The sequence below is a fragment of the Centroberyx affinis genome, unplaced genomic scaffold (genome assembly GCF_046629955.1).
Source record: "Centroberyx affinis isolate AG114_WGS23_722 - 3 ecotype Tasmania unplaced genomic scaffold, CSIRO-AGI_Caff_v1 ptg000760l_1, whole genome shotgun sequence".
NCBI classification, from domain to species: domain Eukaryota; kingdom Metazoa; phylum Chordata; class Actinopteri; order Beryciformes; family Berycidae; genus Centroberyx; species Centroberyx affinis.
Genome location: NW_027279372.1, coordinates 1 through 72,089, shown reverse-complemented (window position 1 = coordinate 72,089; position 72,089 = coordinate 1). Strand labels below are relative to the sequence as shown.

General features: G+C 40.6%; 2 protein-coding genes and 1 pseudogene across 5 annotated transcripts; 2 read left to right on the top strand and 1 right to left on the bottom strand.

The window, feature by feature from the left end:
* Positions 1-17,590: 17,590 nt before the first annotated feature.
* LOC139644620 (sterile alpha motif domain-containing protein 9-like) lies at positions 17,591-26,199 on the top strand (annotated as a pseudogene).
* A 14,315-nt stretch (positions 26,200-40,514) lies between these two features.
* Positions 40,515-47,630, top strand: LOC139644623 (sterile alpha motif domain-containing protein 9-like). Its single transcript, XM_071520059.1, has 2 exons — positions 40,515-40,541; positions 42,671-47,630. The coding sequence occupies exons 1-2, from the start codon at positions 40,515-40,517 to the stop codon at positions 47,438-47,440; spliced, it is 4,797 nt and encodes a 1,598-aa protein (XP_071376160.1). The 3' UTR covers positions 47,441-47,630.
* A 2,066-nt stretch (positions 47,631-49,696) lies between these two features.
* On the bottom strand, positions 49,697-68,975 carry LOC139644619 (E3 ubiquitin-protein ligase TRIM39-like). 4 transcript variants are annotated; one of them, XM_071520052.1, is made up of 11 exons: positions 68,835-68,975; positions 61,435-62,026; positions 59,656-59,836; positions 59,490-59,585; positions 57,371-57,460; positions 55,850-55,993; positions 55,219-55,366; positions 54,796-54,840; positions 54,656-54,682; positions 53,009-53,184; positions 49,697-51,519 (listed from the first exon to the last, which is right to left on the bottom strand). In XM_071520052.1, exons 2-11 carry the CDS (start codon positions 62,001-62,003, stop codon positions 51,151-51,153), a joined length of 1,845 nt encoding a protein of 614 aa, XP_071376153.1. In that variant the 5' UTR covers positions 62,004-62,026; positions 68,835-68,975; the 3' UTR covers positions 49,697-51,150. The 4 variants fall into 4 exon arrangements, with proteins under 4 accessions (XP_071376153.1, XP_071376154.1, XP_071376155.1 ...); XM_071520053.1 differs by having other exon boundaries at positions 68,812-68,937; XM_071520055.1 differs by having other exon boundaries at positions 51,362-51,519; positions 53,005-53,184.
* Between the last annotated feature and the right edge of the window lie 3,114 nt (positions 68,976-72,089).

The window sequence follows — 72,089 nt, the reverse complement described above, 5'->3', positions numbered from 1 at the left end:
CTGAATGTGTGCCATTGCATGTCGCTGGACTTGCAATTGTGTTTATCGCCACGTAGAGAGCCAATATATTGCATTTTACTAGTTCAAAGACCAATAACCCGGTGTACTACTTCCCAGTTGTATCCCGAGTTTCTGTGTGGTAAAAGGCTATTATTGGTGCTTTAGACGGCGAGTGCTCCCCTCTATTCTTGTCTCTCCCATAGGAAAAAATGTGTTGCTTATCTGTTGTTCATTCTGATCTCTTGAGGCTAACTGGAGCTTCTCATTTTTTAATCATTCAGTGATCATTTGTGTCTGAGTTACTTCTCCTAAGGGTCCCTTAGGAGCAATAAAGAGATGAATTAGTAGACTTCTCTAAGACAAATGAAGTTGAATTGAGATAATCATTTTAGCAATATTTGAGAAGTAGGATAAACAGAGATCATCTCATCATTGTATACCCCAGATCTCATTCATGTCTTGGTTATAGTAAAGAGAAGAACGTGAGATGAGTCTGAGACTTTCATGAGACAAATCTGAGAAGTATGATCCCTATAAGAGATCGTATCATTGTATGTCCAATATCTCCTCCTTGTCTTATTTATTTCTCTTAAATGTCCAACTGAAGCTATATATGAGAAGGTAGCATGAGCTTTGAGCCATATTTGAGAAATATGAGAAAGAATTAAATTAACTATAGTAATTAGAATTAGCTGTAAAAACAAGAATCAACACTAATCAGTTTAAGACTTTACCAAACTGTAAAGCACTTTTATTTCCCAACACGTTTCAATGAACATGACATTTGAGTGAGTGAGTGAGAGGACTGTTTATGGCCTGCTCTTGCCCGACACTTGTTGATGAAAGCTTTCTTCAGTTTGGTTTCATCGATTCCTGTCCAACCATCCAAGGTGGCACATCTTAGGACGTAGGCTGGAATACATAAGCATTCAAAAATGGTATGAGTTATTTTGACAAATAAGACATAACAACACAACAACTGTACTCAAGACAGTATGTGAATGCCAATTCTTTTTTTTTTAGAGTTATGTTAAAAGGACATACCACTATGGGTCCTTTATTTTCATAAAAAATGCCTGAGTGTGGTGTATTTTTGATGTATTTAACACTAAAAGCGCTGGGAGCAGTTTTTAAACTGCTAGCATTTCTAAAATTATAATTACTCTTCCGTCGTAAACTCCACGTGCTTCCTCGTCTGTGACTTTTTTTAAATTCCTGTTTTTAACATTCTGACATTGTTAGAAATAAATGTTAATGGATATATAGTAGAATGAAAAAGAAGCAAACAAAATGTTTGCATGCTTTAAATCATGCCCAATATATGGATATTATATTTTATACCTTTTATAATTTAGATAATATTTTATGCATTGTCATTGCATCAAATCACATCCAATATTTATTATGGAAATAAAACAATAATAATCTGAGCAACTCTGCAAACAAATCGGAATGTAATAGATCAAAGAATCATTTTATTTGCCTGTACATATTAAACGTGTCAGCTGTTCCTTTTCTTATCATTATTATTATTATTATTATTATTATTGTTGTTGTTGTTATTATTATTGCACGTGTGTTGGCTAATAATTGCTCCCACAAACTGTGAGGGGCATTATAACCTGCCTCACTGTATCTAGCTGGATCAAAGATGCAAACGTTTACGGTCTGTATTCTAATTAGCCTACACCGTAAACTATGTGAAAACTATGTTTTTGTTTTTATTTTCCTCCTTTTAAACGAGGCATTCGTCGCTTCAGCTGGACTCTTGCCCTCCACACCTGGCTTCAGTCTATCTGTGCAATGCACAATGCGTTTTTTAATCGACAATTTCCGTTTTTATATAGTTTTTAACACTCCCTGGTCCTGACTTACGAGCGACTGCTCCGCTGCGCCACCACTGCCACGACCCCCACTGTTACGCTCATCAGCTCCACCCTGTGGCCTGGCGCTCCCAATCACTTACAGCTCCTCACAAACAACTCCCTCAATGCAACAAATGGACTTCTTAGAGAACCCAAAGCGCAAAGAAGGACCAAGAACTTTGACTATACCTATACCTTAATTAGCAATAGAATCACTAGAGGTTATTCAAGCAAAGCTGTTAACTTCTCCAATTTACATTATATCACATACAAATCCATACCTGTAACACCCACTAGATACAAAGCAAAACTAGTCCTTCTCAACATCAGATCCCTCACAAACAAATCTTTTTTAGTAAATGATCTTATTTCTGCACATAACCTTTATTTTATGCTTTTAACTGAAACCTAGCTGGACAAAGCCAGTAGTGCAAACACTCTTATTGAATCAGCCCCTCCGAACTATAATTTTATTACCACCACCAGGGAGGGCAGAAGAGGGAGGGGAGTAGCAACCCTATTCAAAGATTCATACCAATGCAAGCAAGTGTCATTTGGAAATTTTATGTCATTTGAATACCTTTGCGCTATCTTTAAATGTTCACCTCGCATGTTACTTGTAATTATTTATAGACCTCCAAGGCACTCAGCATGTCATTTTCTCAAGGAGTTGAGCAAACTCTTATCTTCGATTTGCACAGACTTTGATTCTCTCATAACAGCAGGCAACTTCAACATCCACGTTGATAACCCAAAGGATAGCTATGCAAATGAACTTCATGCACTATTTGATACTTTTGGCAGCATTTGAAGGAGCCCACCCACTCTCAAGGACATACTCTGGACTTGATCACCACTAAGGGTCTCCATATTTCAACACTGGTCAAGGATTTGGCTCTATCGGATCATTTTTGTGTATTCTTTGACTTGCTTGTTACATCCAATCCTCACACCCAAACTATGGTTGTAAAAAAGAGGTACTTAAGTGACCATACTGCTGCTCTTTTTAGACAAGCAATATCTACAACTTCAGGTGAAACATCTGACTCTGTTGATGATCTGCTGAATAACTCCAATTCCAAAATATTGTATATTATAAACAACATTGCACCGGTAAAACATAAGACAATCACTTATAAACAGAAAGCACCCTGGACACATGACCCAAATGTAAGGCTAATGAAACGAGAATGCTGAAAATCTGAATGCAAATGGCATAAAACCAAACTTCAAATACACTATGATATCTACAAAGGCATGCTCCACTCCTACAACAACACAATTTGCAAAGCTAGACAATCCTTTTCTCCAGTATCATAAAAAATAAAATAATGCACGCACCTTATTTGCTACAGTAGAGAGACTGACAAATCCTGCCCCACAAATAGATCCTGAATTTCTCTCAGCTGATAAATGTGATGAATTTGCATCCTTTTTTAAATAAACATCGAACAAAAAGTTCGGAAATTTGTGTTTGGTAGATTATTTCTCTGTTGTAACAATGCTTCTTGGCAATACATTTTATACCGTTGGAAAGCCTGTTTATTTCCCTTTTAAATGGTGCCTCATTTGTAAGGAACATGCATTTGTGGGATGAGCAGCACAGCTGAGTATGTGGGTTGCGCTCATGTAAAATTTGCCAAATCTTCTCTGCCAATGCCAAACAGCTTATTCTGCTGTTGCTATTGACTCTTGTTTGGTGTTGTTTGGTGGATTGGATGATTGAAGTCTATCAGTAACAAGGAAGAAACAAGACATATTGGCAATTTTACAATTTATTCATTTAACAAACAGTCAGGAGCCTCAGTAGCGTGTGGAAGAACCATACACAGCCACAACAGCCTGGCACCTCCTCCTCATGCTGGTCACCAGCCTGGTCACACACTGCTGTGGGATGGCATTCCATTCCTCAACCAGGATTTGTTGCAAGTCAGCCAACGTGGTTGTGTTGGTCACTCTAGCACGAACAGCACGCCCAAGCTGATCCCATAAGTGTTCAATTGGGTTGAGGTCAGGACTGTTGGCAGGCCATTCCATTCTCTCTACTCCCAAATTCTGGAGGTAGTCTCTGATGAACCCCGCTCTGTGGGGGCGAGCGTTGGCATCTTGGAGGATGGAGTTCGGTCCCAGACTGTGGAGATATGGGATTGCCACTGGTTGCAGAATCTCATCTCGATATCTCTCTGCATTGAGATTGCCTCCAATGATGACAAGCCTTGTTTTTCCAGTGATGGAGATGCCGGCCCACACCATCACACTGCCTCCACCAAAAGGTGTTACTCTATCAGTGCAGCAATCAACATAGCGTTCTCCCCGTCTTCGCCACACTTTGACCCTACGATCCAACTTCCGTAGGCAGAATCTGGACTCATCGCTGAACATAACGTTCCTCCACATGTTCAGGTTCCAGTGCAGGTGTTGCCGACACCAGCGCAAACGGGCCTGACGGTGAAGGGCAGTCATGGCAGGCCTCCTGGCAGCCCCATGAGCCCGGAGATTGGCTGCGTGCAGTCTGTTCCGGATCGTCTGGGCCGAGAGCCGTGTGCCATATCGTCCTGCAAACCTTGACTGCAAATCTGTAGAAGACAGCCTACGGTTCCTAAGTGCTGAAAGGGTGAGGAACCGGTCTTCTTGGGACGCCCACTTCACGGTCTGTCTCTGACATCCCCCGTTTCATGGAACTTGGCCTTCAGTTTGGAGATGGTACTATGGCTCACTCCAAATAATGCCGCAACTTGCTTTTGTGGAACACCAGCTTGAAGTCGCCCTATCGCACAGGCCTTATCGAGATCAGACAAACGTGGCATGCCGATTCTTGGAGCAGACACCAATTGACCACTGTAGCAGGGCCCATGCTCACAGGTGCTGCCAATCAGGTGCCAATCAGGTACCTGATTGTCAGCACCTGGGGGTACCGGAAGCTCAAAACAAGAGTCAATAGCAACAGCAGAATAAGCTGTTTGGCATTGGCAGAGAAGATTTGGCAAATTTTTCATGAGCGCAACCCACATACTCAGCTGTGCTGCTCATCCCACAAATGCATGTTCCTTACAAATGGGGCACCATTTAAAAGGGAAATAAACAGGCTTTCCAACGGTATAAAATGTATTGCCAAGAAGCATTGTTACAACAGAGAAATAATCTACCAAACACAAATTTCCGAACTTTTTGTTCGATGTTTATAAAATTGATAGTATCAGACTTGAGATTAGCTCAAGCCTGACCCAAACTCTCAATGTACCAACTACAACTACAAGGAAACCAGTCCTGATGTCAGAGTTCAGCCCCATCAACAGAGATACCTTATTAGAAATAGTGCACCACCTTAATTCTTCCACTTGTTGTATCGGCAGTTTGCCCACTAACTTTTTAAAAATGTTTTTAACTTCATAGAAACTGATGTTCTTAACATAGTGAATGTATCACTTCTCCCTGGCACCTTTCCTTCATCCTTGAAAACCGCAGTTGTTCAGCCCTTAAAAAAAAGGCAACCTAGATACTTCTACCCTCAGCAACTTCCGACCCATCTCAAATTTACCCTTTTTAGACAAAATTCTAGAGAAGGCAATTTTTAATCAGCTAACACACTTCTTAATTTTAAACGACTGTTTTGATAAATATCAATCAGGCTTTCGTGCCAATCACAGCACAGAGACGGCTCTTATAAAGGTTTTGAATGATATTCGTCTTAATAGTGACTCAGGCAAGATATCAATTTTAGTGCTTTTAGATCTTAGTGCAGCATTTGATACCGTAGATCACAGTATACTTTTACATAGACTGGAAAACTGGGTTGGTTTTTCTGGAACAATTTTAAAATGGCGTGGAGGGCAGGGATTATTTTGTCCCTATTGGGAACCATAACTCAAAACACATGCCCTTGACCTGTGGTGTCCCTCAAGGGTCAATTCTCAGCCCGCTTCTGTTTAACCTGTACATGCTCCCACTGGTCCACATCCTTCAGAACAACCTTGCTTATCATACTTATGCTGATGACACACAAATTTACTTAGCTCTCTCATCAAATGACTACGGTCCTATACAGTCATTATGCAAATGCATTGTGCAAATAACTGGATGTCTTAAAATGTTTTGCAATTAAACAAAGACAATAGGTAATTGTATTTGGCAGCAAAGATGAGAGGCTCAGGGTTGCTGCTCAAGGATAAGGCACCAAAAACAAAAGAGCAGGTTAAGAACCTTGTTGTTTTAATAGACTCCGACCTAAGTTTTAAGAGTCATGTAAAAGCAATAACAAAATCAGCATTTTATCACCTTAAAAACATAGCCAAATTCAGGGATTATGACAAAACAAGATTTGGAAAAACTGATTCATGCTTTTATCTCCAGCAAAATTGATTACTGCAATGGACTTCTGACAGGACTTCCTAAAAAGACCATCAGGCACCTGCAACTTATTCAAAATTCAGCCGCAAGAGTTCTGACCAAAACCAAAAGACAGCCCACATCACCCCAGTCCTTAAATCTTTAAACTGGTTGCCAGTAAGTCACAGAATTGATTTTAAAGTTTTATTACTTACATATAAATCTCTACATGGAGTTAGCCCTAAATATTTGGCTGATATGCTTGAGCAATATAACCCCACGAGACCTCTTAGATCACTGGGGAGTGGACTGCTAGTGGTGCCCAGAACAAAGAAGTGGCTTTTAGTCATTATGCAGCACAGCACTGGAACCAACTGCCTGATGGCCTTAGGAATGCCCCAACCATTGCAGTCTTTAAATCCAGACTGAAAACATTACTGTTCTCAAGCGCTTTCAACTAAATGTTTTTTAAAACCTAATACCTTATTATCATGTTATTATTATTATTATTATTTTAAATCCTTTTTAGTTTTATTAAATTGTGTTGTTTTAGCTTTGCATTGTGTTGTTTTAACTTCTCTGTAAAGCACCTTGAATACCCCTGTGTATGAAACGTGCTTTATAAATAAAAATGCCTTGTCTTGCCTTATTCTGCACTTAAAATAATTGATTGATGAAAAGGATTGTGTCCTTTAGTCTAATTAAAGTATTCAAATCTATAGCCAAATCTAAATTATTTGGGTAAACAAATAATTGTTTAGGAGAATTAGGAAAAGTCAAGGAAAGAGGATTGTAGCATTTACGCTGCAGTAATAATTACAATTTGAATTAAACCTTTAAGTAACGAAGCAGCCTAAGTTTGAGAAAACTTACTTAGAATTCCGCCGACCTTCTTCCGGTCAAGGACTCTCTTCCCCTCAGGGATCTTGCCATGGCGTCCAAAGGCGACTGAATTCACACAATCTTCAACAGAGAAAAAATGATCAAAAAGAAAATGAAACAGGCGCAGGCAATCTTGTTTTGATGCCTGATGAATGGCAGCAAGGCGGAACGATGAGAGGAACAAGCCACTGTCAGGAAACAGCTCCTGCTGGCCTGATGGTGCTGATGGGCTGTTGTCCAGCTCACGATGTCTCTCTCCAATGAGGTTGAGAAGAGTCTGAAGCTCTCTGACCTGGCCTGGGTCTGAGAGGTGGAAATAGCACAAACAGTACATTCATTATTATGTGTTCAGGCCCTATCACTAATCACTAAACAAAATGATAGAACCACACAACAGAAATGAATTTGTAATTTATTCAAATTGATTTATGTACGAACAGTAAGTTTGACATGTTACATTTCTTACCTATTCTGGAGATGGCTTCATCCACCCTTCTCTTGTCGAGGAGGATTCTTTCGACCTCCTTCCTACATCCATCACATGGTTTCCATGCAGTTGCTGCCTGCTGTCCAGGGGCTGCGTTGCCCCTGTAGGGTGGTGAGCCGGCTGCGTTGCCCCTCTGGAGTGGTGGGCTGGTCATGTTTCCGCCGTCAGGTGGTGAGCCGGCTGCGTTACCCCAGTAGGGTGGTGGGCCGGCTGCATTGCCCTCGTCGGATGATGAGCTGGCCACATTTCCGGCGTCAGGTGGTGAGCCGGCAGCGTTGCCCGTCTGGAGTGGTGGGCTGGCCACGTTTCCGCCGTCAGGTGGTGAGCCGGCGGCGTTGCCCCTCTGGAGTGGTGGGCTGGCCACGTTTCCGCCGTCAGGTGGTGAGCCGGCTGCGCTCCCCCTCTGGAGTGGTGGGCTGGTCGTGTTTCCGCCGTCAGGTGGTGAGCCGGCTGCATTGCCCCAGTACGGTGGTGGGCCAGCTGCGTTGCCCCAGTAGGGTGGTGGGGCCAGCTGCGTTGCCCCCAGTAGGGTGGTGGGCTGGCTGTGTTGCCCCAGTAGGGGCGTGGGCCAGTGGTGTTGCCCAGTAAGGAAGTGGGCCTGCTGCGTTGCCCCGTCGGACGATGGGCCAGCGGTGTTGCCACATTGGGTGGTGGGCCAGCACTGGATTCTTCACCATATTCAGATAGTGGACTTGAAGTCGGCGTGTTTGGTGAGGTAGGGAAATCAACATGAGCAAATTTAAAAAAGACTCTTGTGCTGTTGGTTGAGTTGGGCAGCCTTTTCTTTTCACGTGATCTGGCTGTGCTATGTATTCAACAGTGGCCCTATAAAATCTCCCATCGGACCACTTGGCTGGAATGGCTTCTCCTGAGCTAAGATCTTCCAGCTGTTGGACAGGATTGTCATCTTTGCCCAAAATGTCTGATGTTTGGAAGATTTTGGCAGTGTACCCATCTTCAAACCTAACAAAAGCAAATGTCCTGAGAGAGAAATTGAGAAGAGGAGGCCGGAAATGTTAAGCAACAGGCCAGTGTTTTTGAGTCTACACAGGCAATTTCTCAAGTACTCATAACGTTTTTATTTTACATTTTTGCTATGTTGAAAGATTCTGATTATTTCTCAATAAAATCAGCCATTCCTGAGTATAAAAGGAGGCAACACACTGGTAAGAACCCCATTAGTCAGTCGTCATCATTTAAAGAAATGGATTCATTCTTCAGTTCAGATGGACCATTTAGAACATAGATTTTATTGTCAGTTAATTTTATTGATTGTTGATTTGGATGTATTCTGTGGCAACATTATCATGTTGGAAGGTCTTGAGCTCTTTGGGAGGGGGAGGGGTATTATTATTATTTTTAAATGACTTGGTAAATATGGGTATTCATGATGATATCCATCTTAAAGGTGCTCCAGGACCTGTATATGCAAAATAAATAAGAACACTCACCATATTTCAATCTAGGCAAACACCAGTTTCACCCCATTGTCTGTCATCTTGCCAGATTTGTTTGATAGTGTCCAGACCCCAATTCTATATAGTTTAGTAGGAGTAAAACGTTCAGTGATGTTGCGACAAGATGTGTTTCACCATTAATAAATGTAGTTTCACCATACTAATAAACTTTTTTTGCGATTCTGTGTTACCAGCACAAGAGAATGTGTCAACTGTTGACTCTAACAGAGAACATGAAGAACCAGCTTCCAACTTCAGATCAGGCTGCGGAGATCCTCCTGATGTCCTAACAACTGAGCTACATGGCAATACTGATGAGTATGATCCATCTGACTCTTTTGAGGAAGTGTTCCCTGATTTGAGGGATTGGACCTATGATGATGGACATATTTTAATGAGGATTTCAAGAGTTTCAAGTGAGGAGGGTGCACAGTCAACATCCAAGGACACATCAACAACAGACAAACCATTATATGACAATGCATCAATAGCTGTGCAGAGTGCCTTTTGATCATCATGGCTTACGTAAACTGTCATAAAAGTAACTGATAAGGCCCCTTAGTGATTGCTTAAAATGGCCACATTGCTTTGTCCAGATAGATCCTGAACACAGACTGCTTAAACAGTGTACAGAAGTTCAAAGGCTGTTTTTTTCCCACTCTGCAGCGTCCCCTATTGTATTGCATAAATATTGCAGCAAATGTTTTGTGTCAGTAGAGAGTGAACAGTTACAATGTCTGTCTTGTGGGACCAGTGTGTCAGAAGAAGGATCAGCATCATCAATTCATAGAGGTTCCAATTGATGCTCAAATAAGGTCGTTGTTTGCCAAGCCCCGTTTTCAGGAAAAGCTTAACTTTAGATTCAGCAGGAAGAAGAAAGACATTGAAGATATATATGATGCAGAAATTTACAAACAGCTTGCAGATGGGGATGGTCCTCTTAGTGACCCTAAAAACATAATCGCTGACTTGGAACACAGACGGGGGTACCTATTTCAAATCGTCCAAGTTTTCAGTGTGGCCTTTTTATTGTGTCATTAATGAATTGAGCTTCATTGAACGCACAAAAAGAGAAAATATGGTATTTGCTGGGATTTGGTATGGGGACTCAAAGCCATCCATGGTTACATTTCTTAGACCACTAAGTGACACACTGAGTAAACTTGAAGGGGATGGAATTCTTGTGGCATCCTGCAGGGGCGGCGTCTGAACCTTTTGTGTGCAAAGTGCTTACCATTGCTGGAACATGCGACTTGCCTGCCAAAGCATTAGTACTTAACTCGGTGCAATACAATGGGAAATTTGGATGTCAGAAATGTGAGCAGCCTGGAAAGACTGTGAAGACAGGGGACAGGGGACATGTTCATGCATTTCCATTCCAAGAAATGGATCCAAAAGGGCCACCATGCACGAATGAAAAGTTTTGCTGATGATGCTAAAATCGCAACTGAGACCAAAACCACTGTAAGAGGTGTGAAGGGTCCCTGTTGGCTTAGCAAACTGAAAAGTTATGACCTAATCTGTGGCACTGGCGTAGACTACATGCACTCCGTTCTTCTTGGAGTGATGCGCCTTTTGATGGTTCTGTGGTTTTCGACAGAGTTTTCTCGTCAGCCCTTCAGCATGTCAAAAAAAACTAAAGAAATTGACAAGCGATTTCAAGATATCTCTCCTCCATCCTCAACACGATATCCTCGGTCAGTGGCATCGCACAGAATGTTTTTTAAAGCGTCGGAATATCGGGATATTTTGATCTTTTTTGGACCTGTTGTTTCCGCGGTATTCTTGCAAACACTTTACTACAATCATTTCCTCCTTCTAAGCGAAGCCATTTTCATTCTGCTGATGGAATCCATATCGGTAGAACAGATTGGTCATGCAGAGAAACTGCTGTGGAACTTTACTTCTCAAATTGGTCATCTCTATGGTGAGCGGTATCCAACTGCAAATGTACACCTTCTTGTGCACCTAGCAGACAGTGTCAGGGCCCTTGGCCCATTATGGACTCATTCATGTTTCCATTTTGAAGACAAGAATGGCTATTTGTTAAGGCTCATACATGGCACTCAAAATATACCAATGCAGATGGCCCATGCAGTCAAACTTGTGCAGTCTGTCCCTGTTATTTCACAAACCATAAAGCCAGCCAATGCCATAGCTGACTTTTACACACGGGTGACTAATGACCATAGTTTTTCTCAGGAAAACAATGATTTATCGAGAATTAACCTAATTGGAGCATCAAGTGAACTTCAACTGGGGGCAATTCACCTCTCGGCAATGGAAAAACATGCTGGTCACCGCATTCATTCTAGAAATTTCACAGGGCACAAGTTAAGGGAAATGGTCTCACATCAAGGCATTATGGGAAAGGCAAAAGAAGAAACAATTTTACAGTTGTTTTTTGTAATGAAAGACAAATAAAGTATGGGCAGATTGAGTTCTTCTTTACCTCTGAGGAATCCGGTGCCAAATGGGCACTTATTAATGAATTTGAAAGTGCAGGGTTTTTTTTGCTGCAAGATACTGTAACAAATGGTACATGCTTTCATGTTGTGCCCCTATTGGAAACCTCTGTCAACACAGTTGCAGTTGCCCTTGAGCATGTATTGGGCAAAGTTGTTTTCCTTGACTTGACATCTATGCCTGGCATTGTGTTTGCAGCTCATTTCCCAAACACACTTGAGAAGTTTTAGGCATGTATGACACTCAATGGTGTTGGAACTCAGAATGTACATTGAATTATATGAATTGTGTGTGAAATTAACTAAAGGTTCTGTAAGTTGCACATACTTGATGTAAATAAACCATATATCTGGTACATCACATTTGCATGAATTGATTGCCTTTAAAGTGGCACTGAGACATAATTGAGGTAGTGCATCCAATTGTTGGTATCGTATTGAGACTCATTTGAGAGCTTGCATTACTCTCATTTTTCTTTTAGCTGAGACTCTAGAAATGAGACACCTGTAAGAAAATTTAGAGAACTCACACAGTGATCACTGCGAGACTGAACCATGTATATTTCTCAGGAGTGACAATTGAGATGAATGAGAAAATGCACAAAATCTCTCTTTGGTCTTGACTAGTGCTTATTTTTGTCTAGGAGATGTAAATGTGATATAAAGGAGATCTCATCTTGAATTTTCCTTTGCTATGGGCTCTCTCTCTCTTTTACTAACACACACATATACACACACCCACATCTCCTTGCACATCCACTGCTACCTGAGGAGCAGTTGGTGTTGGTTTAGCTGCCTAATTCCAACCACATCTTGATTCCAAAACTCCTCTTTGTTCAAACCGTGCGGTCACGGCCGCCATCTTGAACTCTCACGAGATGTCCCACCCACGTGGTCACGTCCACCATCTTGCTCTCTCTCTTTCTCTCTCCACACTCTCTCTCCCATACACACACCCACACACACACACACACACACACATACCCATAAATGCCATATGCTGTTTGTGCCTTTTATGCTTGATAGTTAAAATGATAGTTGTAGTTGTGTAATAGTAGTTGATTGGCTGAAGTATTATTGATTATTAATTGATATTACTAAAGTAAATAAACACTGCTATACATTTAAAGATAAGTTGTCTGTGATTTCTTATGCATTTGTGTTGTGGTAACTGCTGGTTGTGAGGGCCTGTGTACGAATTCACCCTTCACTGTTTACTCATAAATGGTACTCAAACACTGTCATTTGGGGGTAAACAGCCATTTTGAGACAGAATTAAAGGTCCGGTTATTGGTCCCTGATTTCAGGGTGGTGCCCCGTAATATTGACTCCCGTCAATAATTTTATCAATAATTAATAATTCCATAATTATTAGTTATTAATTGCTAATAACCAAACCTGCCCCTATCAAAGCCCAACAGTTCATTCAAGACAGTATGCTATTAAGATAGACTTGTATTGGTAAATTTGGAGCAGAGACATACCATAAACTATATAGTAACATGAGTACCAGCCACATAGTGTACATACAGTAGATTCACTGCAAAGGGGACACTGCAAGACATACAACAGACAGAAGATTATGTGTCACAAGGTAGACACTACCTGGTTACTTTTTTGGAACCCAGTTTTGATACACACACACATACAGCACAGTTCTGGTTTTAAAAGTGTCTTTATATATCTTCAAAAGAGGCAGCAGCAATTTAGCAAGTTCTTTTACATAAACAACAATAGAGGGGCAACTTTTAAAAAGCAAGCAGTCCAGACAGTCCTTTCAAATAAGTAAGGAGGAATAAAACCAGTCTTTACACTACCTCTGGCAATAGGTTGGGAAAGAGGACGGAGGGTAAGCGTCGTTGGCGTTGTCCAGCTATTGGCACACCCTTCCTGGGTAAGGAGACCGTCTCCTTCTTGGTATGCCGGTCCTTTCAGAGGTCTTTGGTCCGCGCTACTTAGTTACAGCTATGGCCGTAATTGAAATGTCCACATAGTACACATTAGTTTCAGGATTGCTTATGAGGTCTGATATTGCTTATTGCAGGTTTAAACATTTATGAAGATAAAGTTAAAGTTTAAGAAGTTAAAGGTTAAAGTTAAATAAACCAGAGAGTAATATATACAGATTGGAGGTTCTGAAGACAATATAAAATGTGATGTTTATATCGGTATCAGGGCCTCATATTTTACAATGCTTGTTCTAGTACAAGTGGTGGCAATGCAGGTGTTGTTCAACATTATGTATTACATTAGTCAAGGCAGCAGTATGCCTCTGCCAGCTGTTTTTAATGTATTTTAGACAGCAACAGGAGCCTGTGACTTCTGGGAGGTAAGGCAAACCTGCAGCATTCTGATCTTGGATCAGAACATGGCCATGTTCAGCTGACTGGCATAATGCTTTCTTTTTCAATACTGTCAGTTCCAGAGCTCTCTCTCTCTTCCTCTCTCTGTGACGTTCATGCTCAGACACACGCACGCGCACACACACACACACACACACACACAGACAAATTTATTTAGCCCAGCCCTGGCATAAAAATCAGAAGTGATCAGATATCATCTGGCTTCCCTGCCAGAGTAGTATCGAAGGCTGAAAGTAAACTACTTCATGAATTGGTGTTACTACTTCACCAACGCAAAATGTAAGGAAACTGGGTGTATCACATGGACTTGTTAGTTACACATGCCTGAAGACTATTGAGATTACGCAAATAAAAGAAGCAATGGGACACTAAGAGGTAAGGATCCCAACTGCATTTACACAGGAATAGAAAATCTGTTTTTCAGTCCAGTGTGACACAGATCTTTTTATGACTGTATATAACTAGCCATAAGAAGATGAGATTTGTGCTGTAAATGGTTAAAAATCAGAGACTAATAGCACTGGAAACTAAGGGCCAAAGATTGGGGTTTATGGTTTGTGGTCAAAACTAGGACTGAGTTTTGTATGAACCTTTTTCACCCACTCACAGAGGTAGATGTGCAACTACAAGTCTGTTCTGACACTTTCACAAACCTTTATCTCTGTAAAAATATTTTTTATGCACAGACACAATTGAAGTTATTTGAGGGCACTTTTTTTTTTTTTTTACTTCTTCACAACCACACATCTTTCAAACATTTGAAATTTTTTGATATAATAATAATATTTTACATCTTTGGCTTGTACAAGCCTAAATTTGGTGTGTGGGGTGTTCAAAAATCATGTGGCAAGAATATCAGCCATCATGCAAAAGCACGATTGAAGAGGACGGATTTTGAATTGTAGAATTAGAGAATTTCAATTATCCTTAGCACCCTGAACACCTGCCCTTACATTACTGATTGGACAGAGATGCTGTTTTGAGTGTTTGCCCATCATAATACCATTGGCAAATAGATCAGTGATAATTCTTTAAGTTTTTTCTTGGCATATCCTGTAATTACCCACTGTGTCATAGTTGGGGAAATAATGTGACTTCTGAGTCTTCAGAACATTTTTTAATTTTTATGCTTCAAATTAAGTTTGAAGTTCATTCAAGGCGGTATGCTGTTAAGATAGACTCATATTGGTGAATTTGGAGCAGAGACATACTATAAACTATATAGTAACATAAGTAGTACATACTGGTAAACATGCTACATTCACTGCAAAGGGGACACTGCAAGACATACAACAGAAGATTATGCATACCACTCTGTTGTGAAACTCAAATGGATGGGGAGTTTTTGTTCCAAAACAAAGAGAGTACAGGCTGGAAAGCGAGGTTTGAAACCAGAAAGTCATGGGACAGTAACAATCTGACTTCTTCCACCTTTGAGAGAGTGAACAAGGGTGAAGGAAATTTGGGCAAGAAACACACAGAGATAAACTTGATGAAGCCAATGGAGGTTTATTATTCTAAGGGGGTAAAAAATGCAGTTCACATAGTCAGTCGATGCCCTTTGTCTGAATATTGTCATGGTAATGATGACTCTTCCTTATTTTCACAGTACCTGGACTGGATAAGGAAGTCCACCGTGTTTGTTTGCTTGCTTCAGAAGGGCAGAATAGCACTGACAGGTGAATATATTTTATTTTTGTTATGACAGCTACTGTGTTTTTTTTGTTTTGTTTTGGGTTTTTTTACCTCTGTTCCAAAGTCATTGTATTCTAATAATTGATGGGAATTAATAGTTAATAACACTGCCTGACGCAGTTAAGTACAGCCACTTGATTTTAGATCGAAAGACTGTTCTTTCAGATAGGAGAGGTTTGTTGTAGGGAAAAATTAAACTGCTGGCATACATAGTCTAATGAGCAAGGGAGAGCTGCTGTTTCTGTGTTTCATATGGAAATTAATCTCAGTTAATGCAATTGTATCTATGGCAAGGAAATCAGAAAAGATTCCCTGAACCCTGTTGTGGCAAATAGTTTTTAAATCCTTTCCTTAAGCTGTTGCCAAGAAATGCCACTCCCCGAAAACAAGTAGAGACGAGGAAAAGAGGTGAAACCACAGAACAGGTTTTATATGCCTTACAAAAATGCTTCATGTTCTCACATTCCCTTTCACATTACAGTATATCACACTGAGACAAAAGCTTTTTAGTCCAGTGTGGCACAGATCTTTTTATGACTGTATATATGTAGCCATAAGATGATGAGATTTGTGCTGTAAATGGTTAAAAATCAGACAACCTGTGTCTGTGTAGGCAAATGCAGCCCTGTTCTGCTTCAATCTTTTGCATATGAAACTCAGGTTGACTGAGGCACACCGCTGACTGCTCCAGCCACACTGGATTAAAAACCAGTGAGTTTTACTAGCTGACCAGCATTAGTAACATTCACCCCAGTGGTCAAGCTAATGTAAATCTATTTCAAATCTAAGTGTTTGTAGTTTGTTTTCAAGGTGAGGAAGGGTTTTTGCAGAATCTCCATCCATTTAGACCTGTGCAAAAATATATTTCACTACAGTTTCAAATCTTTTAACCTGTTGAGTTGCATGTGATGTATCTTGCCAGACCGCTCAAACAGACTCAAAATCAAACAGCTAAAAAAGTTGAAAAGTTGTCTGTATCCACTTTAAATTGTCTTTACATTGTGTCCAACAGAACCCAACTGGCAGAATATGCAATGAAGTCTCTGCACTGCACTCGTTAACTTTCTGAGTGTTGAGCAGTGTTAGAATTGGCCGATTGAAAAGTATCAAGTTGCTCTTTACCGTTACAACACATGCGAGTTTGGAGAAATTGTGGAATTTTATATTTTTTTACGAACGTTTTCAGAACGGGAAACGGACTGTCAGAGCTGCTGCATCGCCACATGACAGACATGATGTGATGCGCACATTACAGAGCGATTTAGATCAATTTCTATACATTGATTAACTTTTTATGTTGTGCCGGCCGTGCCGATATTGTGGCGCTGCCACAGTTTATGTACTGGAAACAATGGCACGACAATCTACTGGTTTATTTAAGAATAAGAGCGTATCTACATGGTCAGAGATGAGTTCAGTGCAGCCTGGTGACAGTCCGTCCATCCTGAAACACTCGCTCCGGGGGAACAGCTGTCCCGGGTCGGGAGGCACAAATAGTGTCGCGCCAACTTCACCAGCCGGGGGAATACATTCTCTTTCATTGTGCTTGTAGAGCTGCTGTATTTCAACTTTGTATTACAATGTTTACAATAAACACTGTTGGCTTTTTGGGTGTAATGCCTCCGCCTGCATGCTTGGCTTTCCTCTTCCTCTGTATAGGCGGTGAAAGTTAAATTGCGGGAGAGCTGCTGTTTCTGTGTTTCATATGGAAATTAATCTCAGTTAATGCAATTGTATCTATGGCAAGGAAATCAGAAAACATTCCCTGAACCCTGTTGTGTCAAATAGTTTTTAAATCCTTTCCTTAAGCTGTTGCTAAGAAATGTAAAAAACAAGTAGAGACGAGGAAAAGAGGTGAAACCACAGAACAGGTTTTATATGCCTTACAAAAATGCTTCATGATTTAGGTTCTCACATTCCCTTTCACATTACAGTATATCACACTGTGAGACAAAAGAAGTGTAAGTGGTTGTAAAATTGTCCAGCTGCATCATCCTCTCTTTTGCTCTTCCTCTCTAGCAAAGGACCTGAATCTATACACCTAGGCAGAATGGAGTGAGGTTTGTATCCAGGAAAAGCAAATCAAGGAGCCAGCAGGAGGCCAGTCCTCCCTGTTGTGACGTAGGCAAGATGGATGCCAAGCAGGAGAAGAGAGCCGACTCTCCAAGCTGTCTTTCTACGAAGAGTGGCAGTTCAATGGACCGGCCTCCAGATTTCAGTCAGGAACCTGATACACAAGAAGACTGGTATGATTTATAATTTGTCTTCTCTTCTGTTGCCATTATCCCCCATCAAAAATGCACTTCAGGGAGTAGACCAAATGGAGTCATAACAATCAGGATTCATAATTTTGGGCATGGCAGACACGTAGTTAAAAAGTATTTGCAACTCCCTGGTAAACAGAGTTGAGATGAACTTGTGACCATAACAGTTAGCTATTTTCTATGATAAATCAAAGCCTTTTGGGTTATAATCCTACATGCAGGAGCATGTCATATGAGAGAGTAGAAATGAAAGGTCTCACTATTCATAACTTATATCCCTCCAGGAGTCCTCCATGTCCTGAGACAGACAGGATGGATGCCAAGCTTCAAGAGAGAGACAAGTCCCCAAGGTGTCTGTCAGTGAAGAGTCACAGGTCAATGAGCCCTCCCCTGCAGTTTGGACCTGGCACTATTGAAGACAGGCAAGACTTGTAAGTTGTGTTTTCTGCCCTTGCGCTCTGTGTTCCTTGAAACTCAACTATGTTTACATTATTTATGGCTGAATAGAGAAGTAAAGCAGTGAGCTAGCTCCTTAGATTTGGTATGCTAGAATAGATCTACATAATGTAGATGTTAGATCCAGTGGCTTCTTTTAAGAAACAACACAGTACATAATCTTATGCCTACCATACACTAGAAGACTTTGAAAATACTTTTAAAATACTTTTAAAAGACTAAAGTCTGACACCCTCTCACATCCAGCTCACATCTAAAGACAATGTGTCATAATTCACTGAGTTTTTAGTCACAGACTATAATATTTTGCAAAGACTGCCTTCCATACACTAGAAGACTTTGAAAAGGGCTTCCCCTACTATTCAGAGTTTTCCAATAGATTGTAAACATGGACTGACTTGTGAACACCTCTACAAAGTAAATCCCCCTCCTATATACATACACACACACACACACACACACACACACACACACACACACACACACGTGTATGTATGAGAGAAAGGGAGAGAGGGAGCACTGCAGCCAGATTTATATGATTGAAGCTAACGATCTTCAGCTGAAACGTACAGTTAGCTTGTAGGCTAATAGCAAACATTACAGTAGCTAACGTTAGCTTGCAAGTAGCCCCGTTCGGGACAGTGGTTAGCTAGCTAGCTATAGCATATAGCATACTCACCGGGGATTTCGAGGGCTACAGCAATTTCTGTCCACTTTTTTTCCTTCTGAGAGATGTTCACGTCATTGACCTTCACTATTTGCATGAGCCAAGACTAAAGACTTCCGATAATATTAAACATGTTTGACTTTATCGGAACGTCAAGACGAGAAAAAGACTGACTTAAGACTGCTCGGACTGAGTTTTCTGACCACCTTACACCAAACATACATTGGAAATTTGTCTGCGACAGTGAAATCGCTTGAAAAGTCGTTTGGTGGAAGGTCGCCATTAGAGAATCAAAACCATGAAACCATTTACAATCTAACACTGCAAAAGAAAACTGTTAGGCTATATAGTTTTAGTAGTATAATAGTATACATCTTTAAAAAGGAGGGTTTGTGAGTGAAATTTGTGACCGGAAGGTTGCCAGTTCAAATACCAGGACCAGCTGGGAAAATGGGGGTGGGAAAGTGAAGAAGTAATGCTCTCCCCTCCCTCAACAGGTGCCCTTTAGCATGGCACTAAACCCCCAACTGTTCTATTTAGCTGCTCATTGGCCACCAATAGAGGACTGTGGTTGTACAGGGCATACCCCAGTGGGACAGTAGGAGACTGTGGTTGTACAGGGCAATTCCCAGTGGCCAACAGTAGAAGATTACTGTACGGTTGTACTGTGTAGCACCCAGATGTGAATGTGTGGAAATGGTATAAATGTGAAGTAGATTGTGAACTTTCCCTAGGTAAATAAAGGTTAAAAAAAAAGAAAAAAAAGAAGACAGAATCATACAGAGTTTCATAGAACCTATTGAAGCTTGTCAGTGATGTATAACAATGTGTCCAAGACTTTATAGTATGTTTTTTTTTTTCAATTACTGTAGTTTTGCTTCATTAAATGATTGTTTACAGGTATGGCAGTGACTACATTGGCTAAAAACATTGAAGGAGAAATTATATCATATATTGCATTACGAGTGTAGTCTGTTTTCTCTGTACAGGAATGTGAGATCTTATGGAACACAATTGCCTGTTGGAGGGGCACGAGTGAAAACGGTATGTTAAAGCCCCTTAATTACTAATTGGGCAGCAATGAGTAGGACATGATTTACACTGTAACTTAATAATGTATCCTGTTATGTAATAATGACCAGACTGATAATACTGACAGTAGTTATAAATGCACAAACATTTATATTTCTCTAATTTTTACCACTGGTTGTGCAGAGAGGAAGTGACCTTGATGAATTCTTGCTAAAGATTGAGGACTGGACCAAGGAGCATGTGAAAGATTGGCTGATCATTAGACTTCGAGTACCAGAGCGAATTGCACAGACACTCTATGACCAAGAGACATCAGGAGCTTGCTTGGTCTCCTTTGAGAAACAAGACCTGTTAGATTTAGGTGTGCCACTAGCGCCGGCAATCCAAATCATACGACAAGTTGAGAAGTTGAGGAGGCAATCTGAGACAAGAGCAGGTGACAGGGCAAGCACAGAGAGGTGGGAGGTGTCAGGAAATCTTGATGAATCTATGGAGACTGAAACAGTGTCATCGGACTCTGGAATTCAAAGTCTAAGCTCCACAATGTCGATAATACAGACACTAAGACATAAAATCAAATCTGTAACCGATGAGAAGACAACAGATGACAAGAGATTACAAAGAGAAAATACTGAGGACACAACATCTCTACACCTGAGGAGGCCAATATGTCTGACCCGGCCCTTTGACAAAAGCGACCCATCCTTCATTTACACACAAAATGACATTCTTCCTCCTGTAGCCGGTCCAAGCAATCGCCTTGACCCTGTGCATGAGTATCAGCTTCTGCCGAACACAGAGGAGGCCAGTGAAAGAGAAATTCCTTTACGAATTCACAAAGGAAGTATTTTGTTTTGCTGCAAGCTGCATGAATTCACGCACCAATGGTACTATTCATTTTGGAGTGAATAACCAGGCAGGTCAGGCATATGGTCAGGTAATTGGGCACAAGGTCACCTCTTTCAGTAAATATAATGAGGCATTTGAATCATGTCTGAGCGAGCACTTTGAAGAACACAGAAATGTTGCCAGAGCATGCATCAGACCTCCTAAATTCTTCCAAGTTCAATGTCAAGATGGAACAACTTCAGACAAATGTGTGATTGAGGTTGATGTAGTTCCAACATATTCAGAGACACAAGAGAAAGTTTTCTATACTTTCTTAAATATTGCATCAACACAGAAGGAGCAACAGTGCAAAACTGAATGTCTGTTTGTCCGGGATGGCCCCAGGGCAATCAACATTTTAGCAGATCCTAATCCCCGCATAGTCCAGGAGAAGATAAAAAGTATGATTGAAGAAGTAAAATGTTGGGCATCAGCACGCAAGTCAGCAGAGGAGAGGGATGAAAAGCACTCCAGTCAAGGCCACCAGGGCCAAAGGCTCAAACAACTGATAACTCGTGGAAGAGACACTTTGGAGAACTCCCTTCAAGTCATTGTTGTTACCAACAAATGTCATTCAAGCCAACTGGAGCACTTGGGTTTTCTGAAAGAGATGAAGTTGCTTGCAGTACTTGAGTTTGACCCAGAGTCTGATGTCGATGGAACGTGCAGTTTTTACCGAAAGGATCGCATAGCTAATCTGCACTACCCACGGATGTACATCACCCAGGACAGTGTATCAACTGTCATTGGAAAGCTGAACCTGTTTAAGCAAACAAGTTGGGTCTTCTGCAATGGACGGGTGAATGAAGAGAGTGAGATGGACAAACCATTAACAACTAGTGAATGGCTGAAGAAACGCTCTGGAGATATCAACAACATGATTTCATTTCTCTGCAATCCAGATCTGCTTTCTAAGGATGGACTGCTGGTGGTCTTCATTCTTCACTCAGCCATCACCGACATCTCAAGCCCTATTATGGAGACCTTCTGTGCAATTTATCGCACATTGGAAGGGGATGACAATATGCTTTGCATATGCAAAGACTCTACTGTGTTCAGCCAATGGAAGCAAATCATAGAGACTCGCTGTAAAGTGGACATCACCAGTAAATGCATCTATGAACTGAGTCTCAATGAAATCAACAGCACCATCCAAAAGCTGAAAGAGCCTCAAACACGGTCTTCTAGGAGATACCTGCCATCCTCAGGCTCAAGCTCAGTCCTCCTGACAAAAAGGGATGAGGAGCTGATGACTGATCTGGACGTATTATGTGAAAATGAATGTGAGAACACAGAAATTGAAACAATGGAGTCTTTCCAGGAGTTCAAGAAGAAAACAGAGGAGGACTTTTACAGAGGAGGACAAGTTACATGGTGGAACTTTTACCTTTCGGAGAGGCCAGGCTGCCTGCCATTCATCAAACGAGACACATACAATGAGCTATATGACCTCATCACTCCCGTAGAGGGCTACACATCTCCATGTGTCATGATTAATCTTTTTCATCACCCAGGTTGTGGGGGAACAACTCTAGCAATGCATGTTCTTTGGAGCTTGAGGAGAAAATTCAGATGTGCTGTTGTGAAAAACAACATGGCATCGAATAGTGAAATTGCAATCCAAGTCACAAACCTGCTGATTTGTGGCAAACAGGAGCAGTCCGACTACACACCTGTTCTCCTCTTGGTGGACAACTGCGATGATGTAGAGGACCTAAAGCAGTGCATCCTGAGTGTGGGGATTGACAGAAAGCGACATAACAATCTAATGGTAATCATACTGAACTGTGAGAGAGCCCACTTCCCTGAAGAGAGCTCCAGGAATAGCCGGATTGCAAACGTGTTCATCACCAACAAGCTGTCCACCGACGAGCAGAGTTTATTTTCTGAGAAACTAAGACAACTCAAGGATTTCCATGAAAAACCTGAAACGTTCTATGCCTTCATGATCATGACCAATAATTTCAGTGAGAGCTACATCAAGAATCTGGTGAGCAACATTGTTAAACCTCTGGACACCACTACCAAACAAGGAATGCTGTTCTCCTTCTTAGCTTTGCTGAACACTTATGTCAATGGATCCTACATGTCGCTCTCTCTGTGTGAAGAGTTAGTGGGTATAAGGAATGCCCTGTGGAAGAGAGAAACGTTTGAAGAAAAAATGAATCCATATTCCACACTGCTGATCAATTTCATTGTTGAAGAGCATGGCACATATCAAGCAGTACGGTTCTTACACCAAGAGATTGCCAGAAACTGTCTTGATGTCCTTGAACTCTCTCTGGCTGAGATAACAATCAACCTGTTGCACTGTAACTGTCTCTACAAATCATGTATGGGAAAGGATATCCTGGTCCAAAACATCCAAAGTATGCTGATCACACGTCACAGAAAAGAACAGGGAGATGACAAAGACACATTGTTCTCTCCATTGATTGAGGCTATACATAAGGAGGGATCTGACAAAAGGGAGGGATCTGACAAAATCAAAGAAGTCTTAGAAAGAGCAACAGTCAGATTTGACAAAAGTGCAACATTGCCACAAGCATTGGCAAGACATTTCTACTTGAATGAGAAAGACTTTAAATCAGCCCTCCAGTGGGCCAGGGATGCACAAGGAAAAAATTCAAATTCCTACATTGCAGACACAGTCGGACAGGTGTACAAGAGCCAGCTCAAAAAGGAAAATGAGCCATCCGTGGATCTCACTCCTGAAGCACTTGACACTTGCCTAAATTTAGCATTCAATGCTATAAATGCATTCAGGGATTCACAGGAACTAGCCAAGAAGGATGAACCGATAGATCCATTTGATCTGCGCAACAGAAAGAGACACAGGTCCTACAATACATCAGGCTATGTAGGAGAGACAGAAGTCATGATGATCCTTTTTGAGGTTATTCAACGCATTCCTCTTTTCAGTGTCAGTGACAGACATAAGAAGGATAAAATGCTACAATTCCTCAAAGGTCACCTCCCAGTGAACAAGTTTCATGAAATCAGCGACACAACCATTAAGCAGTTTGTCACTGTCCTGGCAGACCATGAGAGATTTCTGGTCTCTCTGAAGCCAAGGCTGAAGGAAATTTTCAGTTTCTTTGAGAACTACTTCACATACCTAAAGCCTAAGTCATTTGAGAGGGAGACGGCAGATGACAGAAACAAAGGCAAGGTGTCAGAGTACTTTAAAAAGTATGTACAGATATTCTGTATTTCAGTACAGGAAAAGGCATCTGAAAAAGCCAACAACCCCAAGCTGAGTCTAAGTCAGGAGATAGCGGATCAGAGGAACTATCTGGAACTAAAACGAGCTGACTCATTTGCTGGGCTCCTGCAGTGTTTGAATGACAAAAGTGGAGTGGAAATGGAGCGCATTCTGAATAAATGGCAGTTTGTATTTCACAACTCACCATCTAAGTACATGTCAGACACGGTCAACTTCATCCTGGCAAACATTGTTCTTCACAGCATCAAGCCCACCTCCAAATTGCTGAAAAGATATGAGGAGTTGGTCTACCTTCTCAATGAGGAGCTGCAAAATGAGGGGATTCATTCAAAAAATACAGAGCTGTACTACCTCTCTATGCTGCTCATGTGGCCTACAAAAGACCACAGGCTTGAAAACTCAGCAACATACAAAAATATCAATATGTATGTTACATCAGCCAAGAAATCATTTCATCGACGCTTTTCTCACATGTTTCCAGCAAGAAGTGCCATTGCTCACTTCTACCTTGGGAAATCCAATGGACTGAAGCGAATAGTTTCAAAGGGGAAGCTTGACCAAATTGTGATCGCTGCTTCAAAGCAGCAAGCCTCTGCCAGTGGCTCAACTGGCCAACCACGTAACCTGCACCATCTCTGGCAGAGTGGTGCAGTATGGAAAGAGCCAAAGGTCCAAAGTATGCTGCTACGGGTCAAAGGAAAATCAGAAAACAGCGACATTTACGTTCATCATGGTGGCAACCTTAAAATGCTTGTGCGTCCCGTATACCTGGGTGGTGTACGCAGTGGTTACAGCCAGGAGGAAGTGTCCTTCTACCTTGGATTCAGCATGGAAGGTCCTGTGGCCTATGATATTAGGTATGAAAATGACCCATGAGCACATTTCCTTACTGCACATGTAAACAGTGGTTTACATACATGCATTGACATACAGGGGATGGACAAAAGACTTTAACGTTGAAGTAAGTACCGTAAAAAAAAAAAACCCACCAGGTCTCAAATAGTGTGCTGATCTTTAACAATAACCAGGGAGTGTGTAGGCATAAATAAAGGCTGGACTCAAATGAAAACTGGATTTAAAAAAAGAAATGGCAGAATTACCAGAAAGAAATTCTAAATTCATAATAGCTTAAGTATCATTAAAATTACTAAAATACCACAAAATATATCACCAAAAAGAGATGTTGCATGTAATGGAACACATTTACATGTTTATCTTGTTGCGATAGATACAGGTACTGGTGCAGAAGCCTTTAAATTTATTACCAGACATAACTCCACTGCTTGGAGCACTATACAGCATTGCTTCTGTTTGCAAGGCTGATGTAGCTGTAGTAATAGTAGTATCTGACATCAGTTGCCTATACCAGTAATATTTTTAGGAAACAGGCCTAAAAAGGGAATTTTATGATTTTTTTTATTTTTTTTTATTAGAATACCAGCAAATTCTCACTTTTTGACATGAATCTGAATTGAAGGAGCACTGGTCACAAAAAGTAAAAGATTATTTAAGGTGGTATGGGGAACACTCTTGAAAATCATGACAACATATGCCAAACTGCTTTCAATTTTCTATTTACTTATTATTCATTATATTAACAAATTATTGTTTACAATATTATGTTTATGTTATGCTAAATGTTTCTGTTTCAAATTAAGGTTTGGGATAGCCATACATTTGTGCTTAATTAATCTTGTCATCAACTGTCATTTTGCTTCTATGTTTAATAATGCAAAAATAATTATTTGATTGTGTTTTTCTTCAAAATGACACTATGGCAGACGTATTGCACTTTTTCATGCATCACATCTGCTCTTGAGGAAAACACTTGTAGGTTTCAGGTCTGAATGCAGCAGCTCTTCACGTACATCTCAATGTCTGGGAAACCTCACCGCAGAACTACAACTGCTGAAATAGCTCTATTAGCATTTATTATTCAGTGAGATCTGATTATTTCTTCATGCATTTTTGGTATTAAATCAGACTTATCTGTACCTGAATCATAGTCTTCCTGAGTGTACATTTCAAATTCATTATGAAAGTTTGTTGCATATTTTCAATAGTATCAAAGTTATACAGTGTGTCTATTTGAAGTACTATGATGTGATGATGAATCTATTGATGCCAAGCCTTAATATATTAAAGTCCAAGTACTGATGAAAGAAATTGAATGTCTTTCTTTATCAAATATGAAAAGTTCCTTTACTATGGTGGCATATCACAAGCACCTCAAATTTATATAGTCTACTGGCTTTTTGGATGCTCTGTCATGTCTTTAATGTTGTCCATTGCACTTACAGCTAGTATCTTGTGTTAATTATACAGGTCAATCATCACAGTCACAGCTGGTCCTTATGAGTCACATTCAAAGTCAGTGCGAAACACCTAATGAACACAAACCTGTGACCACATAACAGTTCATTTAAATATTAATGATGTAACACATACCTTTGACCACATAACATTTAATTTCAAAATTAATGTGACCCAAAAACCAACACCCATACTGCTACTTATGTGTTGCTTATGTAGTGACGCTAATTTAGGGTAGACCACGGTTTTTCTACTTTGACAACGCCACCTTCTGTTTATTGAGCGGAAGGAGCTCGACCTGATCACCGGTTAGTTACTTTGGTTCTTACAAATCACCAAGTGAGGCATGAATCATATAAAAATAAAATACATTTTAATACAAAAATTATAATACACAAGTTAATCTTTAAAAAACACAAGAACACAATAATCCTTCCTGTGTGGCCGGCCACCAGGTATCGTCTCCGCCCTGAGACCCTCAGAGTGCCTGAGCGCGCTTCCACGCTCCGCCGCAGCCCCAGACGAAGCGCCTGATAAGAGCAAAGGGGAGAAAGAGACAGCACCGCAAGCCAGCATGCAAAGCCAAATCACTCTAAAATGAGGAAACATGCAGTTCCTTTACCACTACAAACCAAACCATGTGCAGACTTATCTTATCACTATATCACCTGGGGTGGAAGATGAGTTCCCTTCCTCCACCAGCACCCCACGCCGGTAGCTGCAGCGGAGATGGGAGCCACCACCCGACAACCCACCCAGGGCCAGGACGCGCCGGCCCAGCTGCGTGTCGGGAGCTGGCTAAAGAGGAGCACACTGACAAAAGGTTGAGACGAAACAACATCGAAACTGGCACTGCTACATATGATGGTGTCTTAGTCTTGGATGACACGGGTATCAATACTGGCCAATTACTCCACAGCAAACAGCATAAACGAAATACTATTTCAAATAAAAGAAAAAGGACCCTATAGGAAACAGTGACTGATAACCCCGCACTCTCCTATTCATCTGCCCGTCTGGACTGAAAAGAAAGCGAAGGCAACATTAAAATTAAAAATGTTTAACATAAGATAATTAAAAAAAGAACACCCAGAACACATACTTGCTGGATGCCACGCTTGTGCCAACTGGATCAATCTCTCCGATTCCCTTCCTACAATCCTGCGGGCGTAAAGAGAGAACTTAAAACACAACCACATGGACAGTATTAACATAAAACCATAGGGGCATACCCGGTACAAGAATGGAGCAATGCCCAGCCTGGATCCACGAGCGCTCAGCCGCAACAGAGTCCCTGGCGTGCCCTGTATGAAAGAAATGCACAGCATAAATTGCCAGCCCAACAGGTAAGCTTCTCCTTCCCCGTCTGCGGCACTAATCAACCCTCCCTCATTTCTCAGTCCACACGTGAAGTGTTGATTGCGCAACCTCGTGAGAATGTCAGGAATGTACATTGACTAAGGGAGCCAAGTGGACCTCTACTGGTTGGGCTAGGGCACCACACTTAGGAACTACTTTGTTTAGCTATACTGTTCAAGAAGTGTTTTTGCATTGCAGCATCCTGGCTATAAAGAATAGCCAACCCGTTCTCATTCCCAACTCGTCCTATGTTGACTCTTTGTCAAATCCCTTGACATCGCTATAACGACGCTAAAGGGACCCTTTGTCTCTGTATGGGACGCACCGGGTGTTCCATAGACTCCATGGTAAAGCCTCTCGCGGCAGTATTGGTTGATTTGTATTGGCTGGTTTGATGCATTTCTTTGCTTGAGCTCTTTGGTGATAATATTACTTAAAAAAAATTGGTTGTAGATCAATTTCAAGGCCAAATGAAAAAAAAATCGCTTGCATTTACCATTTGATGTCACCTGCTAAATAAGTAGAAATACATTTGGCACATAACCTATATAACAAGTTATTTCAGTGGTATCTCAATAAACTCCATAAAATATAGCACTTTATAACGTCTGTATCATTACATCTACTTTACAATAAGCATATAACACTGCCAAATTACAATGCTTGTGAAGCTGATGCAGTTAAGTACAGCCACTTGCAATTTCATTTTAGATCAAAGACTGTTCGTTCACATGGATTAGGGATGCAAATTTTCAGAAATTTAATCAATCGTCGGTCACGTTAATGACCAATTTATCGATTAATCATTATGTAAAAAACAACATTTGACATAGCCTAGAAAATACAAAATGCGTGTTTTTACACCTGTCTTTAGGCCTACTCAACAAGTTACTCAACCAAGCATAATTCAAAAGAGTCGAGACCCCCCAACAACGGACGTCAGCATGGGCGTAGGAAGCACGGGGTACAGGGGGGGACATGTCTCCTCCAATATTAAAAGATGATTAAAATGTCCCCCTCAAAAAATAAACCACGACATTGTGTTATTTTATTTAAATCAAGCGTAGGACTTTTATTTTGAAAAGCCTTTGACTTTGTGCAATGTGGAATGAAGTTGAATGAAGAGAGTATCTCCGTATGAAAAAAGTGCGTCACAAGAAATAGACTTGATAGGGCTTCATATCGGTGAGGAGCAGACTGCAGCCAAGGCAGCGCTCCAAACTGCAGCCAAAAACAACGCTGCATAGATCATGTGAAGAGGTGTCACTCTGGCCATAAATATCCTGTAATTACGTGTTCTGTTCTGCAATATTAAAAGCATTCTACTGACGTTTTGGCCCGCAAAGGCAGATTGTAAAGAATATAATGGCTTACATTCTGATGCAGGCCTCTGTGGGCAAAACGACAATGGAATGATATTAACTAAACTGTGTAGAAAAAATAAACACATTTATATTGTGAGCAGAGTGATGCCTCTTCACTTGATCTGATGGAGCAGAGCAGTCAGCGAGCACAGGGTCTTTAAAGTGTCAACCAGAATGAAGAAATTCATGATAATCTAACGGCAAGATGTCCAAGCAACACTACTGGTCAGGTGCCGATAGAGAGAGAAAAGAAAAAAGAGGAGGTACAGCAAATGAAAGGTATGATATTGCGCCAAGGAGGAATAAATGTGTAAAAAGTTATATAAAGCTAGTTTTCATGACTGTCAACAACAAAAGGTCAGTAGCTTTGTTGCCACTGCTTCCAAAAAGCACAGACATCTGTCCGTCAGTTATGTAAAGACAATACTTTGTCTATTTGCCTCCTGTATGCTTGTAGGTATGTAATCTTTCTCTGATATTATTACAGCACTATATGTATTTTCGTCTGTGCTGATTTTTAAAATGGCAAGGTAGGTTAGGCCTAGTTGTTTTGCAGCTAAACTTAAACTTAACTCTTCACCATATTGGATGGCTTGTATCTTGTCTGAAAGTTTCTTTGCATGGCTGCCGTAATGGAACAGGTACAGTGCTGGCTTTTTGTATGTACTTTATAATGAACATCTTTTCAAGCTAAAGTCAGTCAGTGTTGGAGCAGGGCTTGGAGAAAAAACACACTTGGCTCTTAAAAAGGACCAGTGCACCACAAAAAATAAATGACTAGAAACCAGATAATATCAGTGCAGCTAGTTGGAAGGAAAATACAACAACATAAAACACTGTAATACGAAGACGGAAATTATTATTATTGTTATTGTATTATTATTAATGAGAGCAGGCGAAACTAGATAAATTGGCTGAAAGCCTGCTGTAACCAACACATAAAGTCTGATCTGTCACTTAGCACCTGAGTCATTCTTTCTTTACTGTCAGATAGCCTTTGTAAAAGTTACTAGAAATTAGTATTGCAGAGCTGTTTTTTGGGGGAAAAAATCCTCCTGAAGAGCATGCCCCCGGACCCCAGTAGTCAAATCTGTCCCCCGCAATGGCCAACTGCTTCCTACGCCCATGAAGGGCAGAATAGCACTGAAAGGTGAATATATTTGATTTTTGTCATGACAGCGACTGTGTTGTTGTTGTTGTTTTTTTTACTTCTGCTCCAAAGTCATTGTATTCTAATTGATGGGAATTAATAGTTAATAACACTGCCAAATTACAATGCTTGTGAAGCTGACGCAGTTAAGTAGCCTACAGCCACTTGCAATTTCATTTTAGATCAAAGACTGTTCTTTCACATGGATTAGGGATGCAAATTTTCAGAAATTTCCTTAATCAATCGTCGGTCACGTTAATGACCAATTAATCGATTAATCATTATGTAAAAAACAGCTTTTGACAGAAAATACAAAATGCGTGTTTTTACACCTGTCTTTAGGCCTACTCAACAAGTTACTCAACCAAGCATAATTCAAAAGAGTCGAGACCCCCAACAACGGACGTCAGCATGGGCGTAGGGAGCACGGGGGACAGGGGGGACATGTCTCCGCCAATATTAAAAGATGATTAAAATGTCCCCGTCAAAAAATAAACCAAAACATTGTATTATTTTGCCTCCGCATTGAAAAATCAAGTGTGGGACTTTTATTTTGAAAAGCCTTTGACTTCGTGCAATGTGGAATGAAGTTGAATGAAGAGAGTATCTCCGTATGAAAAAAGTGCGTCACAAGAAATAGACTTGATAGGGCTTCATATCGGTGAGGAGCAGACTGCAGCCAAGGCAGCGCTCCAAACTGCAGCCAAAAACAAAGCTGCATAGATCATGTGAAGAGGTGTCACTCTGGCCCTAAATTAAATATCCTGTAATTACGTGTTCTGTTCTGCAATAGTAAAAGCATTCTACTGACGTTTTGGCCCGCAAATGCAGATTGTAAAGAATATAATGGCTTACATTCTGATGCAGGCCTTTGTGGGCAAAACGACAATGGAATGATATCAACTATGTAGAGGCGGCCTTAAGCCCGTTTCAAGAGCTAATGTGCGGAAAAAAAAACATAAAAGAAAAAAAGAGAAAAAAAGCGAGGATTCAAGTTGGTTTGCATCAATAATAATATTTATTTTCGGACTTCAACTTAAATGCATTATGTGCACTTTCAGCATCATGGACAGCTCAACATAGAAACGCAGTTGTCATTTTCACGCCCAGCGCCCACGTTGTTTAAACAGCAAATGTACTTGCGCCCATCTTTGTGCCCATGGGCGTGTTGGTCTTAAAATGAGGTGTGGTCAGGCGCATTGTTGGCGCATTGTTGGCGCATTGCTATCTTGAGGCAGCAGAAAGCGATTGCGCCATTGACCAACAAAAACCTGGTCTAAAGTCAATGGCGCAGTATTTTCCTGCTATTTAAAGGGCGCATTATTCAGATAGTAAGATGCGCCTCTCTCTGTCTCTCTCTCAAACACTCACACACAACGTTACCATGCAAAATAGAAAAGGCCTTTTCAGAATTCTAAAAAACGAGTATTGTACCAAAATAAAAAAAATTAAATTTTCTCCCTGCAACATACCCACAAATTACACCAGTATGATGGGCTACAGGGCGTTGGTAGACAGATGTGAAGTCTCTCCCTCTCCTTCTCCTCCTTTCTTCCACTGACCAACTCAGCGCAATCAAAACTCCATGTAAAGTAATTTCACACATATGATTGCATACCTTTAGAACAACAGTGTGATGAGACAGATTTCCTGGACATGAAACGTGAGATGTTCTGTCTGTGGATAAACTGAAATATTAATTGCGCAATATTCTGTATTTCCATGGGACATCCGTGCGTAAAGCACGTCCCCAAAAGGATTTAATGGACAGAGTTCAGTATAAATCTACAAATATTTCACATTTAGCAAATGTTACCCATACTGGTTATTTCCTATGATTTAACACTATATAACACTGTAAGGTAGGCTGTAGGAAACGTGAGCTGAGCGCTGCGTAATGGCGCATTCCAAGGATTCCATGCAGTAAATTCACGATGATTGAAAGAGCCTGTCATGTTTTTTTAAAATACCTTATAGTTATTGGACCCTGGACCCCAGTAGTCAAAATCAGTAGATGGCACGACAGTCTACTGGTTTATGTAAGAATAAGAGCGTATCTCCGTGGTCGGGAGGCACAAATAGTGTCACGCCAACTTGGCCAGCCGGGGGAATGCTTTCTCTTTCATTGTGCTTGTAGAGGTGCTGTATTTCAACTTTGTATTACAATGTTTACAATGAACACTGTTGTCTTTTTGGGTGTAATGCCTCCACCCGCTTGCTTGGCTTTCTTCTTCCTCTGTATAGGCAGTTAAAGTTAAATTGCGTCCTTGTTGCACAAAAAACACACAGAAATACAGACACAAGAGGCTAGACAAAGGCCAGTCTGAACAGATGAGTCTTTAGCTGCTTTTTAAAAGTGTCAACAGAGACCGAAGATCTGAAGTCAAGTGGAAGAGCGTTCCACAGTTTAGGAGCCACAATTTCAAACGCTCCATCACCTTTTGTTTTGAGCCTAGAGCGAGGGACAACCAGTCAGCCCTGGTCAGAAGACCTAAGTGACCTGCTGGTAATATAGGGATGGAGTAGGTTGCAGATGTACACAGGTGCATGCAGGGCTCTATATGTGATTACAAGAACCTTAAATTGAATCCTAAACTTGATGGGAAGCCAATGTAAAGAAGCTAAGATGGGTGTGATGTGAGACGTCCTGCTGGACCTGGTCAAACAGCCTTGCAGCAGCGTTCTGGACCATTTGTAGATGGTCCAGAGACGACTTGCTGAGGCATGTGAAAAGGGAATTACAGTAGTCCAGGATATTAATTACTATTTCCTCCCTATAGCCTACTTTTCCTCCCTATAGCCTAGCCTATGCTTAAGCAACCTCATTAAGCAGATCATCTGATTATAAAAAAATATTTTAAATACTAGTCATAGTGATGTAACTGCATAACTGTAGCACTTTGCTTCATGTTTGGTAGGCGTAGTAGTCCGACTCCTACCTTTTTGAAATCTCGGTTCCTAGGAGAGAACGGGAGAGTAGTCCGTTGTGTCTGTCCGTCTCTGTTCATTTCAATTCATTTTCAATGAGAGCTGTCCGTTGTCCGGGCAACGCCGGGCAGCGCAACCCAGTTGAACTTTTTCTTGAGGGATTCATCACCGCAAACCAGAGGCGTTTTTTTTAAAATAGCGTTTACGTTCCAAAACAACCCAACCCAACGGACAGAAATCTATCCGTTAGTATTTCTGTCTGTTTTTTGATGGATCAGTGTGGCGGAGTTCGCTCTGTAGGTAAGTTTGAATCCTCAGTTTTGAGATAGGCTACAAATAAAGACTCACCCCCTGATTTACTAAGGCAGGCGCAAACCAGGTAAATTTAAAAATAAATTTTATGTCTGGCCTACGTTACAACATGCTTTCACTGGGCAGCAAATAGTGTGATTAAATAAGCTGTTTTTCCTTTAGTAAATCAGGTGCAAGGAGTTATTATAATAATTAGAATAAACCCATCCTTCATTTTTGCGCTCTCTGTCTGGGGGCTTTAAATCACGATGTTGCGATGTAGAGGGCTCAGTGGTCGATGACTGTCGGCCATCGGACCAACCCTAACATAGCCTGATCAAAAATAACACCAAGATTTCTAAGGTTAGACCGTACAGTTGAGGAAAGGGACCCAATACACTGAGCAACCTTGGAAACGATACTGTCTGAAGCAATAATAAGAACCTCAGTCTTGTCTGCATTAAGCTGTAAAAAGTTGTTGGCCATCCAGTCCTTAATGGAAATCAGACAATCATGCAAAACAGACAGTTTGTCAATCTTATCTTGCTTAAAAGAGATGTACAGCTGAATATCATCAGCATAGCAGTGATAAGAAATACCTTTAAATTTGCTAATAATCAGTCCTAGGGGAAGCATATATAAAGTAAATAAGATATGACCCAAAACAGAACCCTGGGGCACATACGGCAGCAGGGGCAGACATGTAGGGACCAACCGACACAGAAAAACTATCCGAGAGATAGGAGGAGAGCCAGTCCAGGGCGCTCCCAGAGACACCCACCCACTGCCTAAGCCTTTCAATCAGAATGCAGTGATCTACAGTATCGAAAGCTGCGCTACGGTCCAGCAGCACACATTAGAATATATCACACTATGAGACAAAAGAGGTGTAAGGGGTTTCATAATTTTGGGCATGGCAGACACGTAGTTAAAAAGTATTCGCCACTCCCTGGTAAACAGAGTTGAGATGAACTTGTGACTGTAACAGTTATTTTCTATGACAAATCAAAGCCTGTTGGGTTATAATCCTACATGCAGGAGCATGTCATATGAGAGAGTAGAAATGAAAGGTCTCACTATTCATAACTTATATCCCTCCAGGAGTCCTCCATGTCCTGAGACAGACAGGATGGATGCCAAGCCTCAAGAGAGAGACAAGTCCCCAAGGTTTCTGTCAGTGAAGAGTCACAGGTCAATGAGCCCTCCCCTGCATTTTGGACCTGGCACTATTGAAGACAGGCAAGATTTGTAAGTTGTGTTTTCTGCCCTTGCGCTCTGTATTCCTTGATACTCAACTATGTTTACATTATATATGGCTGAATAGAGAAGTAAAGCAGTGAGCTAGCTCCAGAGATATGCTAGAATAGATCTACATGATGTACACAGATGTTAGATCCATGGGCTTGTTTTAAGAAACAACACAGTAAATAATCTTGGAGAATCAAAACCATGAAACCACTTACAATTGAACACTTCAAAAGAAAACTGTTCAATAGTATACATCTTTATAAAAGAGGGTTTGTGAGTGAAATTTGTGACCGGAAGGTTGCCAGTTCCAATCCCAGGAACAGATAGGAAAATGGGGGTGGGAAAGTGAAGAAGTAATGCTCTCCCCTCCCTCAACAGGTGCCCTTTAGCAAGGCACTAAACCCCCAACTGTTCTATTTAGCTGCTCATTGGCCCCCAATAGAGGACTGTGGTTGTACAGGGCATACCTCAGTGGGACAGTAGGAGACTGTGGTTGTACAGGGCATACCCCAGTGGGAGAGCACCTGTGGTTGTACAGGGTAGCTCCCAGTGGCCAACAGTATAAGACTATGGTTTGTACTGTGTAGCACCCAGGTGTGGATGTGGAAATGGTATGAATGTGAAGTAGAATGTGAACTTTCCTTAGGTAAATAAAGGTAAAAAAAAAAAAAAGACAGAATCATACAGATTTTCACAGAGTTTCAAAGGTTATCAGAGACACTGGACGAAAAGTTCCGTTTCCGTCCTATACATCTCTGTACACACGTACGGAAAGGCACTGTGTCCGGACATGTCTGGCAACGTGCCAGGAGATATTCGGGCCGCGACACGTCCGTAATTCTCCGACAACGCACAACTTTTGTGGCCGGAGATTTCTGTCACTGTGCACGCCTCGTTAAATGTCAGCGCACTCCCGTATATCGTCGCAAATGACCGGATATCACTGCACACTCACCGGGAATCTCCGCGCACCTGCACACATGGTCCAAATACGTCCGGAAAAGTCCATTTTCCACCTCAACACAGGTCCAAACACGTCCGGAAAAGGCAGATAATCCCCCCCCACATCAATGTATATTGTCAGAAAAGTCCGTGGAACACAGGGCTCGCCTGAGCAGCCCCCCTCCTCCCCCCCTCCGAGCAGCCCCCCTCTTCCCGGCCAGTGGTTCTCAACGTGGGGTCCGGGGACCACCAGGGGTCCTTGAGGGGGTTCCAGGGGGTCCCCAGCAAATTGATGAATTGTTAAACTTCAGCATTATTTCATTTACAAGAAGTTAACACAATTAGAGAATGTAGAAGAATGACTGTTCTAGCAATAATGTGGACTAAATTAGGGATCCTTGATATGGAAAAGGTTGAGAATCACTGCTATAGGCTATGTAATAGCCTATAAAACCAAAATACCTTTTAAATGTTTTTAGCTAACAAGATACAACACTGGATAAGTTCAAGAAGATGTAAACATTAGATGATGCAGATGAGGTTCCCATTTATTTGGGATTATGAAACCTTGAAGAACCCCTGTCCTAAAAGCACACAAGAAACATGGTATACTTGGAAATACAGCTGTCCCTTTCTCACAAATCTTGAAAACTGACTATTTGGTTTTGAATATGCTACAACAGGAATTCAGAATCAGCTGTTAAAAAGTACATTTAAAAGCATCATTTATGAATTGCACACAATCTTTTAATTATGTCCATGTTTATTGTAAATTCAGTGGATGTACATTCCTTAACGCGTCAACAAACTAGCATTAAACTTTATTTTAAACATTACTGTCTGCCATTTTTAGACAAATATTACTACCAATCCTACTAAAAAACAAAAGGGATTAACAATAAAGAACATTATAGTCTTTGTAAAATATTTAGAACTTCAATTATTTATCATTTGAAGCCATGTGCCCATTGCATGAGGTGCAGGAGAGCTGTTGGTAGGGCAGGAAGGCATGGGAGTAGGACAAACATAATGTGCAGGGTTGATTCTACGCACAGGTGGTGATCTGTCAGAGAGTTCTTCAGAGAGGACTCTAGTTGTGTGAATTGCCATGTATACCGCGTCACTCTCAAGGCAGAGCTGCAACCTCTGGCACAGTGCTGAGAGCTCTGTGCCTCTAAACGCTGGTCTCCTCACTCGCCATGTCTTCCTTCCAGCTCCATCATGATCATCATCCTCGTCGCTCATCAGCTCCTGGGTTACACCTTCCCACAACTCGTTCTCCTCCTCCCTCAAAACAGTAGCCCGGCCCTCAAGGAGCTACGGAGACATAAAATTATGAAATTATTATCGGATTTAGATGTACTTTGTCAAACTTAGATGCCGCTCGTCTGCAATGGAGGGCAGTCCCTCGTTACAATCAAGCGCTTCCAATTCTTCATCACACGGTGTGCTGCTTCCAGACTGAAAGGAACCAGTTTCTGGTAAAAACAAAAGCATTTTTAATATACTGTACAGCGATTCCGATAAATCTGATTCATATTTGGATCTTCCAGCTATCTGCCACAAGTATCACAGCCTTATCTTGATAATGTGGTATGATTCTTTTTGGAAAAAGGTTAGCGGTTACCTTTAACTAGTACAGATTATTCCTGGCTAAAGTAAGCAACTACAGAATGATCAAACAAGCTAATGGCTAAGTGAGCAAATGGAAAATGTCTGTTTTAGTGGATGTGCTTTTAAAATAAAAGCATGATGGCAACAAACATAGAAATTACAGTTAGGCTAGAGTACAAATTAGAGCAGTTTTTCATTACCCAAACAGACAATCTCTTGTTACCTAAATCATGAACTTGTTCGCCGATGCTTTTCTGACAAATCATATATTATCAAGATATGGCTGTGATACTTGTGGCAGATAGCTGGAAGATCCAAATATGAATCAGATTTATCGGAATTGCTGTACAGTTTGTTAAAAATGCTTTTGTTTTAACCTGAAACTGGTTCCTTTCAGTCCGGTTGCAACACACTGTGTGATGAAGGATTGGAAGCGCTTGATTGTAATGCTGGGACTGCCCTCCATTGCAGATGAGCGCTGTCTAAGTTCGACAAAGTACATCTAAATCCGATACAACTCCATCTAAGTCTACAAAGGACAGCTAAACCTGACACAAGTCCACCTAAATTTGCCAAATAGATCTACGAATGACAAAAGCGGCTCAGGATGTGCTAAAATGGCCACTGTACTACAGGTCCTGCATGCACAAAATCAAAACCAAAACCAAAACAAATCAGACGATGACGTATAAATCCAACAATAAAAAAATGGTTGGTGAATAATCTATGATGGTTGATTGCATTGTGCTTACCTGTCTTAAAGCTAGGGTAGGTAACTTTTCATTGGTTTAAACTCGCGGACCGTTCATATCAATCCAATCTGAACACATCTGGCTTACCACCTCCATCAATCAGGAATGGTTCATGGGAGATTTGGAGGCGGGATTTGGTTTTAGCAGGGAGGGAGCGGGGAGATGTTAACATTCTAATAGAGTTCCTTCTCTAATGCTAGTAATCCCTCCACTTCCTGAATGGAGGGATTACTACCCAACCAGATATAATAAAATAATTAGTGTGCATGTAAATATACAGAATGTTATATAACAACTTACTTGTTGTCTCCTCTGTCGAGCCTTCTTCTTCTGAGACTGCTGCACCCTCTCCCCCAGGTTCTGAGGCAGCACAGATGTGTAGTTCCTTCTGACTGCTTCGTAGTAGGTTGCACATGATACTGGGAAAAATACAAAATCACAATAACAATGCAGGCAGAACCTTTGTAATTTCATAATTTAAATGTGGTTAGATTGATAGCCCCAAAAGAAAACAACAAATGAGAGCACTCACGGGCACTGCTCGGCATGTGAAATAGGGGTTATGCCCAACTTACTTCCGCATTCTGTTAAAACGGATTTACTAGTTTCCGGTTCAGTTTCGCTTTACCGAAAGCTACCAGCTACGTGTGGATATAGTGGTGTTTTATTCACAGTGTCTTCGGAAGCTGCCAAATATGAGCATTTCCAATGTATATCTTATATGCAAGTTGACCTCCATGACTCCCACGACCGAACTGGATAAAGGGTTTAAGCTGTACGCTTCTTCATACATCTGGCGACTGAGGGCAGCTATGTACTAGCTAGCCAGCTAGTTATTTAGCTAGCTCACTGCTTAACACTGTTGTTAAGAGAATCTCACCCAGCAAGTGTCTGATTAATGATTGCTGTATGTGTAGATACCTACATAATCACGTTGTCGTTTTATTTTCACCAGTGTCAAACAGAGACAGGCTGACTGGTGAAATCGGTATCAGGGCAGCTAAATATAATATATAATAAAAAATAAAATGACAACGTGATTATGTAGGCATCTACACATAGCAATCATTAATCAGAAGCTTGCTAGGGTGAGACTCTCTTAACAACAGTGTTAGGTAGTGAGCTAGCTAGATAACTAGCTGGCTAGCTAGCAGACAGCTACCCTCATAGTCACAGATGTATGAAAAAGCATACAGCTTAAACTCTTTATCCAGTTTTGGAGTCTTGGAGGTCAAACTGCATATATGATGTACATAGGACATGCTCATCTTTGGCAGCTCCCGAAGACGCCGTGAATAAAACACAACGCTATATCCACATGTAGCTGCTACAACAACAAGCTTTCGGTAAAACTGAACTGGAAACTAGTAAATCTGTTTTAACAGAATGCGGAAGTAAGCTGGGCATAACGCCTATTGATTCACCACTCCAAACCTTACAACTCCATCTGCTTTCATTAAATTTAAGTAGTGCATTATCATCCAGAGTGGACAATTATAATAACATCAAAATGTACTTTTATTCCCAAATTATGAACCCAGCTTACATTTTATGAGTGCCTCAGGAACATCCAGGCTCTTTTTGACTTCTCCAATGATGCCGTAACTGCCACATTGTATGGGGATCTGGAGCTGAAAAGGACATTGGCATGGAAATAAATTATCTGGGGATGCCCCTCATGTACAATAAAAATGTACAAGAACCAGCTTCTTGACTTCCTATAATATTTCATACCTTTCGGATGGATTAAAACGCCTTTGATTTTCCTCTGAATTATGGAGGCGCCTCACCATGTCCTGTAACATTCAAGATATGATTAAATTATAAAATCATAAGTCATAGCTATTCTATACACTGTTGTATAAAAACAAATTTACACTTGAGGCCATGTGTCCAGTGGTCAAATCATAACCATGAGGTTACAATAGCAGTCTCTCTCTCTCTCTCTGTAACGGCCCACGGTCAAATCACTGGAATATGGCCAAATCATATTCCATAAACGCCACCCGTGTTTTACAATTGTTAGTGTCATGTTTTACATGCCAGAGTAGCTGTAGATGGCCGATGTAAAACATATCTTAGCGTTCCCTTTTTAAATAATGCCATCAAAAACGGCTGCGGCTCGCCAGAGTAAACGGCTTCCTGCAAGCCAAATAGCACACTTGTATAGCGGAAAACTACGCTGAACTCCACTGAAACGGCTTCCTTTGTCGTTGTTAATAGTAGAAACAAATGCATGGCCAATTCACAACTCGACCCGAAAGATTTGTAGAAAATAACATATTCTATCAAGTAATTAATTAATCTGCTTTAGTTGCTTGTAAACAGATTGATATTACCGATAAATTGACAGATTTAAATTTGGCGCCTTAATTTACAACAGCATACCACACCACTGTCAATGCATTATTACACATAAAAAGCTCCCTGGTCGACCTAAATCCTTTAAACAAATCATTAAATCATTAAAAAAAAAATCTATGAACAAGCAAGTTGGGGTTGAGCTAGTTATGCATAAGCTTGGCTGGCGCTACCGTTAAGCTAGCCTTTTAGTGGTAGGAGTTTGGCTAGCGCACCTAGCAACTAAATTAACAGATTTTTAAACGAATAAAGTCGATACGGTAGCTGTACAAACACGGTAACCTTGGCCTACTGACTTACCGGTGACTTGCCGCAACTTTCGGCGATCGATCGGGCTTGCTTCAGTGGCCTTCTCTGATGTTCTGTCCTGTTCTGCCTCCCCAGCAGGTGCTCCCTTCAAAACAGTCCCACTGTCTGCGTTGCACTGCTTCAGAATGGCGATGACGCGGTGAAAAGGACAATAAATCGACATTTTCAGTGGTTGCTTTTTCTGTGTTCTAATAATTTTTATGAAATATATATGGTGTAAATAATTTTACGTTACCTTTTCATGACTGTCAAACAACAGCAAGATCATTCAAATGTTTTTCTTGAAGTCTCAAAATGATAGCATGAACCCTCTCTTGAACGGACGTTTGCACTGAAGTTTGTTAGCTTGTTAGCATTTTGTGACTTCCAGAAAATAAACATTTTAATGATGATGCAGGTCTTTGATAACCGTGAAAAGGTAACGACACGTTATTTACACCGTATACATTTCACATAAATTATCAGAATACAGAAAAAGCAGCCACAGAAAATGTCGATGTTGTACTGCACGTTGTGGGCGTGGCCTGTTTGAAACGTCACAGGGCCTGTTTCGAACACATTTTTGGGGGGCTTTGCCGTGGATCATCGGCTACATTCCATTCCAAATCCCATCAATCTGCCGTACAAAGTGTGTGGACATTTCTGGTTCCTGAAATTCCCAGGTATCTAAACTGATAGCTGGGGCACGGGAGTAGACTGACCTGGAAATGTCCGTATACCCACAATGGAATAATCGGAAGTATCTGGGACCTGAAATCCCAGGGTATTTTAAGTGGACGGACGTGTGCTGGGATATGCAGCTCTTGACACGCTGAAGTAGAATATTTCCGTTTACCCCCGTAAATTTGAAATTTCACGGGAATATACAGAATGTGAATTTTCCCAGAAATGTGTATTTTCATCCAGTGAGATGTATAACAATGTGTCCAAGACTTTACAATGTTATGTTATTTTATTCTATTTAATTTTTCAGTTACTGTAGTGTGTTTTGCTTCATTAAATAATTGTTCATAGGTATGGGAGTGACTAGATTGGATAAAAACATTGGATTATATGTTGCATTATAAGTGTAATCTCTTTTCTGTGTGCAGGAATGTGAGATCTCATGGAACACAATTGGCTGTTGGAGGGGCACAAGCAAAAATGGTATGTTAAAGCCTCTGGTTTATATCATTTATAGTAATTACCAGAGGCGGGGACTGGAGTCACATGACTTGGACTCAAGTCAGACTCAAGTCACAATTTTAATTGCTTGAGACCTGACTTGATGAATGAAGAGAAGACTTGAGACTTGGTTCTGGTGACTTGAGACTTGACTTTGACTTGTACTTTGATGACTTGAAAAGGTTTCTAAAGTCTTGACTTGAGATCTTGTTTGTGTAAATGACTTAGATTGAAAGTGATGAGATCTGTTCTACCAAACGACTGAATTTAAATTGTTTTATGAATTTGTATGGAATGATTGCATTGCAATGATGGCATTTATTGAAGTTGTAACTGATTATAGAAATCAAACTCATGATGCTCTTACCAGGTTTTTATCCTATTAAAATGATATTGAAAAGTCCTAGATATTTATTTTTCTTTAAGATATGAAATTGATGCTGGGCTCTTGATTTGTTCTGACTAAATGTAGAACAGCACTACATTTAGACTTGAGACTTGACATTAATGGCATGGACTTGACTTGCACTTGACTTGGTAATCTACATTTATACTTGGGACTTGAATTGAGATTGTGCCTAACTTGGGACTTGAGCAAAATTGACTTGGTCACACCTCTGGTAATTACGAATTGGGCAACAATGAGCAGGACATGATTTATCCTGTAACTTAATAATGTATCCTGTTATGCAACAATTACCAGACTGTTAATACTGTTATAAATGCACAAACATTTATTTTCCTTTATTTTTTACCACTGGGTGTGCAGAGAGGAAATGACCTTGATGAATTCCCGCTAAAGATTGAGGACTGGACCAAGGAGCATGTGAAAGATTGGCTGATCATGAGACTTCGAGTACCAGAGCGAATTGCACAGACACTCTATGACCAAGAGACATCAGGAGCTTGCTTGGTCTCCTTTGAGAAACAAGACCTGTTAGATTTAGGTGTGCCACCTGCGCCGGCAATCCAAATCATACGACAAGTTGAGAAGTTGAGGAGGCAATCCGAGACAAGAGCAGGTGACAGGGCAAGCACAGAGAGGTGGGAGGTGTCAGGAAATCTTGATGAATCAATGGAGACTGAAACAGTGTCATCGGACTCTGGAATTCAAAGTCTAAGCTCCACAATGTTGAAAATACAGACAATGACACATAAAATCAAATCTGTAACTGATGAGAAGACAACAGATGACAAGAGATTACATAGAGAAAATACTGAGGACACAACATCTCTACACCTGAGGAGGCCAATATGTCTGACCCGGCCCTTTGACAAAAGCGACCCATCCTTCATTTACACACAAAATGACATTCTTCCTCCTGTAGCCGGTCCAAGCAATCTCCTTGACCCTGTGCATGAGTATCAGCTTCTGCCAAACACAGAGGAGGCCAGTGAAAGAGAAATCCTTTACGAATTCACAAAAGAAGTATTTTGTTTTGCTGCAAGCTGCATGAATTCACGCACCAATGGTACTATTCATTTTGGAGTGAATAACCAGGCAGGACAGGCATATGGTCAGGTAATTGGGCACAAGGTCACCTCTTTCAGCAAATATAATGAGGCATTTGAATCATGTCTGAGCGAGCACTTTGAAGAACACAGAAATGTTGCCAGAGCATGCATCAGACCTCCTAAATTCTTCCAAGTTCAATGTCAAGATGGAACAACTTCAGACAAATGTGTGATTGAGGTTGATGTAGTTCCAACATATTCAGAGACACAAGAGAAAGTTTTCTATACTTTCTTAAATATTGCATCAACACAGAAGGAGCAACAGTGCAAAACTGAATGTCTGTTTGTCCGGGATGGCCCCAGGGCAATCAACATTTTAGCAGATCCTAATCCCCGCATAGTCCAGGAGAAGATAAAAAGTATGATTGAAGAAGTAAAATGTTGGGCATCAGCACGCAGGTCAGCAGAGGAGAGAGATGAAAAGCATCTCAGTCAAGGCCACCAGGGCCAAAGGCTCAAACAATTGATAACTCGTGGAAGAGACACTTTGGAGAACTCCCTTCAAGTCATTGTTGTTACCAACAAATGTCATTCAAGCCAACTGGAGCACTTGGGTTTTCTGAAAGAGATGAAGTTGCTTGCAGTACTTGATTTTGACCCAGAGTCTGATGTCGATGGAACGTGCAGTTTTTACCGAAAGGATCGCATAGCTAATCTGCACTACCCACGGATGTACATCACCCAGGACAGTGTATCAACTGTCATTGGAAAGCTGAATCTGTTTAAGCAAACAAGTTGGGTCTTCTGCAATGGACGGGTGAATGAGGAGAGTGAGATGGACAAACCATTAACAACTAGTGAATGGCTGAAGAAACGCTCTGGAGATATCAACAACATGATTTCATTTCTCTGCAATCCAGATCTGCTTTCTAAGGATGGACTGCTGGTGGTCTTCATTCTTCACTCAGCCATCACTGACATCTCAAGCCCTATTATGGAGACCTTCTGTGCAATTTATCGCACATTAGAAGGGGATGACAATATGCTTTGCATATGCAAAGACTCTACTGTGTTTAGCCAATGGAAGCAAATCATAGAGACTCGCTGTAAAGTGGACATCACCAGTAAATGCATCTATGAACTGAGTCTCAATGAAATCAATAGCACCATCCAAAAGCTGAAAGAGCCTCAAACACGGTCTTCTAGGAGATACCTGCCATCCTCAGGCTCAAGCTCAGTCCTCCTGACAAAAAGGGATGAGGAGCTGATGACTGATCTGGACATATTAAGTGAAAATGAATGTGAGAACACAGAAATTGAAACAATGGAGTCTTTCCAGGAGTTCAAGAAGAAAACAGAGGAGGACTTTTACAGAGGAGGACAAGTTACATGGTGGAACTTTTACCTTTCGGAGAGGCCAGGCTGCCTGCCATTCATCATACGAGACACATACATTGAGCTATTTGACCTCATCACTCCCGTAGGGGGCTACACATCTCCATGTGTCATGATTAATCTTTTTCATCACCCGGGTTGTGGGGGAACAACTCTAGCAATGCATGTTCTTTGGAGCTTGAGGAGGAAATTCAGATGTGCTGTTGTGAAAAACAACATGGCATCGAATAGTGAAATTGCAATCCAAGTCACAAACCTGCTGACTTGTGGCAAACAGGAGCAGTCAGACTACACACCTGTTCTCCTCTTGGTGGACAACTGGTATGATGTAGAGTACCTAAAGCAGTGCATCCTGAGTGTGGGGAGTGAAAGAAAGCGACATAATCTAATGGTAATCATACTGAACTGTGAGAGAGCCCACTTCCCTAAAGAGAGCTCCAGGAATAGCCGGATTGCAAATGTGTTCATCAGCAACAAGCTGTCCACCAACGAGCAGAGTTTGTTTTCTAAGAAACTAAGACAACTTAAGGATTTCCATGAAGAACCTGAAACGTTCTATGCCTTCATGATCATGACCAATAATTTCAGTGAGAGCTACATCAAGAATCTGGTGAGCAACATTGTTAAAGCTCTGGACACAACTACCAAACAAGGAAAGCTGTTCTCCTTCTTAGCTTTGCTGAACACTTATGTCAATGGATCCTACATGTCACTCTCTCTGTGTGAAGAGTTAGTGGGTATAAGGAATGCCCTGTGGAAGAGAGAAACGTTTGAAGAAAAAATGAATCCATATTCCACACTGCTGATCAATTTCAGGGTTGAAGAGCATGGCACATATCAAGCAGTACGGTTCTTACACCAAGAGATTGCCAGAAACTGTCTTGATGTCCTTGAACTCTCTCTGGCTGAGATAACAATCGACCTGTTGCACTGTAACTGTCTCTACAAATCATGCATGGGAAAGGATATCCTGGTCCAAAACATCCAAAGTATGCTGATCACACGTCACAGAAAAGAACAGGGAGATGACAAAGACACATTGTTCTCTCCTTTGATTGAGGCTATACATAAGGAGGGATCTGACAAAAGGGAGGGATATGACAAAATCAAAGAAGTCTTAGAAAGAGCAACAGTCAGATTTGACAAAAGTGCAACATTGCCGCAAGCATTGGCAAGACATTTCTACCTGAAAGAGAAAGACTTTAAATCTGCCCTCCAGTGGGCCAAGGATGCACAAGGGAAGAATTCTAATTCCTACATTGCAGACACAGTCGGACAGGTGTACAAGAGCCACCTCAAAAAGGAAATTGAGCAATCTGAGGATCTAACTCCTGAAGCACTTGACACTTGCCTAAAATTAGCATTCAGTGCCATAAATGCATTCAGGGATTCACAGGAACTAGCCAAGAGGGATGAACCAATAGATCCATTTGATCTGCGCAGCAGAAAGAGACACAGGTCCTACAATACATCAGGCTATGTAGGAGAGACAGAAGTCATGATGATCCTTTTTGAGGTTATTCAACGCATTCCTCTTTTCAGTGTCAGTGACAGACGTAAGAAGGATAAAATGCTACAATTCCTCAAAGGTCACCTCCCAGTGAACAAGTTTCATGAAATCAGCGACACAACCATTAAGCAGTTTGTCACTGTCCTGGCAGACCATGAGAGATTTCTGGTCTCTCTGAAGCCAAGGCTGAAGGAAATTTTCAGTTTCTTTGAGAACTACTTCACATACCTAAAGCCTAGGTCATTTGAGAGGGAAACAGCAGATGACAGAAACAAACGCAAGGTGTCAGAGTACTTTAAAAAGTATGTACAGATATTCTGTATTTCAGAACAGGAAAAGGCATCTGAAAAAGCCAACAACCCCAAGCTGAGTCTACGTCAGGAGATAGCGGATCAGAGGAACTATCTGGAACTAAAACGAGCTGACTCATTTGCTGGGCTCCTGCAGTGTTTGAATGACAAAAGTGGAGTGGAAATTGAGCACATTTTGAATAAGTGGCAGTTTGTATTTGACAACTCACCCTCTAAGTACACGTCAGACACGGTCAACTTCATCCTGGCAAACATTGTTCTTCACAGCATCAAGCCCACCTCCAAATTGCTGAAAAAATATGAGGAGTTGGTTTACCTTCTCAATGAGGAGCTGCAAAATGAGGGGACTCATTCAAAAATTACAGAGCTGTACTACCTCTCTATGCTGCTCATGTGGCCTACAAAAGACCACAGGCTTGAAGAGTTAGTAACATACAAAAATATCCATACCTATGTCACATCAGTCAAGAAATCCTTTCATCGACGCTTCTCCTACATGTTTCTAGCAAGAACCGCCATTGCTCACTTCTACCTTGGGAAATCCAAGGGACTGAAGCGAATAGTTTCAAAGGGGAAGCTTGATCAACTTGTGATCTCTGCTTCAAAGCAGCAAGCTTCTGCCAGTGGCTCAACTGGCCAACCACGTAACCTGCACCATCTCTGGCAGAGTGGTGCAGTATGGAAAGAGCCAGAGGTCCAAAGGATGTTGCTACGGGTCAAAGGAAAATCAGAAAACAGCGACATTTATGTTCATTATGGTGGCAACCTTAAAATGCTTGTGCGTCCCGTATACCTGGGTGGTGTACGCAGTGGTTACAGCCAGGAGGAAGTGTCCTTCTACCTTGGATTCAGCATGGAAGGTCCTGTGGCCTATGATATTAGGTATGAAAATGACCCATGAGCACATTTCCTCACTGCAGATGTAAACAGTGGTTTACATACATGCATTGACATACAGGGGATGGACAAAAGATTTTAACGTTGAAGTAAATACCGTAAAAATAAACCACTAACTCTCAAATAGTGTGCTGATCTTTAACAGTAACCAGGGAGTGTGTATGCATAAATAAAGGCTGGACCCAAATGAAAACTGGGTTAAAAAAAAATGGCAGAATTACCAGAAAGAAATTCTAAATTCATAATAGCTTAAGTATCATTAAAATTACTAAAATACCACAAAATATATTACCAGAAAGAGATGTTGCAGGTAGCGGAACACATTTACATGTTTATCTTGTTGCCATAGATACAGGTACTGGTGCAGAAGCCATTAAAATCGTTACCAGACATAACTCCACTGCTTGGAGCACCATACAGCATTGCTTCTGTTTGCAAGGCTGATGTAGCTGTAGTAATGGTAGTATCTGACATCAATTGCCTATACCAGTAATATTTTTAGGAAACAGGCCTAAAGAGGGAATTGTATGATTTTTTTTTTTTTGACAGAATACCAGCAAATTCTCACTTTTTTTTTACATGAATCTGAATTCATAATCATACTCATACTGTACCTGTATCATCTACTATTGGATTTTGTCCGCTCATGTTGTTTAACTGTATTGTATATGGTTTTTGTCACAATGATGCTTTTAACTATTGTATGTTATATTATTCTAGAATGCCTAACAACATCAGGCAAAGGGACTGCCGATGAAAACTAGCCTTTGGCTTACTCGGGTACTTTTACATTTGTTTGAATGTTAATTAATGTACATTGTCCCTTTTCAACAAAAAAAAATTGAAATTGAAAATTGAAGGAGCACTGCAAAAACTAAACGATTATTTAAGGTGGTATGGGGGACACTCTTGAAAATCATGACAACATATGCCAAACTGCTTTTAATTTTCTATTTAGCCTACTTATTATTAATTATATTAACAAATCATTGTTTACAATATTATGTTTATGTTATGCTAAATGTTTCTGTTTCAAATTAAGGTTTGGGATAGCCATACATTTGTGCTTAATTCATCTTGTCATCAACTGTCATTTTGCTTCTATGTTTAATAATGCAAAAATAATTATTTGTGTTTTTTCTTCAAAATGACACTATGGCAGACGTATTGCATTTTTCATGCACAACATCTGCTCTTGAGGAAAACACTTGCAGGTTTCAGGTCTGAATGCAGCAGCTCTTCACATACATCTCAATGTCTGGGAAACCTCACCGCAGAACTACAACTGCTGAAATAGCTCTATTACCATTTATTATTCAGTGAGATCTGATTATTTCTGCATGCATTTTTGGTATTAAATCAGACTTATCTGTACCTGAATCATAGTCTTCCTGAGTGTATATTTCAAATTCATTATGAAAGTTTGTTGCATATTTTCAATGGTATCAAAGTTATACAATGTGTCTATTTGATGTACTATTTGAACTGATGATGAATCTATTGATGCCAAGCCTTATTATATTAAAGTCTAAGTACTGATGAAATAAATTGAATGTCTTTCTTTATCAAATATGAAAAGTTCCTTTACTATGGTGGCATATCACAAGCACCTCAAATTTTATTTTGAGGTGCAATTACAATTTTAATTTCAAAATTAATGTGACCCAAAAACCAACACCCATACTGCTACTTATGTGTTGCTTAGGAACTACTTTGTTTAGCTACTGTTCAAGAAGTGTTTTTGTATTGCAGCATCCTGGCTATAAAGAATAGCCACAATTTTTGTGCCACAACAAGTGTTATACATGAAAAAGCTGTTTATCAAGATGGTCTTCTTTGTGTAACTTGGGTTTGCTGGTTTCCAGGTAAATGATTTAGTTGGAATTCAATGATAGGTTACTTGCTGTCTGTTTACATGCACCTTATACTGTGGAGATCCCCACAATATCATGACAAATACATAGGTCTGGTGCTGTGCTGTACTGTACTATATATATATATATATATATATATATATACTATACTATACTGTAGAATAGGAACTTTACCTTGACACATTATATTTCTTATCGGTGATATAACAGAGGGTTGACTGCTGGAATCAGTGCTGATTTTTAAATGAAAGTGCTTCACTGACATTACATTAAAGCAATCTAATCTAATCTGAGCCAACATAATCTCATCTACTCCTACTGGAAAGCACTGGAAGATTACTGGATTGAGTTTTTGCAAAGGACTGACACAAGGTTTTTCCTTTTTTATTTCAAAATTCATTTATACCACCTATTTTCCCATTGCATTCCACCTTAAATAGACAACCACCGACAATGTAGATAAGGCTGATCTAGGCCCTTTCATGCATGGTGTCCACTACAGTGGACAGATATTTGGAAGCCATTTTGAACCATTTAAGTTGTAGTACCATGTCCCAGCCACCAGGTGGCGGACCCCCAAAGCATTGTCTAAAATTCCATTTGATTATTATCTTTGGCTCTCTTTGTCATTTTGAGATACTGCATCATACATTCAAAATGGTGGAGGGGAGATGCACCAAGTATACCTCAGGAATATCTGTTAAATCCTTTTATTCTCAGAAAACCAGACAGGTAAAAAAATATATTTTTCAACTAAATAAGATAAGATAAGTTAGAAATACTTTTATCCAGTTTTTAATAAGATTTTTCTTGTACATTTTTTTTCTGTGATTCTGTGATTTTTTTCAGATAAGTCCACTGCAGTGGACACCATGCATCAACGGTATAAAAAGTGATTCAATGGAACTCAATATAGGTCCGAAAAATGTTCTTATGTGTATTCATACCATTTGCTCTTAGTAAATGTTTTAAAAACATATGTTTTTTCGGACCTATATTGAGTTCCATTGAATCACTTCTTATACCGTTGATGCATGGTGTCCACTGCAGTGGACAGATACCTAACTACTTCAAAATAAAATATATTGGGAAAAAAAGTTATTGGCATGATTTTTCACTTGTTTAAAAGTAAAAACAAACATAAAAAAAAATATTACTTTGTGATTTAATAATTCATGCATGAAAGGGCTAGAGAAGCTCATTTCTTAATTCAGGAATATTCAAAATATTAGGCTATATATTGCCAAGTTCAGAAGAAGCATTATCTCAATAATTGCATGAAAGAAAAACATGTGTATGATGTATACAAGTAGCATGATGGAAATCAATGACCATTAAATAGTTGCGGACATCTGCCCAAGCATTATGCCCATACTTACACCTGTCTTGTAAAATAGGTAGCTCAACCTTGTTCAGTGAACTTTGTCATCAATTTTGTAACAACTTTTCTATTCAGTAATGTGTAAACACACTGAACCTAGGTTCAAATCTGGTCATTGTTTCATGTCATTCCTCTCTCTTTCATCTTTTCTGCCACTCTCATCTTATTATTAGAGAACAACACTGTCCCATCTCAGAATCCATGCACATGTGACCAAATACAGTTCTCTCAGCAACTGTAATTCTGTATTTGTGCATGCAAATGAATAAAGTAACCACAGTTAACCAAAGGTCTGCTCATGATCTGCTCTTCTGCAATGAGGGAATGAGATGAGGATGAAGATTGGCTCTGAATAAATCTGGTCTGCAGGTACGTATGTTCATCTTCATCTTTCCTCATTACAGAGGATACACATCATATGATTCTATGATTATCTTAGGTTGAATCTGTGGCTATATTTCATTCTGTTGTTGCAACAGGGCAGATGATTAGTGGAGCTTCGTTCCTCCCAGATTTATTAGTACAAGGGCTGAAGAATGGAAGGATGGTGTCGGGAAAGCTATCCATGAATGTATAGATAAGCACTCTGGCCTCCACGTTATAGAACGACACCAGTCCCTTGTCGCAGTCCACGTAGATCCCAACCCGGGAGGGTCTGAGGTTGAGTCCCAGGTTGGTTGACGGTTCTGTTCGGAAGGCGAAGTCGGTCCGATCCCGCAGGCTGAGGAACCAGTAGCCGTGCGCGGGGCTTACAGTGATCTTGCCTTTCCGATTGATGGACTGGCTTGCCACCCCCAGGTCCCAGTCAGTCTTTCCTCCAACCTCCACCTGGAAGAAGAGGCAGGCATGGTGGGGTTGAGTGCACTGGGCGCAGACATATACATACTAGGTTTAGACCGATATATTGATTTGCTAACATATGGGGTCAATATCAGCCTTTTATTAAACATTGGAAATCAGGTCATGTCGAGCACTGCTGATATGATGTAGACTCTTCCCTGACCACAGCTACCTAAAAACATTTCTTTGTTTCATTTATTCATTTAATTGTTCAGTAATGTTTTTGTAAATTTAATTCATTTAAAGGCACTAATCCATCCCAGTCCATTGCTGGATTTTGTGATATTTTTTCAATGAAAAATCAAATTGCTTCATTGACAATACATTCAAATTAACAGATCTAATGTAATCTAATCTAATCCTAGAAAACACTGGAAGGCAATTTTGTGGATGTAATTTTTACAAAGGAGTGATACAATATTATGTTTCCTTTTTAATTCTAAATTTATTCATATTACCTATTCATGGTGGGCATGTGCTTTGTATGCATTTCATTCTGCCATAATGTTAAACTACGGTACATACATGAATTTTACCAGTAGATGGTGCAAATTACTTTCAAAAAATCATTATGGAGAGCTTCCCCCTCCTTTCCCCTTGTAAGTCACAGTACAGTATTTTGAGTGCAGCAAGGGTTCAGTAACAATGGAAGATATAGTAAGCCTTGCTCCATGTAGCCAACACGCACACAAGCAAACAACACACAACACAATGTTGACAAACTAACATGCTATCTGAAATAAAAATAACAACAGAGCAATATCTCATATTTTACAATGCAGCACAAAAAGCCCAGAACTATAGAGAGGAAAATTCAGAAAGAGAGTGAAGGATGCCACAAAAGTCCCAATCCGGATTTGAACCCAGCATACCATGGTTACATGGTATGCTGCCAACTAAGTCAGTGATTCTCAACCTTTTTCCTATCAAGGACCCGTAATTTAGTCCACATTAGGACCATGGACCCCCATTTTGTCCCTCGGACCAAAATCTGAGAATATTTTTATTGTTAGATATGATTTGTCCAGAATTCCATGCCTATCTGTATTGTAGGAAGAGAGATAACAGTCAAACTATGATCAAAACAGTCTTTTCTTCTACATTCTCTAATTGTGTTAGAGAATGTAATAATGGTGAAGTTTAACAATTCATCAATTTGCTGGGGACCCCCTGGAACCCCCTCAAGGACCCCTGGTGGTCCCCGGACCCCACGTTGAGAACCACTGAACTAAGTGACCAGGAACCAACCTGTGACATTATGACATTTTTGTGCTTGTTTGGGTTGGTATTGAACCTGTATGTCATGAAAATATAAAGGCCTTTGGTTCCCCCCTCACCATTCATCACATGCTTTCTGGGAATCCTCAGAATCAAGACACATGGGCATTTTCATGAATAAAAACAACTATTTTTTGCATCTTTGTGACAGATGCACAGTCATACACATGGACACAGTTTCATGCAGCTTCCTACCTACCTCCCAGTAATGCCGTCCTGAGCTGAAGCCCTCGCGACCGAGGACACAAACCACCCGGTCGAAGCGCTCGGGGTTGTCCGGTACCGGCTGATACCGGTCGCCACAGCAAACCTGCTTACCATCCACCGAGATGTAGAGACGTGGGTGAGCTGTATTGGGGTCTAGCGTAATGTCAGCTGAGAGATTCAGAGAGATGGTTGGTGGTTAGTTTGATGAATGGATGAAGGGTGGACTGTAATTGTGACTTCACACTGCAAGTGAATTGGTTGACTGATCGCTCTATTCTGACTGATTTGTGGAGGTGCAAGAGGCTTCAATAGCATCTATGTCGTGGCTACAAAGTTCTGAACATGAAAATCATGCATTTTTTTGTGTTGCTTTGGTATTGCCTTCATAACTATGAAGAACTTTCATGAAAGGGAATCACATTGGTAGGGAAACAAGGAAGCATGCAAATCTGATTGGCTGTTGAGGGGCAATGACCATGAAACTCATTGACCGTCCACACATCAGCTGAGTTTCCCTGCTCAGCTCCATAGGAAACAAGCAAATAATAAACATGTTGTCCCCCACCAGTGATGTAGTTCCACCCTTGGGTCAGTCAGTGATTGCTGAGTGAACTTGAAATATGAGTGAAATTGTATAAGCATTTTCGCATGGGACAATGAAAGGACAGATTGACCATATATTTCTGTTGCCTACTCTCCTCAGAAATAGGCTTACCCAGTTATATCTTGAAATGTAGTAACTGTAATTGTCCTTGTTTTACTCAATACAGTACAAAATATAAGAACTACAATATGCAATAAATACAATCCGTACATTACACAATGTACACTACAATACAATTTATAATACAATATACAATATAACCAGGAGCCTGAGTGTTATGAATAATATAAATGCTAAATTATAAGTGATATATGGTTTTCCACAGTAGGTAAGTGGTAATATGATATAAGCAGTCAACACTGATGGCACAGTGGTAGTGCAGTGATGATGCAATAACAGTACAACAGTCCAACAACTGTACAATAACTACAGTGTCTTGTGGTTAGAGGTTTGCCCAAAAATTCTCCATTGACTCTCACTTCAACAAATCAACCCAGTCTGATGTCTCCAAGTGTGTAGTGTGTGTAGACTATTATGTTACCTATGATAACTGTATTGCTTTACCACTGAGTCCCCATTCATTTTCAATGCCGCCCCCTAGGGGCACAAAGTCAACGTTACAGTGTGACTAAACGAACGAACGAACGGACGGAGACCGATCCATAGTCCCCCCTTTGGTGGGGGACAATCAATGGATTGGACACTTAGAATCCAGAAAATGCAAGGTTTGAATGTTGGGGCATAATGTGATGTCAGCTGACAGATTAATGAATGAATGACCAATGAATGAACGAATGTTAGAGCTGAATAAATGCAAAGTTTGAATGTTCAGGTCTAACGTGACATCGGCAGAGAGAGAGAGAGAGAGAGAGAGAGAGAGAGAGAGTTGGTGGTTAGATTGATGGATGGTTTGAATGTTGTTTTGGTCTAATGTGATGTCTGATAGATGATAAACTGATAGATGGCCAAATCAATGAAAACAAGACTGAATATCAGAACTGAGCGAATGCAAGGCTTGAATGTAAAACAATTTACCTGCATATTCTTGAACCCTCCTCACCTCTGCAGACAAGAGAGAGATTTGCTTTGATCACATTTTATTCACTCAGCTAACAAAAAATTGTAAAGGAATTTAATATGAAACTTTGATATGAAACGTAGTAGGGAATTCTTACTCGGGTTGGACCTGGATACAGATTGCTCCGATGGGGATTGCTGCCCTGTTAATGAGAAGGTAAAAAGTATATTGTTACTGCTATCACAATCATACTATTACTATGACCTTGGACAATTCAGTCTTGACTAGTGAATAAGTCTTTAGTCAAGCTTGGAACAAAAGAGGCAAGACAAGACACAGTGACAGAACTGAAGATAATATGGGATCATCTTCTGGTTCACACTGGTTGGCCCATTGGGATGTAATGGCTTACAGAAGCATTTTGTGAATACACAAAGTCAGTCACTGTCAATGGAGCAGATCAGGCTATTGTCTTTATCATAGATTAGAGTCTTGGTGTTTGGGTTTCTGTAGTAGTTTTAGGAGAGAGCAGGGAGAGGATGTCTTTTCTGAGGGTTTCATGGTCTGAGCGTGGACTTACAGATCTCTGGCAATTTCCGTAAGTCTTCCTGAAAGCGCTCCATCATTTGAGTGACAGTCCTGAGAACCACCCCGGAGGTCAGCTCGGACACCACACGGGCATCGGACCAATCCCTGGTTTGTGGAGTGCTGGAGACGGCAGGGAAAGTCTGCAGAGAGAGAAAATTACCAGAGGAGATAGATTTAACCTGTTCTTCCCTATCGCCCCCGCCACTTGGTCCATCACTACAAACGCAGGTTGCATGGCCAAGCTTTGTTCAAACCCACAGAACTTTATTTTGAATTCTAGTCAAGGTAACAAGTTTTCCAAAGACACCAAATATGTCATGCTACATACAGAGAAATGTGTATAAAATGATGCACAAACATCTAGATTTTTCACAGTTTTTGGGAGATTGTCCTGTTAGTCAACAAAGTGGTGAGAACATAGACACCACAATCACCCATTTGTTCCTGGTGGATCATTGGCTCCGGTGCTCCATTCTTAACACTTTACCATATACTATAATGAATGATAGGTATGACTGACCTCTTTTAGTTCTAAAAAGTTGCTGTGTGGTTTTTATTACACAGCATGTAGATTTGTATATTTTCCTAAACGAAACACCTACCTATCATTCCTCTGTCCATACCTTGAGGAAGAGTATATAGTCTTCAGACTGAACGAGCTGGTTCAGCGCTGTACTCCTCTTTTTCAGCTCAGCTATCTCCTGCTCCAGCTCTCTCACCAGGCTCTGGGCTCTGTGCTCGGCCGCTCGACGGGCCATCTCTATCACCTGGTAGTAACAAGAATAATATGTATGATATGCGTTGATAAATAATTTCCCATCTAGTTAAAATATCTTAAATTGGTTGATTATTTAAATCAATGTAGCTTTAAAAAGTTCTGACTTTAATTATTGACTGTTTGCATTGTAACTCAGTTAAACTAAATGGGATTATATTTTTGGAGGATAGACAAGAGCTACTTACCTCCTAGCCCCAATAGGTGTCATTCTTGCACCTATGGAGAGAATGTCATTCCAAACTCCATTCCAAATCTGGCAATTTAAAGTGGACTTGCTTATCCATGCTATATATACGTTATATAAAATGACTCAAGACCTTTTCTGAATTGTGTAGAGCCAGTCTTCAGTTCAGCATACATATGATCCAACAAGCAGAACATATTTTAATAACTTTATCTTTTAGAATTAGTCTTATTTCTTACGAATTCCTTTAATTTTCCTACTTCTCAAAATAGGGCCTGAATTAATTCTGGTTAATAAACTTTAGGCTTACTGCCATTGAGACTAGGAGACAAGGCTAGGAGGCAACCCAAAGTGCTTCCATATACAAAACAATTGGGGAAAAACCTATTTAGAGCAACTAGAGCAAAGATTTAAACATTGGTTGCTGTTGGTAACTGTAAAATTTGCAAGCTTATTTTCAATAAACATGAGACAGAGGCCTACCTGGCCCTACACCAAATAAAGCTTTACAATAAATGTTCATCTTAATGTTAGGTGTAGGGGAACCTATGAAGACTTTGAACTATAACCTACTTGTCTAAAATGTGTTTAAGTATATGATATTTATATATGATTATATGACAATATATGATTATTATATGATATTATATTACCTTTTCACTGTAGAAGTTTTAAGACAGGTGAAGGGCTGTCTTAAAGCTAAGAAAAAAATCAAGAACAAATTTGAGAACTTTCATTTCAAGAATACCATTTATTCCGAAGTTTTTTCTTAGGAAGAAACATAAGAAGAAAGTTAAGAAAATATGTAAGAACTGTTTTTGAGAATAGCATTTTTTCCTATTTTATTTCTTAAGACTAAAGTTAAGAAAAAAATGGCACTTGAGAAGATTTTTTTTTCTTAAGAGGGTTTTGTGAATCCGGCCCCTGGTTCGCCTTCGTCCACAAATATACACTTTGGTTGACGGTAGCGAGGAGTAGGAACCATTTCTAAAAGTTGACATTTTATTCAAATAAGTGCTGCTTGGTGGATCATATGTATGCCAAATTTAGCAGCTCAAGACATTCAAAAAAGGTCTTGAGTCGTAGTTTAGGGGATATGTGTACATTTGCTGAGGTCGCGTTAAATTTCCAGATATTTGAATGGAGTTTGGTATTGTCGTTTTTGGTGTCGCTGTGGCTTACCTCCAAGACTTCAGCTTGGCAGCACTCCACACTGGAGACTAGCTTGGAAAACACACATACACTTCCCACGGTCTCTCTCTCTGCAGCGGCCTGGATCAAAGAGGAGAGGAGAGTGGGGTGAGAGGAGACTGGAAGGAAGACAGGTATTTTGAATAGTTTGGTACACTGGTACACTTAAGTAAGTTAAAGGGTAACTTTGGTATTTTTCAACCTGGACCCTATTTTCCCAACTTTTTGTGTCTAAGTAACTAATGGGGACAACAATTTTTTGAAATTTTTGAAAGTAAGGTTTTTCACTTGAATCTAACCTACAACATTCTCAGTAGAGATGCTGGTGTAAAGATGAACTTCTACTCTATTCATTCCCCATTTGATTTGTATACAGTTCAATGTATTACATACAGCTGGGGCCCCACCCACCCCTTATAACCATTCAGGCTTTCGTATCATGTAAAATATGGTAGAGCAGCCAGTTGTAAGACCGAAAAACTCTAGTATGCCTCCCAAATGGCCTTTGGTAGAGCAAGAGCAAACACCAGAATAAACGCTGGTATTGCTATTGAAAGATGGAGGAACCTGAGACAGACTAAAGGAACTAAAAGTGATGCTGAGTTGGCCATTTTTCTTCTAGACAGGTAAGCGCAATTCACATTATCTAACGCTTGTTATCTAGATGATTGGACGGTATCGGGGAAAGCCCAGTTGGTTTGTAATGTGTCTCCCTTATATACAGAGCTAAACCGAGCTAACGTTATTAGGGGTCCAAACACCGCAGGTGCTGGAGCCCTATTGTTTGTTCAGATTATTATTATAATTCTGTTTCTGCTTCTGTTCTCCCTATGTTTGCATGGGGTTCCACTGGGTACTCTGGTTTCCTCCCCCACAGGCCAAAGACATGTATGTCAGGTGAACTGGAGACTCTAAATTGCCCATTGGTACACTGTAAAAACTCATAGTGCAATTTAGTGAAATCAGCTCATCTTTATCCATTAACACAATGTATATAGATGTGTTCGTCAATTTCAACTTAGAAGTGCTAGTTATGAGCTTCATGACTTAAAATCATGAGTTCACATCTTGTGACTTAAAATTATGAGTTTAAAGAACAGCTTATAAAGCATTCACTAAACTCAACACTGTTAGTTTATTAGCAGACTTCCCAGTATGCATTGCATTCGGTTTGCGTAACTCTCCAGAAACTCTTCCTTCTTTTGGTTTGAATGAAGTTACAGGATAGAGACTTGTTATGTATTTATGTTTGGTGAATCATAGGTCAATTTCTGATTACTGTAAGAAAAAACAAAACAAAAAAAAAACCATGATAAAATCTACTATCTATCTTATCTATGTGTCTGGGAATTCACAATCAAGTAAGTTTCTCTCTGATGCACATGGCATGTATAATCCACTACAAGTAAGTGTATTGCAGCTGCATAATATATGCTTAACTGTGTATTAATCATGTGATACAAGAGGAACTCAAGCTTAAACCGAGCAAACCTTGTGAAAAAACAAATAACACTGGATTTCAGTTCATCAATTAATGCATTCAACTTGGAAACACGAATCAGCCTGACTAGACATTGTTGATTGAACTTATTGCCTTAAGTTCATTCAGCTAGCTTTTCTACATTAGAACAACTAACTAATGATCTTTGACCTAACTATTCAGTACTACTTAAGTCAACTCACAATTTTAAGGCAGCAAGGAAACTGATGTTTTTAAGTTGAACTGCCTTAATATTTTTTGCAGTGTATGAATATATGTGTTATCTGTCGACCTGTGTTATCCCTGCGATGGTCTGGCGACCTGTCCAGGGTGTTTCCCTGCCTTCCCGCCCATCAATCAATGCAATAAAAAGAACAAAGAGAAAACGCAAAAAGAGAATCTGGGTAAAGCCGTGGCTGGAGAGATGCAGTCAACATGAGCTTTGGCTTTGGTTGTCCTCACACAACCAGATAATCCTTGCCAACCAACCAAACCTCTGATCAGGATTTCTCCTCCGATTGCCTGGAAATGTGTAAATCAGCCTGATAATTCTCAAGCGTGTCCCCAGCCTTAGAGAAATCATGACACAACCTCATAACTTACAGAACTTGCCATAGACCAAGAACTCACCTGTATGTCCCGCAGAGAGTTCTGTATCTCCTCCACTTTCCTCTCTCTCTCAGAGATGAGATCCTTCAGCTCCACCTCTGTAATACCTAACTGGGACTGCGAATGAAGACAGCGTTAGCGCACACTCGACAACCACACACACACACACACACACACAGAGAGATACCTTCTTGATGTGCCATTCTCTCTTGGCAGGGATGACGCTGTGTCCTCGGTGTTCTGCTGTCTCCACGCAGACGCTGCAGATACAGGTCTGGTCGGTTCGACAGAAGATCTCCAGGCCTCTCAGGTGGGCAGGGCACAGAGGCAGTTTTGGGGAAGACTCAGCTGGACCGCTCAGGGTGTACCTGGCATGACATTAACATTAATAATCTGTAACATTGTCATACAAATAAATGTCAATTTTGCTACTCTCTATCAGTAATTCCTATGACGCAAAAGTGATTCAACCTATAGCCAGTTCATGAAAGCTTTTCCATTTGTTGTTCTTAACACTCGGTGTCTGGTACTTCTCTCCTGGGAAAAATCCTCTGCCGTACAGGAAGTGATGCATAGAACTGCACTCATGCTTACTATGCAAGGACTGCATAGTAAGCATGAGCAGCGATAGCCACCATGGCTGAACAGACAAAGAAAAGAGCGCCACCTATAGAAATTCAAACTTCATCAACCGAAAATCCAAGGAAAATGATTTAACACTGGACTGGACTGTACTGGACAAACTGTTTGGCTGACAAGTGATCACTGGGAAGTGCGGTGCAGAAACACCACAGCAATAAGCATTAGGATTAAAGATAGAGACAAAATAATAAAACACCACAGCGCTTAGCACCAACATGGACATAAAATAAAAAAACACTAGAAATAACCACCTCGCGGTTGTATGCCTCCGCCAGTAAACTTTGTTTTATCATTGCAAGGACAGTCTTTATTTATTGAACATCTATAATTAATGTGATTATTAGGTCAACTTAAAGGATTTTGGTGTCTGCAAAAGTAAGTGACAGCACTTCCACCGTTTTTGCTGAATGACCCAAGATCGTTTTCTCAGCTACAGTGGTAAGCAAAACATTATGATGTCACAGTGAAGTTGACCTTTGAATTTTTGCATATAAAATGTCATCACTTCATCATTTTATCCTATTAGACATTTGTGTGAAATTTTGTCATAATTAGCGTATGAATTCTTGAGTTATGGCCAAAAACGTATTTCGTGAGGTCAAACCTAATCAGTTCATCCTTGAGTCCAAGTGGACGTTTGGTTCAAGAATGGGATGTACGGACGCAGGATGTAGGAACCCTCTACCTTTGCATTAGGGTCCCTCTTAGCTGGTCTAAAATGGTGTCTCTTCTATAAGATGAGGGACAGACTACAGCTTGATATGTATACATCATGTCATTATACACAATCCTGACAGGATCGTATCTGACCTGAAGGTTAAAAAATACATGTATTAGCAAATTATTAAAAGAACGCTTCACCATTTTTTTACCTTATCTCAATATATTGGCCCTCACTAATACATGCTATGAGACGGCACAATGTCTGTCTACTCGCTCTGTGTCTTGGAGAAAGGCTGTGGGAAGTCCCAAAATTCCCCCGCCGATTACATCATCGGCTGGGATTTCCAACTGGTGGAAACTACAACCGCTCTCTTTCTGGATTCTGGAAGTGAGCGGTTGTAGTTTCTATACGAGTTGTACATTTTTTGGGATGTATTAGTGAGGGCCAATATATGAAGATAAGGTTAAAAAAAAAATGCCGAAGTGTTCCTTTAATTGTTCATACATTTTAATGTTTATTTTTTTATATTCCATTCCTTTTCTTGATCTCAGTATGTTTGACTGCTGTTACTTGACTGCTGTAAAAAAAAAAAAAAAAACATTCATACATACATGTTATAGTGTTGAAATTAGATTAGATTAGACTAATCTAGCTCTGTACCTGCGAGAGGGTGAATAGGGTATAGGCGGGTCATGATGCTCGTGGGTCTGAGCCTCGTGGGATGGGTGAGGATGGGCGTTGGTTTGGGTGGGGCGTTGGGGGTGAGGGGAGTTGGGATGGGGGAAGGTGGCGGGAGGCGTTCCGCTGGTCGGCAGCTGCTGAAACCGGGTCTTCATCTCAGCAAAGAGGCTTCCCGGCATCTCCCCTGGCCTGGGACCGGAAGGCAGGGGCGGGTGATGGTGTGGATGAGAGTTGGCCTCCTCCCCTCCTCCTCCTCCTCCTCCTCCTCCACCTCCTCCCGTCCCAACTTCAGTGTCGGCCATCTGTTTGAACTGCTCGGTGATCTCCTTCAGGGTCCGGTTGACGTGGAGCTCCGGCCGTTTGCGGAAGGACTCCTTGCAGAGGGGGCACAGGTAGCACTTGGCGCCTCCTCCTCCGTCCCAGTAGGAGGAGATGCAGGCCTGGCAGAAGCTGTGGCCGCAGGGTGTGGAGACCGGGTTGGTGAACACATCCAGGCAGATAGAGCAGGTGAACTGGTCTTCAGACAGGAAGGCCGTGGACAGAGCCATGGCCGTGCAAGGTTAGAACTGAGCTGTACAAGAGACAGAGGGATAGTGTGACTGTGAGAGAAATCAATTTACAATTTACAATTTCCCATTTGGCAGACGCTTTTATCCAAAGCGACGTACACATGAGATTTTAATACAACACAAGCAAGGTTCTAGTCAGGAGAGAACAACGAGAGTAATGGCCATAAAGCTAAGTTCTGGTCCAACAGGACATAGGTGCTACGAGGCAGTGCTACGAGGCAGATAAAGAGTTTTTTTTTTTTTTGGATTACACAGTCCATCAGGTGAGAAGGTGTTTGCTAAAGAGCTGGGTCTTTAGCCTTTTCTTAAAGATTGAGTAGGACTCTGCGGATCAAATGGAGTTTGGTAACTCGTTCCACCACTGAGGAACCACAGAAGAGAAGAGTCTGGCTAGAGACTTAGGGCCTTGCTGTGGTGGCAGCACCAGGCGCCGTTCCTGCGCAGAGCGTAGTGAGCGGGAGGGAGCGTAGACCTGAATGAGGGAGTTCAGGTAGGTCGGAGCCGTTTTGGTTGCCGCTTTGTAGGCGAGTATCAAGGACTTGAACTTGAAGCGGGCAGCGACTGGGAGCCAGTGGAGGGATATGAACAGCGGAGTGACATGTGCTCTTTTGGGCTGGTTGAAGACCAGACGCGCCGCTGCGTTCTGGATCATCTGCAGAGGTTTGAACGTACATGCCGGGAGCCCTGCCAGTAAGGAGTTGCAGTAGTCAGGGTGTGATATTACAAGAGCCTGTACTAGGAGTTGTGCTGCATGCTCAGACAGGTAGGGTCTGATCTTTCTGATGTTGTACAGGGCAAATCGGCATGACCGAGCAACAGAAGCCACATGCTCCTTGAAGGTTAGTAATACAGAATGTCTGAGGCCTTGATCACATAGAAGGCTTATTAGATGGCTGCACCTTTTTTTCAGGCATTTTCAATGATTTGGTCACGGCAGGCACGTAGGTCCTCCAGACTATGCGCCTGGGGTTTTGGATGCTGTTTTGGACGTTTTGGGGTGCTGCTCTTGGCTCCAAGTTGACATGTCAAGTTGAACCGCACATTGCATCAATTAAAAAATAGTCATTGAAACAGGCTCTATCTAGGTTGCCTGATATTCAGACTAAATGGCCATTTCGTTCCCACTCCATTATTCAGCCTGTCATTGCCTTGGGGGGGGGGGGGATGCACATTGCTATGCTCCATGTTGCATAGCAATGTGCACTAGTCCAGAACACAGGAACTTCTTCCTGTACTTACTTTCTTGCTCCCGCCCCAGACACATCTGACCAATAAGCGGAGTGAAGGTTCTCACGTGGTTTGTAGTGATGCATTTTTGGATTTTTCTCCGTGTGAAAAGAAACCGAACCAAGGGGAAAACGCTCCAAGTTTACAAACTCATCAACTGATTCGGACCAGAGCAAACGAACAATAGGTGTGAAAACGCCCTTAGCTACAGCAGCAGCCTCTGTGGGCTACACCAGCACTCCAAAGACCTACGGTGTAGCTACGGCAACGCGTCAATGCAGAAGTATAAATTGGCCTTTAGACATAACTGGCCTGACAATTTTTCCAAAACTTGCTACAGTGGTAGAAGGGCAGCCCAAGTGGCCACTGAACAAATATAGTGCTGATTAGCCAAGTAGTGTTTTTTAACAGGCACATCTCATGTCCCATTTCAGATACACGGTAAGGTGACCAATGGGCTGAACTCCCACATAGTTGTAGTAGTCATTTAACCCTAAACGCAAGTTCTAACCCTAAACTAACATTAACCCATACCCTAATGTAAACCTATTTCTAACCCTAAACTATCCCCTTGTAGAAATTAGGACCGGCCAAAATCACTTTGGGGGATTTTCCTAATCTTTCTATCCTTTGGTCCTCACAAGGATAGAAATACAAGATCTCACAGACACACAGACACACACCAGAGTGAGACACCTTTCCATCTGTCCATTCCACTGACATTGTTACCAAACAAGTCAGACGTCATGGGTTCGTAGGCTAACACAAAAAAAACAAAAAAAAAACAAGGTCTTCATATTTGTGAGCCAGCTCCCATTGTTCACCTAATAGAGCCAGCTGCCACTAACACACAGACACTGTCAGACACATTGTACCCCTGTCACTGCACAGGTGAAGTTGCTACTGTGTAATTCTGTGTATGTGGGTGTATTTGTATGAAAACACACACACTGACACCAACGATGAGGTGTTCAACATCAGGAAATTCAAGCTTGGTTGGAACATTTAGACTTGTTTTCCATGAATGAATAGGATTACTAGGAAACATATTCTATATGTGGCAACAAACTCAGAACCTGCAAGTCATCCTCACTTCCTCTTCTCTCTGTACTCACACAAACAAAGGAGCTAAAGTGCCTCCTTAACATTGATTTAACACTATGATCATTAAATTATGACACAAAATACACTGAAGAGCAGCTTAAACTGGGTGCTGAATCCTCAAAAAATACAAGAAAAAGATAATTCCTCTTCTATGGGACATTCTTATTGCATCAATATTCTTATTGCTTCAATACCAAATAATGTACCTTAACTCACCCAAACTGATGGTGGTGATGGCTGTTGAAATGTCTAGCTACTGATGATTTCACATCTTGATTACCAATAGAACATTTGTGTGTGTGTATGTGGGGGGGGGGGGGGGGGGGGGGGGGGGGGGGGGTATTTTGCATTCTAAATTTGGGAAGAAATCAGGACTGTATTGATGTAGGCCTTACAAAATGAGCATATTACTGATGACGACTATAAATACATGTTACCAGGGCTGGAAAAATAATAGTAACAATATCATGATTTTTTCTGTATAGCAGCTTTTCAAAAACAGTTTACAAAGTGCAAAAACAACACATAGAAAACAGGACAATAATAAATTTATCAATAATAAATAAATAACTAAGAATTGTTAAGGAAAGCAATTTTACAGAGATTCACGTCCAGTTCTTATACCAGTTCTTCAGAGTGCCAAAAAGACCTGTATTTACACCATCATTTAGTGCAAATCTTAACTACAGCTGATTGATTTGCAACAAATAATGGTGTATAGGTCTTTTTATTCAGTGTGATTGTTTGGCTGTTTTTGTTTTGGAACTCTAAAGAACAGGTCCCCATTGACTTCAGTTGTTTTGGAGAAGGCTGCTACCAAGTTGTGCTGGCAACCTCCCTGTGTGTTATATGGACTAACAAATTCCACCTGTGTTTCATCTGGCATGAGGGGGAGTAGATGATGACAGCATTTTCATTTTTTGGGTGAACTATTCCTTTAATATGGCTTTCAATTGAGTTTTAGTGTCCCATGATGGTCTAAATGCTGTTTCAGAGGCTTTTCCACCATGACAAGAATAAAACTCTGGCTGAAACACTCAATAATCAAAATTATACAATTTAAAGATACTGAATATTGCCACAAAATATCAGCAACTGGCAACTTCCAAAATTATCAGTATCGGCCTGTCGAAACCCATATCGGTTGGATTCTAATTAGTAGGTGAAGCATCAACACAGTGACGTTAAACTATTACATGAATGCTAGAAGTGTAAATACCTGGCTGAGTCACTTCCAATGCTTATCTAAGATATTATTATAAACCTTGATTGTGAATTTAGACAATGCAACCACTTTAATTGTCACTTAGTCTAGTTATGTTTGTCTCTCTGTCACTGTCTGCTACACATGGGTGTAGGGTGGCGGCACATGCACAGTGGACACACACATACTTATGAATTACTATGCTTGTGAGGACCTTCATTGACTGAATTTGTTCCCAAACCCCTACACCTTACCTTTAAGTGACCTTAATCTTAACCCTAACCCTAACTAAACTTATTCGGAATTATAATCTTAACCCTACACCCAAATCCTAAACTTTAAACTAGCCCCTTAAAGAAGTGAAGATCGGACAAATATCCTCACTTGAGCGGGTTTTTCTCATATTTCCGTCCTTGTCTGGACATTTGTTGCTAAGACGTATACAAATACAAGAACACACACACACACACACACACACACACAGACAAACAGATGCACGCACACTCCCAGCTGCAGTACAGGTATTGCCAGTTTCCCAGCAGTTGACTGGGTTAGGTATGCAAAGTGAAAAAAAAACCTCAACATGGTGATCATAGCTGTGATAGAGAAGTAACTTTCAAGTAGCTTTCATTCAGTTGCGGGCTATGGCTCTCACACTATAAAGCACCGTCACCAGGAACTGGTGTGGGAGAGTGTGTAGCTTTCATGTCTAAAAAAAAAAAAAAGTCCCTTCCGTTCTCCTCCTCTTGCTTTTTCTAGAATTTTTCTTTTACATATTGCAATGCCAGTAACCTGACCATGCCATTCCTTATTTTGGGTTGCTTGTAATTTTTGTTGATTTAGGAACTGAGCTTATTCTACTGATGCATTCACTCAGCTAAATGCTTAAAATGTCAATGAGTTTGATCCATATTAAAATTAAAAAAAATGAACCAATCAATCAATTAACATAATGGCCGGATTTGAATACTGTATGTACAGTAAGTGCAAGGTCTGCAACTCTGAAATGTATTGAAATTCTATAGTAAAGCTTACACATCCTTGAATGCTTTAGTACAGGCAATTTAAATACTTTAAGCTGACTGTATTGTTGCAGAAAATATTCTGTTGATATTCTGTAGATTTGGATCAAGGAAATCCTTCAGGGTTATCAATAAACATGCTGAGTTCCAGTTCTGGTTCTGGTTCAGTTTGTAGCTGAGTACCTTTATATGTGCAGGGAGAGAACAGAGATATAAGCTGGTGGCAGGTTCTTTGCTCTCTGACTAGAGAAACAGAAAAAATGATATAAGTATGAGACAAGGAGTGTGCAGGGAGGGGGTACTGGTCCTGTCTTATCAGTCCTGTGTCCTTGACTGTCTTCTGGAGACAGGAACGGAGCACTAAGATCTGTAACCAAGTTGCATGAAGGATTCAGTAGTTTTCCACTCTTTAAAGAAAGAATGATATACTTAATGCATATAAATGATTAAAACTTCATTTCTTCTACATGTATTAACAAGGAAATTCCACTATATAGTACACACATACAATATATTGCCGGTGTCAATTTTGACGTTTTTGTTTTCTTACCTGAATTGAAAGTTGGGTTATTTGTGTAAGTGATTGTCACAAACCTTTGTCCTTTGAAACCTTTTAAAAATCCTACTGTATCATTTCAAAAATAAACGGGCATCAGTGGGAAAACAAGCCGTCTTTTCATCCTTCCAGGAAAACATCATATTGCTCATTACAGATCGGTCATTTTGGACAAGTGAAGATCTACTATAGTTGGCTGTAGGGACGCCCCAACTAATAACTAATGAGGCACACATTTAATCTTTTTTCTCTTTGTCGTTCTCTTTCAACACTCTTACGGTTTCCCACTCTCATCACATCTGTGTGTCTAGTTTGGGGCCACACACATTTATATGTTAAAAAATCAGTAATGGGAGATAAAGATTGAGTACTGCGAAGGTGAAAAAGCAAAACCGCAATGTAAACAGGCTCCTAATGCTGTTGACAGAGGAGAGCGTTTTCCCATAGCGCCCCTGTTTGAGTGCCTGCCTCATTATTTTTTTTTGCTTTCCATTCCTCTAATAAGGCTTATCTCACACTTCTTTGTGAGTTCTACTTTTCTACGCGAGCTTATCTCCACTTGTCCGCCGAGACCCTTTAAGTAGCCCTTTCACATTCCCACATACTACATACACGCATGTGCTTCTAATGGTGAAAAAAATAGGAATTATCTAATGCTAACACTACATATACATTGTGGGCAGCTTGAGCCTTTTAATACAGAATAGGACTTATCTAATACGAGTGATGAATGATAGCATTACATAGCTACCAATGTTTGACACTGCTTTCTAACTGCTAATGATGAGATAAGTCAAGTGACAACAGTGGAGAACAGTGGTTCTCAACGTGGGGTCCGGGGACCACCAGGGGTCCTTGAGGGCATTCCGGGGGGGTCCCCAGCAAATTGATGAATTGTTAAACTTCATTATTTTGTCATTTTAGAATGACTTTTTTGAAAACGAAACGAAACCGGACAAGCAAGCTTGTCTTTTATTGTAGTCACACAACACACCACAACACTTGCATGCAGCGACCACACTCACACACACACATGCTGTCAACGGTGGTCGGTGAAATTCAGTCTCTGCTTTTAACCCATCCAAGACTTGTCCTTCCTCCGGGGGGCAGCCAGGAGCAGTGGGCAGCTTTACAGTACAGCGCCCGGGGACCAACTTCTGTCATTGTCATTGCTGGTCAGGCGATGATCTTCTGCATGTTTTTAGTGGGGGCCCTTACTGATGTTATATGGAGAAAACCCCATGTGAACACAGGGAGAACATGCAAACTCCACACAGAAAGGCCCCTTTTTCACGAGATAGCCCACCTGGATCATAGTTTCACTGTTATCTCTCTGCCTACAGTACAGATAGTCATGGAATTCTGGACAAAATCATATCTGACAATAAAAATATTCTGAGATTTGACAAAATCTCATCAAATGGGGGTCCGTGGCCCTAATGTGGACTAAATTAGGGGTCCTCGATATGAAAAAGGTTGAGAACCACTGGTGTAGAAAAGGTTTTTGCTTATCACAGATGTATAATAGATTGCTTTTTCAGTCGATTAGCATGGACCAGACAGTTATTCCCAGCCAATTCCCAGCTATTCACCATTGCTGAAAAGGACAACTTTATAACACTGTAAGGTACAGCATCTGCTATACATATTCCTACTGGTGTTTTAATGTCCTACCTTAGAGTTTAAATGGGTCATACCTGTTCTGTGGACTGCAGAGAGACTTCTGAAGAGATATTATTCCGTTGTTAGTGGTATTTCCAAGACGTCCTGATGGTCTTCTGTCACTCTTTCTACATGCAGTACAATCTTTCTTTCCTATGCACTGTTTTCTCTTCCTGTCAATCCCGGTGTCTCTATTTTCAACTGCTGCATTCCCTTCTTTTTCTTTCCCTCCCTCCCTGTCATGCAAAGCTTATCCAATCCAACCTGCTTGACAGGTGTAGCCGCTCAGGTATGCCTTTTTAAAGCGTTCGCTTCCCCTCTCTCTCTTTCTCTCTCTCTCTACATGCCTCTCTTTCTCACCTTTGACTGCATTCTCTCTCTTTTTGCCTGTTTGCCCCCCCCCCCCCCCCCCCCGCGCACACACATAAATACACCTTCAATATTCTCTCCCTCCTTTCCTCCTTCCTCACTTCTTTTAATTAATAGAAGTGAGTGTAGGTATATCCGTATGCGTGTATGAAGCTATGTATGTACATATAAATATGTGTGCATACATGTGTGTATATGTATGTATGTGTATATATGGATGAATATGTAATTACTTCATACCAAAAATGAAAATAATAATACTAATAATAATAATAATAATAATTGCAAGGACATGAAAATATACTGGACATTTTGTGGTTGTACTGATTTATGAATTAATTGCAATAAAAGTATGGAAAATAATACACCTTCAATACTCTGTCACTCCTTTCCTCCTTCCTCACTTCTTTCCATCTGCAGGCCATCATATCGTGTCTCTCCAGTCAGTCATTAAATAATATACGTAATAATCTCTTTTTATCTATTTTTATTGTTAGATATGATTTTGTCCAGAATTCCATGACTATCTGTATTGTAGGTAGAGAGATAACAGAGAAACATCAAAACAGTCACTCTTCTACATTCTATAATTGTGTTGACTTCTTGTAAATGAAGTTAGAACGATTCATCAATTTGCTGGGGACCCCCTGGGACCCCCTCAAGGACCCCTGGAGGTCCCCGGACCCCACGTTGAGAACCACTGATTTAGAGTGCCTAGGACACTGTGCATACAGCTCAAGAGTTTACTTTTTTCTCACTGGAGGTTTTCAATCTTAGAGCTAGTATTCCTCTGCAGGCCATCATATAGTGTATCTCCAATCAGCAGAGGTGGTAGAAGTACACAAATTCCTTACTCGAGTAAAAGTGCAAATAAGTATAAAGTATAAAAGTATATGGTCTTAAATTTACTTAAAGTATAAAAGTAAAAGTCGTTCTCCAAAAGTCATTTCTAATGTTCTAAACTGGTTTTCTGTTGAGCGTTCCTCTGAATCCCAGATGAGAAAGAGTCTGCAGCTCAAATCACAAACGTTAATCCTAGCAGCTGAATTCACTAACGTTAATTTTGTAGAATTTTGTAAAATGTAGAAAATCAGTTGATGATTTCCCGAGAGTAACGAGTCTGTTTTGAAAATGTAGTGAGTAGAAAGTACCGATTTTTCTTTTGAAATGTAGTGAGTAAAAGTAAAATGTCTTCAGGGAAAGAAAAACTTAAAGTAAAGTACAGATACTTGAAAATCCTACTTAAGTACAGTAATGAAGTATTTTTACTTTGTTACATCCCACCTCTGCCAATTAGTCATTAAATAATTAAATAATAACCTGTGACATTTTCCTATCACTAAATGTCTGCTACTCTCTACCATTGCTTTAATACAATAGTGATCCAACCTATAGCCAGTTCATGAAAGCTTTTACATTGTTGTCAACCTCTCAGTCCCTCCAATAAGGTCGTGGAGTCACACTGGATCGACCCGAGAAAGGACTAACTATTACCAGGTATAGTATAGATGCTGCAAGAGACTGCTGTAAATGCTGCAATCCCTCAACAGCCGGCTGGCTAAACTTGAAATTCTGGGTGTAATGATGAAGGAAATCAGCGATCTAAAGGCAAGTTTGGAAAACAGCCAACCAAAAAGAACTGCCAGCTTGTTTTGGGATTGGAGGAGAAGAGGACAAGGAGGAGAGGAAAGCAGAACCATCCCTATTCTCCCGCTGGATGCTGTGCGTAAGCATGGTCAGAGCTGTGCTTAAATTCACACACGTTTAAGTGCAAGTTGACTAATTCCACACTTTGCATATAAATGATCGTACGCACTAGAGGTGTAACGACTTAAGTTGCACCGTGAGGAACATTAATGTACCATATAGGAATATTTACGTCACTTTTTTTTGAGAGTATACTGTCACCAAATAGAAGTTTCTCAGTGGCTCCATCGATAGCCTCATCTACAACATTTATTAAGCGACAGTGGTTCATGTATCCTCTAATTTGTTTACCGACATGCTGATTAATAACTATAGTAAGCAAAATTTTGCTATTTATATACACTGGCTAAAATACAGAACCTTTTCACCCCTAGTACGCCCCCATTAGGCACAAATCTGTGCGTATGCATTGATGATAAATGAGGGCCCTGGACTCAAAGTATGGATATAAAGTTCAGCTTACCCCATACAAAACAAGACTCAGCAGTTGGCAATAACAATATAATCTTTATTGATTATCACGCATGTACACAAAACTCATAGAATGGCCGTAAAAGCTAACTTGGTTCATAAACCTTTACACCAATTGAGTAAACTACGTGGGTGCAAGCTGAGTAAACTACAAATACCAATATTAGGATCAAATAAACATGGGATACTTACTGAAGCAGGCCATAATATAATCTTTACTATTAAGCTACATACACAAAGCTCAGCTCAGTAAAAGTAAAAGCAAGAAATCACTCCAACCTGGGAATTAATATACAACAACAATTGTTACGAACCAAATGAACAAATCTGTAATGCCAATTGAGGCATTAAGACCAAGGCAACATATAATGCATACTAAGGATATTAGCTTATAACTAAAATAAAATGATATCTTAATTTGAAGTAGAGGCTGCAAGTTATCAAAATACTCCCAGTCACTATTAAAGAGCTACTAGTAACAGCAGAATAGTCAAAAGTAAGAGAATAATTAGAATAAAGCTAGTGATTAATTCATGGGTACTAGTAACTAATGCATAATAGAAGAATAGAAGAGTAGAATTGAATTAGAAATTAGTACTAAATAAAATAATTACTAGTGAGTAATGAAAAGTGTATCTAAAATGTGTAGCCTCATAGGATTCAATTAAAAAACAACATTTTTACATTTTTACTAGTGAGAAGATTAAATTAGTAACTAGTAACTAAGAATAAGTATTAGTGTT

What these genes read in the sequence shown, in the direction of transcription:
- LOC139644623 (XM_071520059.1), top strand. Translation starts at nt 40,515, where the DNA reads ATGAACAAGCAAGTTGGGGTTGAGCTA. An exon ending in AGCAAGTTGGGGTTGAGCTA is followed by an intron (nt 40,542 to 42,670) that starts GTTATGCATAAG and finishes TTCCCGCTAAAG; the next exon opens with ATTGAGGACTGGACCAAGGA.
- LOC139644619 (XM_071520052.1), bottom strand. Translation starts at nt 62,003, where the DNA reads ATGGCTCTGTCCACGGCCTTCCTGTCTGAAGACCAGTTCACCTGCTCT. An exon ending in CCCTATTCACCCTCTCGCAG is followed by an intron (nt 59,837 to 61,434) that starts GTACAGAGCTAG and finishes ATGTCATGCCAG; the next exon opens with GTACACCCTGAGCGGTCCAG. An exon ending in CAGGACGGCATTACTGGGAG is followed by an intron (nt 51,520 to 53,008) that starts GTAGGTAGGAAG and finishes CTCTTCTTCCAG; the next exon opens with GTGGAGGTTGGAGGAAAGAC.